This window comes from Oncorhynchus kisutch, linkage group LG10 (assembly GCF_002021735.2).
Source record: "Oncorhynchus kisutch isolate 150728-3 linkage group LG10, Okis_V2, whole genome shotgun sequence".
Taxonomy (NCBI): domain Eukaryota; kingdom Metazoa; phylum Chordata; class Actinopteri; order Salmoniformes; family Salmonidae; genus Oncorhynchus; species Oncorhynchus kisutch.
Window position 1 is genome coordinate 54,384,227 of NC_034183.2, and position 72,089 is coordinate 54,456,315.

A 72,089-nucleotide genomic window follows, 5' to 3' on the forward strand; every position below is an offset into this window, starting at 1 on the left:
CGTGACATTTGTGTGAAGTTGATAGGTGCTCAGGGGTGGATTCAAATGCCGGCGAATGGAAATCCCTGCGATTGATCCTGCTCATCGATTACGATCTGGCTCTTCTGATGCCTAGTTGGAAGTCACCCATTAATTGAAACGTGTGAGTGTGTGAGTCAGTGAGTGCACCTGCCTCTAGCGAGGCTGGGAGTGTGTGTGTGTGTGTGTGTGTGTGTGTGGGTGTGTGTGTGTGGGGGGGGGGGTTTAAGGGGAGAAAGGCGCCTCCTGAGCCAGCAGAGCGTGATCCGTCTAGAAGGCTGCGAGCCGTGCGCGTCTCTACACTGACACAAACGCTGCGACACCCTGCTCTGCAAATGTCACTCCCATCCAATTACGTGGTTGAGGACGTTGCCCACAAGGCGATACCGCTAATAAAGCGATCTGTCTGTGTTTATTGGGGTTGTTTTCATTTTCCGTTATCGTTTCAGGAGAGGGTTCTTCTCAGTCAAGAGAGAGCCACATCACAAAACTAACAGAGACAGATGGAACCTGCTGCGAGCTATTGCCATATTTCAGGGTGCTTCTTTACCAGCTAGCTTCATGCTGTTTGTCTGCTTCATCGAGGTCATATCTGTGTTTGCTATTCATTTTCAAGCAGTCTTGACCACCTACACATGCTATATATACACACCATTGTCAGTCTGCTGTCAGACCTGTTTGTTTCACTGTGATTATGTGTTGCTCCTGGGATGTGTCACGGCTCAAGCTGCAGGAATTATATTGTCAAACATCTGCTCAATTTAATTTGCCTCTGTAATGTAATCTAACTCTGTAACTGAAAACTAACCTGATAGGAATTTGTGGTCATAGCACCTGCAATTTAGTAAGCACAACCAGCCAACGCAATCCCTTCATTGGATCAATTGTATTAAGGCATGGGCTGTAAACATTATGCACATTTTAAATCAAATGCCATTTCTCTGGCACTCGGGGTAGAATTGCTTGCCTCTGGTGTAAGAAGTCCTTTTGTTGCCTTGGAGATTGAGCTCTAGAATAACTTGAATATAGCAGAGCAGTAACTCAACAACTCCTGCTGTATAGCTCCATTTGACTGAGGCATTGATACAGGGAAAACATTTCTAGTAATGTGGACACATGCCATTACTATCATGTGATCCCCATCTTATCCCGTTTGACTTTTCTATTCCCGTTTCCCGTTTTGAACGCCAGACACTCCACACACGTTAAAGGATGACGTACAGCAGGCTACGACATATACCATTATGCTTATTTGACCAGACATTTGCTAGCCACCACTAAACTCCTCCCGCGTTTCTCTTCTCTTTCCTGTCATACCCTTGCCTGTTTCTCTATTAGCAAAGGGGGGGGGGGTGCCACTGAAATCTCAAGCCCCAAAAGTTCTTGGCGATAACCAAGCCAACTCACTAAAGCTGTTGCTGGAATTGACAGCGTCAATCTGTGCGACAGAAAAAGGGGAAGACATATGAGAGCTTCTGTGCAACAGGAATTGACAGGATTTTTTACTTAATTGGTGAACTTATAAATGATTATTGAGGTGTCGCTCACAACCCGAGGCAGATCCTACACCCTGCTCCCTCTTTTAGTAGTTTTATATTCTCATACCCCGGCTTTTCAGACAGGGAGCATAGGAATGATAGACATGTCACCAACTCCCTGTTGTTGAGCTGTTGAGTAAAAGCATCACACATTTTGTGAATAATATTTTCTGTTCACTCTCCAATATGTCAGTCCAGAGACAAGTATGGTCTCAAAATCCTCCTTTGTAAATGATCAGGCAGCCTTACTTAGTCTTTTACCCTCCCCCAAAACTGCAATTTGAGGATGCCACTAAAGCATCACAGGAGTAATGTGGGACCAATGTGTGTGTGCTTTAAAAGGGATTTCTTGTTTATGTGGTCCCCCTGCGAAGGACACTGACCATTACATTACTGGAGGCATGTTCTGAGAGGTGGACCTCTCTCTGGGAAAACATGGACACTTCAACATTTATTCATGGCATACTACAAACACAAGAAACACACAGAAGTCCTTCCTGAATTAGTTTACTCCATTGCGATGCAGGTATACTCAGGTATAGCTGTGTTAAATGTCCTGCATGCGCAACCTAGCAACATGGCACTTGTTCTCTTTCATTGCCCAGATGCAGTCTCATGAGATGTTCATAAATAGATAGTTCCAAAGGGCATGTGGTTCCTGTGCTGTTCTGGTGCTAGGCAATGCAGCTCAAACACCTCAAGACAACTTTAGCTAGCTTCCCCATCTGCTCTCTGCTTATTTCAGTCTTAAGCACATCGTGACATTCTACACTCCAGTTCTGTTAACCAGCCTTGTGAAAAGTGAAGATTGCTGACATTTGGGTGGTAGACAGCTACCTCAGACAACAACCCTTATGCTCCTCATCTTACCTTGACAAACCAAACAATTGTAACTGCATAATACAAATGAGAGAATATGAGAATAAATTAAAGACTCGTGCAGGCTAAGCTGGTATGTAGATAAAATCATCAAAAATCTATCCCACATTGCAGCCTAATTAAAGAGGAAATTCTCCTCAGCCATGAGTGTTCCAGCGCTCCTAACAGAACCTACCAGAACCTACCAGAACCTGATGAGGGCTTATGTTTTCATTGTGCAGCTTTGTCCTGACTGAGGGCTAGTGGAGACAGGGACTGATAGGACTTGTGATTGGATAGCGGACAACACAAATGAGCCGCAGGCTGCTGTGGAAACGTTCAATGTGCTTGTTTGTTGTCGTCAGAGTTTGGTAGGAATAGATTAAAGCGTGTGAGAGTGGAAATCATAATGAGCGCCGCTGCATTTGTCTGTTTCAACGATAATTGGTTTAGATAAAAAAGAAAATCCTTGACAAACTGAGGTAATTATGAGGAACAAAAAGTTATTTACGATTCAAACCCTTAATTGGTGTGACCTTTTTTTATCCAAAGCTATTATCCCCAATCTTGCTGTTATTTTGGGTATTACGTTGACTCGTTTTGTTGAATTCACCTGAGTGTATACTGATCCCTAGGAAGTTAGAGGGAAGTTTCATAAGAGAGTATCAATGAGATGTGGCATTATTTCGGACAGTCTTGGATGGAGATCCTGCAGGCTGATCTAGGCGTAGAGCATAGGACACCACGGCACAGAGAAACCAAATAATCCGGGTTTATAGCATGAAATGCATCTCTGCGATGTTCATGGTCTCAGACGATGGAAGCACAGTTTGGGGGGGGGGGGGGGGGTAATGTGAGCAAACTGTTAGCCATAATGGAACTCTCACATTCACTATTCCCATCGGGAGGACGAGCTCCCTTTACATGTCTTTAGCACGCGACCATCCTCACTACTCAGGGAGGTGTAGTGAGGATGGGAGAGGAATAAAGGGAAAGTTGGTAGAAATGGATGGAAGTAGAGACGGAGTGATAGAGAGAGGAGCCTTCAAGTGAGACAGTAATCTGGTTCATCTGTCAGGCTGCTCTCTGACGGGGGGGGGGGGGGGGGGGGTCTCCACACTGTCTTTCCCAATTAAACACTGCGGGAAAAGATACATCCAATGGCTAATTGTTTAACATGTAGCTGAACGGCTGTAGAGGAGCGAGCTGAACACAGATGGCAGTGTGGGGAGACTGACATGGAGGTCCCCCAGGAGACGGGCTCTCCATCTCACACTCCCTCAGATACTGTTTCCCGTCACATGGATGCAAAGAAAGGCATTAAAGAGAAGGGGACCAATGAGGAAGTAGTAGTTTTATGGTGTCAAGTTTGTCATAGGCTGAAAATGTATGAAAGATCTATCATCATAAGTTGACAGTTATAACTCATGCAGAAAGAAAAATAGTTTTGGCAAGTGGAGGAAAAAGGACCGTTGTGAATCTTTTCCTTTAGTGTAATGAAATACAACTCTCTCTCTCTGTCTTTCTTCTGTCATGTTGGCAGGTGCCTTTATATGTCGACCCCTCTCTCTTAGGCTGTATAAGATTCCCCTGGACAGGGACAAGCTGAAGGAGCCTACCTACCCTTGCACTGTGACAGGCTCCTTCCTATACCATATCAGGCATCACTAAGGTAAATTAACTTCAGATCGGCAGGACCTAGCAACTGTCATTTCTTTCACTTATGGTCTCTTTTACTTCTTATTTTCACCCCTCCTCCTATCATCCCCCCCATCTCTCCATCCCAGCCAGAGCCAAGAGTGTCCATTTGGTTGTGTTTGCAGATGGCTCATGGCCGGCTGAACCAACAGGAAGCTTGATTAAAATGAAAGACCACGCTCCGTCCTGACCCTCTCCCACCGTTTCTGTTTGCTCACTCCTTGGCTGAGGAGCCAGGGTGATACATGTCTACTCTGAGGAAGGGGGGTGATAAGAAGTTCACCAACACATCAGGTTTTCTTGTATTAATTGGCAATTTTAAAGAAAAGAAAGTTACACAATATGTTGTTGATTCCTGATAGACAGACAAACAGACAAAATAGCTAATTATGTTATGTTATGTGAAATAATTTATGAGGTGTAAATGAGTGTTCTCTCTCGTGTTGAAACTCCCTCCTGGGACACTAGGCTCCGCTGGGCCTGAAAACCCACTGTTCACTGTGATCACAGTGTGACAATGGCACTGCATGGCACCCTGTGTGACATCCTAATCAGCACCTTTTCTATGGGGCAATTTAGGTGAACTGGCAGATGACAAGTCCCCCGCTAACACAATGTGTCATCATCAGGCATGGACCAAGTGAGACGAGAGAGAAATGTAATATCATGAGGGTTGAGTGATATAAACTGATAGAGGTGATATTGAGGGAGAGGGCGAGGGAGGATAAGAGCATGACGTGTTGAGGTTGTAGTCTGATAGAGGTGATATTGAGGGAGAGGGCGAGGGAGGATAAGAGCATGACGTGTTGAGGTTGTAGTCTGATAGAGGTGATATTGAGGGAGAGGGCGAGGGAGGATAAGAGCATGACGTGTTGAGGTTGTAGTCTGATAGAGGTGATATTGAGGGAGAGGACGAGGGAGGAAAATAGCATGACGTGTTGAGGTTGTAGTCTGATAGAGGTGATATTGAGGGAGAGAGCGAGGGAGGATAAGAGCATGACGTGTTGAGGTTGTAGTCTGATAGAGGTGATATTGAGGGAGAGAGCGAGGGAGGATAAGAGGATGACGTGTCGAGGTTGAAGTCTGATAGAGGTGATATTGAGGGAGAGAGCGAGGGAGGATAAGAGGATGACGTGTCGAGGTTGTAGTCTGATAGAGGTGATATTGAGGGAGAGAGCGAGGATGACATGTTGAGGTTGTAGTCTGTAAATGGTTAATGATGAAGACAGAGTCATTACCTGCTCATGTGTGTGTGGAATTGTGACTGTTTCCTGTCGGCAAGCTGTTACAACACCTGCCACTTGACTGTGTGTGTGTTTGAGGGAGCACATATGCATGGCATGGCAGTATTTAAGGTCATCCAGCTCCAGGATTCCTTGTTTGCACCTATTCAAGAGCTGCGTAGCTTTAAAAAAAAACTTTATTTAAACAAGCAAGTCAGTTAAGAACCAGTTCTTATTCACAATGATGGCCTAAGAACAGTGGGTTAACTGCCTTTTTCAGGAGGAGAACGACATATTTTTACCTTGTCAGCTCTGGGATTCAATCCACCAACCTTTCAGTTACAGGCCCAACGCTCTAACCACTAGGCTACCTGCCATCCCAAACTTAGCCAAACCTGAGTCATTGTCACCTTCACCTAAGTGACATTTCCTTATATGGAAGTGAATTATCCAAATATGATAGTCCCAAAAATTATGAAAGAGCTATATGTATTGTCTACTTTAAAAAAAAAGAATTTTTTTGGTTTACTAAAATGAATTGAAGTGTTTGTCTGGTTTGCCATTTTTCATTTACCTTTTATGTTTGTGCACTTTGTATATGAATTTTATTTGAAATAGACAGGCTTCTCATTATATCCCATAAACTGTGTGCAGGTTTTCAATTAAATCCTCCATTATCATTGTGCTTACCTTGGGGTTGTCAAACGCAGATGGACTCCCTCCTTTCTATGCTTTTTAATCAAAGACAGCCTTTAGGAAAACAATGCCTCCCTCGTTCAACAAGGTGACGTTTAATTTATTTGTCAGCTCCACCCAAATCCCTCCCACTCACAGCATCCCTGCAAGGTCCATTTCCCATTTAAAAATACTTTCTGCTTTCCTTCTCGGTTGGGTCCATCCCTTGGTCTGACTGAGGAGTGGCGTGGCTTTGTTGCTGTATCAAGTATCAAAAATAAAAGTTAAAGTTAAAATTCCTTATGTTAAGCAAACCATACGGCACAATTGTCTTTTTTGTTACATTTACGGAGAGCCAGGGGCACACTCAGAAATAATTTACAAAAGAAGCATTTGTGTTTAGCAAAAATATCAATAGTAAATTAAAGTACAGATACCCCCCCACTACTTAAATAGTACTTTAAAGTATTTTTACTCAAGTACTTTACACCACTGGTAAAACTCATTTACACTGAGTGTACAAAACATTAAGAACTCTTTCCATGACATAGACTGACCAGGTGAATCCAGGTGAAGGCTACGATCCCTTATTGATGTCACCTGTTAAATCCACTTCAATCACTGTAGAGGAATGGGAGGAGACAAGCTAAAGAAGGATTTTTAAACCTTGAGACAATTGAGACATGGATTGTGTGTGTATATCATTCAGAGGGTGAATGGACATCCAGCCAACTTGACACAACTGTGGAGACAGCATGGGCCAGCATCCCTGCAGAATGCGTTCGACACCTTGTAGACCATGCCCCGACGAACTGAGGCTGTTCTGAGGGAAAAATGGGGTGTTCCTAATGTTTTGTACGTTCTGTGTATATTTGAAAGGTTGAATAGATAAACAGGCATCATGAGATTTAGAGAAAAAGATTTTCCCCAGATGCTATGGGTTTGTGAAAACTACAAAGCCCACTGTTTAACAGTCTCTATGTAGAACTACGGCATTATTCCTTTACTTATTCATTTGCCCTCATTCCCTAATTTCTTATCTCCAGTAAGCAGGAAGTAGTAGGCTAAACTGTGTTGTATTGCCTCTCACTAACTCAAACTACTTCCCTCAACATGCTCTCTCTTCTAACTCTCGTCTCTGTCTCTGTCTCTGTCTGTGTGTAATGTGTACGTGTTGAACTGAGAATAAAGCCTTCACGGAGAGGATGGGAACAGACCCCGGTATTGTGGCGTCAGGCTGTGTGAGGAGGACTGAGGAACAGGCAGAACCAAACTGTTCTCATGGGACTTGTAGTGTTGTCCTGAAAATGGCCTTCAACTGCCAACGTTAGTTTGAATGTTGATTATTCAGCGTCTGCCTTTGGACAAGGTGAATGGTGAATACTACAGCTGTCAGTGTTTTCTGTGCACTTGTTTGGTTCTGTAACAAACAATAAAACTATCTGGCTTCAGAGAGGGGGACGGTACGATTTGTGGGAATGGAAATCCACATTTCAAATGACCCTCGCTTTGGATGTAGCTGTCGTGTCACACTTAGTCAAAGAGAGATAAGGATGATCTGTTCTCTTTTCTCATTCATTTGTAATGCGCTAGTGATTTAATATCTTGCCTGGAGGCGTGCCTCAGTGGGGCACACCGCGTATTGTCTTAGAGTCGACTAGTATGCCCAGACCTTATGGAAGTTTAATACTTTCAGATGGTCCTTGTGTAGACAGTGTTTGTAGGTAGGCTGGAGGGCTGGACTGTGTTTTTGTGCGATGTTTCAAGCCCGTAGGGACTAACCCATATGCTCCTCATCTGTCATGCCCTTCTTTGTAGTCTAAGCTCTTATTATACATAACTCATATTTACATCTCTTGTAAAACATTCATATCAATGCAAAACGACCTAGCCCTCTTTCACCAGAACAATTGGTGTAGTGGCACCATTGTAAAACGAACAGCTATGTGAGGAAAGCCAACTGGCATAGATGCCGTGGGAAACCAAGTGACAAGGCGGTGGGGGTATAACCAGAAAACAACATTGATGAGCTTCCAGTGATCAGCTGATGACTAATGTAGTGATTGGTCCATAGATTACTGCTTATCAAACACTTTAATGGCCTGTACATCATTGTGAACTGAAGCTGTTTTTGAGTCTGTGATTGGTGTGGTGTTGTGTGGGGAAAAGAGGCAGTGTCACCTTGTCAGTCTTGGGCATGCTGCCAAGCAGAATGCAGGGGGCTGGGGGGGAGGCAAGGGGGCCAGTAATTATCCACCCGCAAAGGCTGGGACATCTGCAGCAACACTAGACAAACAATCATCTGTGTGTGTGTGTGTGTGTTTGTGTGTGTGTGTGTGTGTGTGTGTGTGTGTGTGTTTGTGTGTGTGTGTTTGGTTAAGCACAGGGTGACCCACTGGTCATGTAGAGTAGAAGAAGAGAGCATTCTCACAATGGTCTATCAAATCAGATTTGTGAATCACTAGTGACCTGACATCTTAAATGTTTCTGTATGTTTTCTATGAGTTGTGCGTCATGGTGTTGGGTTAGACTAATAGGATGATGGTCATAGGGTTTTATTTAGCCTGCCCCCTGCCTGTCATAGAAGGGCCATGATGTCCTTGATGGATCGTCGTTGTTCACACAAAGTGCATGAAGAGTTTGGTGTTTTACAACAATAGCTCATACAACCTTCTCATCAATATCATTCCCTGAACTCTTCTTGACCCACTGCATTCCCCTCAGAACGGGGCTTTACCCCTCCCCAACCCCAGTCGACTGTTATCCCAGACCCCAGAGCACGGGCCGGGGTTTATGGTTGTTCTGTGATGGCACATCTGATCAGGGACTTGAGGAAGAACATGAAAGTCATTGAGAATCAAGGTCTGTGCTCATGAACATATCCCTCATATCCTGTGAGGAGGTGGGTGGGTGGATGTGTTGGTGGATGTGCATGTGTTTGCGTGGGGTGGGGTGGTTGGAAGCACCCTCATGCCGTTTGGTGTTAAGAACACACATATACACTGTCATGTGAATCTCTCATGGTTGTGATGGTTGATGGTTGACACTGCTGTAGGCTACAGTCAAACTGAATTCAAACTGGACTGGTTGGCAGATGGAGTGTACTGGTTTAGCAGAGCACTATATATACAGCAGCTATTTATGAACACTACTAATTATGATACATGTAAATGAATACATATCTAAAATTACATAGTCTTATAATTGTATGTGCAGTACTTTGACTTGGGTCTTGAGCAGTCTTTCTGATTTGGAAAGTTTCACTCTGCAGTATAGCTGCCCATAGAATGCAGCATGTGGACTGTTGCTTGAGGGGAAACCAGGATAGAGGGAGGAGGAGAAGGATGGAGTGAGAGAAGGGCCTCTTTCCTCTGTCAGGGTCACTGAACTCTAGTACTAATGTGGACCTGGAGGTGCCTGGCTCTTCTCCGGAGAGGCAGAGGGAAGCTCCCCAGATACACACTCAGGACCTGGGGACTCTGTGCCTCCCTGTCTCCTCCCTGGCCCAGCCCTCCAGAGGACAGTCAGTAGTGGAGATGCCAGGGCCTGTGAAATCTGCCCTGGTCCATTTATCCAGCTATCCAGGCCGCAAAGCTTTTACACCCCTTCTCTCTGGATTCCCCTCAGATTCCCCTCCAAGTTAGATTATTACAAACCAGCAGACATCTAGTTTGACGATGAATTAGGTCATTCGGAAAGAGGGAGTGGGTGGGCTTGGGAGCACTAAATGGTTTCATCATGTGGGATTTTTTAATATGTAGAAGATTGAGTCTTCGCTCTTTGCTCTGCACTGCACAGCTGGCTGTAGGGCTGGGCGGTATGGCAAATAAATGATCACGATATCTATACATTTATTCATTCAATAACGATAATTATCACGATATTAATCAAATAATGTTTAAAGGGTGCATCTCTGCTTCAGACTCAAGAATGCCTAAGGCCTGAACAAACCCCTAGGCAGGTAGCCTAGTGGTTAGAGTGTTGAGCCAGTAACCGAAAGGTTGCTCAATTGAATCCCGAGCTGAGTAAAAATCTGTCGTTCTACCCCTGAACAAGGCAGTTAACCCACTGTTCACCAATAGGCCGTCATTGTAAATAATAAGTTGTTCTTACCTGACTTGCCTAGTTAAATAAAGGTTACATTAATATAATACAATGATGTAAGCTACCTATAAAATTATACTTTAAGGAACATTGTTCCATGTTTGCGGCCAGGGAACACGTACCCGGGGTCAATTAAATTGATAAGCCTCTTGAAACCTTCCTTTTCGACTGCTAATTGGTAGAATGTTCTTAGCAATGCATAAGAGCATTGTGATGTCTTTGTCTTTTCGATTGTTTGCTTGTAGGGCATAAACGCTGACAGTGTTGACTGCTTCGGGTAAACATCCCTAGATTGGCTGGTGCTTGAGGGGCATTTATCAATTCCCGTGGCGCAAACTCAAACTTCCTGCGTGTTCCAAAGAGTGATTTTGCTTCGGATGTTGAAAAAGGTTTGTCGTATTACCAGAGTTCGTAGCCACCTGTCTACGGCAAAAATTTGCACCGAACGTTGCTCTGCTCTTTGTCGGACTTCAAAAAGTCAAACCACTTCCAAATTACTAAAACAGTTGAACCCTTTTTTATCAATCATTTCTTCGTTGGAAGCTGCTCCTTCTCCATGGCTATCACTGCCACTGTTTTCGCCTACATCACTCATTTTCCGTGGTTAATAGTGGCGACTCCATCACTCAAGGTGCTAAGTGGTTTTTAGTGGGTGTGTACCTCTCCACGTGCATATTGTCACTTCTCGTCACGTTCCTGCTGCGTCAGAGGTGAAATGGACTGCTGGACCTAATTATTCTATATCGACGTTATGGAAAATGAATCTAAGCGTTTTCATATCGCTATTGAGGGAAGTAAATTGCCTCGATAATTATTGATATTGATTTACCGCCCAGCCCTAGCTGGATGACTGTGGTCATGTGGAGATATCACCATCATTTGGAGGGGGAATGGAGTAGTAGACCTATGTAACTCCTGGAGCGTAACTCAACCACTACGTAGCGCCTCTCTCATTGATCCCCTTCATATGACAACAGTAATTATATCTGGATCACCCTGCATGGCCAGACTGTTGGCTTTTCGAAAGATGAGGCCTGTTCTGTGTACTGAAGTACGGTGGGATTCCTCTGGGATGGAGGGAGGGTGAAAGAGGGAGGGAGAGACTCATGCACACGCACAGAGACATGAAGGGATGAGAAGGTGATAAATAGGAAGTGGCTGTAGTGTGATGGCTGATTTGAATTTGCGCCAAGGAAATGTGACTCCCAGCTAATGTTCTAGGAGTTAATTGAGCAGTAGAGGGGGGGGGGGGGGGGGTTATGGCGAGGCAGATTTAAGAAATGCTTGATGTTGTACGGTACTCTATGTCATCCTCAGAGTCAAGCATACAGCTTGATGCTCGACTACATGTCATCTTCAGAACAACATGGGATGCTTGACACCCGTGTCATTCGCTGGAGCTAGAGAAGACGAGGAAGGAAGACATGCCTGGGGAGGAGAGGAAAGAGCAATAGAGATATGGAGAGAGTGCTTGGAATGGAATGAATTCAATGAGATGACCTTTATGTTCTAGAACCACAGTGATACAGAGTCCTTCACATGGTAGCCTGACACTTGATGTATACTACTTTAGACTTTAGTGAGGTACACCGAGATACACAAAGAAAAGATAGAAAGAAAGTTACGTTTTAGTTCAGCAGTGTGGAGAGGGAGAGGGAGAGGGAGAGGGAGAGGGAGAGAGGGAGAGAGAGAGAGGACTCCACTGCTATCCAGACTCCTCCACCACAGCTATCCATTCATGTCACCCCTTGAGAGAGATGTGGAGAGAGACTCATAACGTCACTTCATATCTTCCTCCGTTAAATCATCAGTCTCTTTGACCCTCATAATTAGCACACAAAGCAAAAGCAAGGGAAAGGCTCATTTCAATTGGTCCCTGTGAGCTTTTGGTTTCAGCCTGTAATAAGATAGTGCCTCATAGACAGTATTTTTCCTTTAACTGAAGAATAGCTCTGTCTAGTGTCAGGTAAAACATTCCACATGACCAAAAGTATGTGGACACCTGATCGTCGAACATCTCATTCCATAATCATAAATATGGAGTTGGTCCCCCTTTGCTGCTATAACAGCCTCCACTCTTCTGGGAAGGCTTTCCACGAGATGTTGGAACATTGCTGCGGGGACTTGCTTCCATTCAGCCACAAAAGCATTAGTGAGGTTGGGCACTGATTGTGGCCGATTACGCCTGGCTCGCAGTCAGAATTTCAATTCATCCCAAAGGTGTTTGATGGGGTTGAGGTCAGGGCTCTGTACAGGCCAGTCAAGTTCTTCCACACCACACCAATCTCGACAAACCATTACTATATGGACCTCTACATAGACCGCACAAAGTTGGAATAACCGAATGGTCTAGAATGTCATTGCATGCTGTAGCGTTAAGATTTCCCTTCACTGGAACTATGAAAAACAGCCCCTGACCATTATTCTTCCTCCACCAAACTCTACAGTTGGCACTATGCATTCGGGCAGGTAGCGTTCTCCTGGCATCCGCTAAAGCCAGATTTGTCCGTCGGACTGCCAGATGGTGAAGCGTGATTCATCACTCCAGAGAACGCGTTTCCACTGCTCCAGAGTCCAATTGGCATTGCGCATGGTGATCTTAGGCTTGTGTGCTCGGCCATGCAAACCCATTTCATGAAGCTCCCAACGAACAGTTCTTGACGTTGCTTCCAGAGGCAGTTTGGAACTCGGTAGTGAGTGTTGCAACCGAGGACAGACGATTTTTACACGCTTTGCACTTAAGCACTCAGCGGTCCCGTTCTGTGAGCTTGTGTGTCCTACCACTTCCTGGCTAAGCCGTTGTTGCTCCTAGGTGTTTCCACTTCACAGTAACATCACTTGCAGTTGATTGGGGCAGCTCTAGTATGGAAGAAATGTGATGAACTGACTTGTAGGAAAGGTGGCATCTTATGACAGTGTCACTTTGAAAGTCACTTAGCTCTTCAGTGAGGCCATTCTACTGCCAATGTTTGTCGATGGCGATTGTGCTTGATTTTATACACCTGTCAGCAATAGCTGAATCCACTAATTTGAAGGGATGTCCATATACTTTTGTATATATAGTGTATATTTAATTGAGGCTGCACATGGGGCACAGACATATGTTAGGATTAGGGAAACTTAAAGTTGTTTAGAGAGCACAGGTCACGAGGGAGTTCTACTGCGTATCATTTTCTACATGTGGAAATAGACACTGTCAAAGCACGCACACACCCGCACGCAGACACCCGTAAGCAGACACGCGCACACATCAGCACACACACACACACACACACACACACACACACACACACACACACACACACACACACACACACACACACACACACACACACACACACACACACACACACACACACACACACACACACAGTAAAACAGGAAACAATGCTGGGGGAGAAGCAAAACAGGTTGGCAGGCAATTAAAGCAAATTATATGGCGATCAGTTCTTGTTTTTCTAATGGGCTAAATCTGTCCTGATTCTGGGCTACTGCGGTGGAAATGAGCCTTGTGGTTTAATGAGACCTCCCTGTCCACAACCCCTCTCCTCCTCCTCCACTCTCTCCTCCTCCATTCCACCCATTCTCCCCCTTCACTCTCCCCTCTCATCCCCCCTCTCCTCTCCTCTCCTCTCCTCCCGTCTCCTCTCCTCCCTCTCTACTCCCCTCTCGCCTACCCCTCTACTCCCCCCTTTCATCCCCCTCTCCTCTCCTCCCCTCTCCTCCCACTCTACTCCCCCCTCTCCTCCCCCTTCACTCTCCCCTCTCCCCCCACTCTACTCCCCCCTTGCCTACCCCTCTACTCCCCCCTCTCCTCCCCCTTCACTCTCCCCTCTCCTCCCTCTCTCCTCCCCCTTCTGCTTTCCCTCCACTCCCCATCTCTGATTCAAAGGGGTTGGGTTAAATACAGAAGACACATTTCAGTTGAATACATTCAGTTGTTCAACTGACTAGATATCTCCTTTCTCTTCATTTTCTTCCCTTTCTCTTACTCCCCCTCCACTCCCTCCTCTCCCCCATTGGGACCTCAGCTATAACAGAACATTTGAGCTCAGCCTCCCTTTCACCCTCCACCTCAGGACCTCGTCCAGCCTTGTAAAATAATTGAATAGCTAGCAGCAAATCATCAGTTGGCTGAGTCAAGCTCATTGGATGGACATGGATGCTGGGATGGTGCTGGCCCCACTGCTGTGCTGGGATGAAGGGCATTGGGGAAGACACAGGGAGAGGATGAACTGGCTCACTGTGCATGAAAGCTTGATATGGAATTGGCATTAAAGTCTATTCACAGCAACATGTGAGAGATTGTTTTCAACCAGTGAGTTGTGAATCAGAAGTATAGCCTTGAGCAAGTGGTATTGAAAAAGAGGAAGATGTATATTAACTGATTTCTTTGAGTTCAGTGAATGAGAGGACATAGTATAGGTTGAGTGTCTGAAATGACTACTTCATATTACTACTCTGCATGACTCCTGTCTGTGGTCCAGCGATCGAAACAGAAAGTCTACCACAGTTAGGGAGACAGCTTGTTTACTTATTCATCAACATTTTCATTCTAGTGCCTGCAGGAATTTTACAGGAATGACAGATGTCCCAGGCGAGAGGAACATTTTTACAACAACCTGACAAACAAAGGAAACAGCCATCAGGCTTTGTATGTCTTTGTCTCAACCAAAGTGAAGCCACAGGTGTGTAACAAGAACAGATGCATTCTGGACACTTCCCGACTCCCACGGCCAAGCAACACTGTAAGGACAGACAGACCTGCTTATGTGAGCCCTTATCTTTATGTCTTGTGAAGGCGAGTCGTGGGCCGGATGGTGAACTAAGAGCATTTGGGAAAAGAAGGATAGAAAATAGAACAAATGAATATATAAATGGAGGAGAGGACCTCAAAGAGGAAATGTAACTGTAATACAGCGAGAGTTGGAGAGGGAGGAGAGGATGGGAAAGCCATTAAGTCTTTCTGAGGGCCTGGGGTCCACTCAAGTTTTACACACCTACCCTCGGCTTCTGCACAGTCCCCTCCCTCCCTCCTCAGAGTGTGTTCCCAGTCCGTTCCATCTGAGCTCCCCTCCCTGCCCAGTGCTGAGCAGACTTAAGGAAACGGTTCATTTAAATGTGCATAATTTGGAGGCCCACTCTCCGTCTCACAGTTCCCCTGTGGTGCATGAGAGAAATAGCCGGCAGAGAGAGAGAGAGAGAGACAGAGATAGACTGGACTGCCACACAGTGTGGTAGAAAGGCAGACAGAAAGCAGAGATTGATTCAGAGTCGACTGGACATGAGAACAAGACACCAACAGCCATCCCACTGGTCACACCATCATATCAATGTGGAAATTTGAGTCATATTTGGTAGAGATGTTAATCAATGAGATCTCATCCTTTATTTACCTACCCAATAAGACAGCCAGAAGTGTGTTGAATTCCCAATGTGTTCTCATTATGCTTTCAACCATCTAAAAGCACAAACAATATCGGACGTTGGGTTTAGTTGTCGTCTAAATGTGCTATATCACCGCGCGTTCAACCATTTAAAAACGCAACAAAGTTCATATGTGAATACAATGTCACATATTTTGTATTTATGCAACACCTTCATGTGTTATCACTGTGCTTCATCTAATAGCACAACCAAATGGCCTGGATTGTAGTTGAGGACGTTAAATGTACATGGTGCAAGTGATCAATGCTGTTTGAGATTCTGCTGAGATTATTATAGCAGTTGTTATTAAGAACTGCAACCTGTGCACGTTTTTCTTTGCACGCTTTCTGTGATTACATAAGAAGTCATTTACACACTGAACACAAATCAAATATAAATACAACATGTAAAATGTTGGTTCCATGTTTCATGAGCTGAAATAAAAGATCCCAGAAATGTTCCATACGTGCAAAAGCATATTTCTCTCAAATTTCGTGCACAAATGTGTTTACATCCCTGTTAGTGAGCGTTTCTCATTTGCCAAGATAATCCATCCGTTTGACAGGTGTGGCATATCAAGAAGCTGATTAAACAGCATGATCATTACACAGGTACATCTTGGGGACAATGAAAGGCCACTCTAAAATGTGCATTAAGTTTTGTCACACAACACAATGCCCTAGATATCTCAAGTTTTGAGGGTGTGTGCAATTGGCATGCTGACTGCAGCAATGTCCACCAAAGCTTTGCCAGAGAATTTAATGTTAATTTATCTACCATTAGCCGCCTCCAACTTTGTTTTTGAGATTTTGGCAGTACATTCAACCAGTGTAACCACGCCAGCCCAGGACCTCCACATCTGGCTTCTACACCTGCATCTGAGACTCGTCAACAAGAATTTCTGCACAAACTGTCAGAAAGCTCTTCTGCATGCTTGTCGTCTTCACCAGGGTCTTGACCTGACTGACACACACACACACACACACACACACACACACACACACACACACACACACACACACACACACACACACACACACACACACACACACACACACACACACTGTTTGCCTGTTTGTGTTTGTGAGTGTTTTCATAATGGCAGGATTTATAGAAAATCCATAATGATCCCTAATACAGACAGAAGTGTTAGCACATAGAAAGGACCCTTCTGCAACTTTCTGCGAAAAACACTGCAAACAAGTACCCATAATTACTTGTATTTGGGCTTTGTCTATCAACCGATAGGCAAACAGCAGAGAGATTTTAGCTTTGTTCTCGGCTGCCGTGAGGTGCTCTGTGGACAGAGCAGGAAGTCAACAGAGGACATTCCCAAGATCCAAATGAAGCTTTCATGACTCATCCAATTCATTAAAGTAATCAAACAATCAACAAAATTGTTCTAGTCAGATTCACCTCACTTGCGTCAATAGGTCCAGGAAACATCCCTTTTACAATCAGTAAACAACCTGACCTTGACGTCACGAGAGACGTCAGCCTGGCGTCACTGCGACCACTTTTGCCCGCTGGGTTGGGCTGTCCTTGCAGTATGTCTCTGACTCATGGCAGGCAGACAGGGACAGCAGTAGTGTTTTGGGTCAGTTGCTGCAGCACAATGATTAGGGTAAGGGACCCAGGGTAGGTAGTGTGCAGTAGATAGCTGTGAGAACTGAGGCATGGCTGCCCATTGTGTGAAATTAGGATTCATTACCTTAGTGTGATCCCAGCCCTGTAGAGTGGCCCCCGTCCTGCCCTCAGCCCTGAGAAAGAAACATGGCCGCTCACTCACTCTGTAATGATGATCGATACCCAGTGGATGATCTCAGAGCACTGTGTGGAGGATCTGGCCCAGCAGCCTAGGGCCACCGTTCACCCCTCTCTCTCTCTCCTTCCATACACAGAATATCTCTCCTCTCTCTCTCTCTCTCTCTCTCTCTCTCTCTCTCTCTCTCTCTCTCTCTCTCTCTCTCTCTCTCTCACTGTCTCTTCCTACCTGCCAGGTAGCCTGACACATTGAGCAGGTAACCGAAAGGTTTGCCTGATCGAATCCCCGAGCTGACAAGGTAAAAATCTGTCGTTCTGTCCCTGGGCAAGGCAGTTAACCCACTGTTCCCCAGGTGCCGATGTCGATTAAGACAGCCCCCTGCACCTCTCTGACTGAGAGAGGTTGGGTTAAATGCAGAAGACACATTTCAGTTGAATGCATTCAGTTGTACAACTGACTAGGTATCCTTCTTTGCCTTCTCTCTTCCTATGTATGTTCTCTGTCTCTTCAGCAGTGCCACGTGGCTCTCAAATAAATATGAACGCGTTTGAGATGACCTACCCCTCGAGTAGCCCAGGGCCAGTCTTTTTCTCTTGCATCATAAAAATGTACAGTACCAGTCAAAAGTTTAGACACACCTACTAATTTAAAGGTTTTTCTTTATTTGTACTATTTTCTATAGTCGAATAATAGTGAAGACATCAAAGCAAAGTAATAACACATAAGGCCTGATTCACTCAGTTTCCTCTGAACAGTTGAACTCTGGGCTGCAATTTCTGAGGCTGGTAACTCAAACTCAAAATCCTCTGCAGCAGAGGTAACTCTGGGTCTTCCTTTCCGTTGCGGTCGTAATGAGAGCCAGTTTCAACATAGCGCTTGATGGTTTTGCGACTGCACTGTTCTTGAAATTTGACTGACCATGCTGTCTTAAAGTAATGATGGACTGTTGTTTCTCTTTGCTTATTTGAGCTTTTCTTGCCACAATATGGACTTGGTCTTTTACCAAATAGGGCTATCTTCTGTATATCACCCCTACCTTGTCACAACACAGCTGATTGGCTCAAACACATTAAGAAGGAAATAAATTCCACGAATTAACTTTTAACAAGGCACACCTGTTAATTGAAATGCATTCCAGGTGACTACCTCATGAAGCTGGTTGAGAGAATGCAAAGCTGTCATCAAAGCAAAGGGTGGCTACTTTGAAGAATCTCAAATACAACATATATTTTGATTTGTATAAAACTTTTTTGGTTACTGCATTATTCCGTATGTCTTGTTTCATAGTTTTGATGTCTTCACTATTATTCTACAATGTAGAAAATATAAAAAATAAGAAAATCCCTTGAATTAGTAGGTGTGTCCAAACTTTTGACTGCAACTGTATGTGTGTGCGTACATGGTGTGGGTGTGTCACATTTTGCTGCGTCACTAATGTGTGGGTTGTGCAGCCGGTGTACAGTATTACACATTATTTACAACAGTGGGAGTGTTTCACTTGCATATTGAATACTTTGAAAAAGATCAGGGTGGTTAATGACGAACTTATAACCAAATGTTAGTGACGGCAGTTGATTTGTTCATCCTTAATAGTTAGTTAGAGGAAGTCCATTTTTAACATAGCCCCATGCTAACACACAAACTACAGTTTTAATTAGCCACAGCAGATCATCTGGCCTTTAACAGTTGCACTGAGACTCTGCCAAACTTTGCCGACTGTCATGGCAACTGGTGACACTGACATTTTCAAGTGGCTGCGTCCACACCCTCCCTGTCCCCTCCATCTCCCCACACCCTCCATGTCTCCTCCATCCCCCCACACCCTCTTTGTTCCCTCATGCGTGTGCATGTGTGTCTGTTTGCACACTCCACTGAGCACAGTTTTCTCACCTGAGTTGCTGATTGTTTTCATGCTGTCTTTACGAGCAAGTGAGCGTGATCCAAATGATGGGTGTTATGATATAATGTACCTATAACATCCTCAGTGTTGACACTCATGCATGCATGTGTTGTGCATGTACAGTGAACGTATTCATTTGTCTGTATAAGTGTCGATCCGAGTGGCTGAGTGCTAGTGAGTTTATGTGCTTCGGCCCTTTAATCGAAAATGAAAATAGAATGACAAAAGTGTGGCCGTGCAGCCTAATTTGGCAGATGGCTTTGGTATTCTCAGCAGAACCATTCCTTAAGTGTTGGCGTCGGTGTGTATCCCACTTTGGAGACAAAGACTCCTTAAGCGTCCTCTCAATGAATCCAACTTAGGCTGTGAACGCTGCAGAGGGAGAGAGGGGTTGGAGGGGTGTGATAGCAGAGTTAGAGCCAGACAGGGAGGGCTCCCTAATCACCCATTTCTCAAGGCTCCTCTCCTCTCCTCACCTCTCCTCTATTCTTATCTCCTCCTTCACCTTGTACAGGCTCATTGCCTCCTGCTTAGGGGAGCTCCTTCTCAGCCTCACTGAATCACTACGGTAATGAGTTGAGCCTCTGAGATGTGAAGGTGTCAGCTGATTATTTGTTGTTCATTCTACCGCACGTCTTTTGTGTGTCAGTGAATAGGCCCTACTACACACCGACGACAGGGTCAGTCATTTGATTGTTTAGTTACCATTGTTTCATTGACAGCTAAGTGCAGGGAGGTATCTCCTAGAGCTGTGCGTGCTATACAGTAGTGAGGAGAGATCCCAGTGTTTAGCCTCTACCACTCCAGAAGGTTCCTGTGTGTGTTTACAGGGCTCTGTGCTCTGAACGTATGGCAGAGACTAGCTCTGATGCCAGACCCGCAACCCCCTCTCTGTGTTGGTGTGTGCCCATGTGTGTATGTGTAGGCCTCCTGGGGGTCCTCTCTCTCCTCGTCCTCCATGCTCCTGAAAAACATGCCTCATAAGTCATCCTGTATCATCCACGGGCCCTGGGCAATTGTTACCTGGAGCTTATGGACGACGTGTGAAAACTATGCAGAGAGGTACAGGGGGAGGAGTTTGTGTTTGTGTGTGTATGCGTGCGTGTGCGTGTGTGTGAGGGGGGGAGGGCCTTCCGCTTCCGCTTCCCATGGAAAATTACAATTCAGACAATGTGCTTCCTAGGATGCATTGGCATCTAGCTCATTACCAGGGCTGATGAACTTCAAGTGACCTAAAATGGGTTTCAAATGTTTGCCCATAGAGTAGAATTTGTAGCATTTTTATTGAACAGTATAATGAGTCAAATATCCCTTACACAGCCTGGAGGTGTGTTGGGTCATTGTCCTGTTGAAAAACAAATGATAGTCCCACTCAGCGCAAACCAGCCATGCTGGTTAAGTGTGCCTTGAATTCTAAATAAATCACAGACAGCAAAGCCAGCAAAGCACCCCCACACCATCACACCTGATCCCCCATGCTTCACGATGGGAACCACACACGTGGAGATCATCCATTCATCTACTCTGCGTCTCACAAAGACATAGTGGTTGGAACCAAAAATCTCGAATTTGGATTCATCAGGCCAAAGGACAGATTTCCACCGGTCTAATGTCCATTGCTCGTGTTTCTTGGCCCAAGCAAGTATCTTCTTCTTATTGATGTAGATTAGTAGGGTTTCTTTTGCAGCAATGCGACCATGAAGTGTCTCCTCTGAACAGCTGATTTTGAGACGCGTCTGTTACTTGAACTCTGTGAAGCATTTATTTGGGCTGCAATCTGAACTACAGTTAACTCTAATGAACTTATCCTCTGCAGCAGAGGTAACTCTGGGTCTTCCTTTCATGTGGCGGTCCTCATGAGAGCCAGTTTCATCATAGCGTTTTATGGTTTTTGCAACTGCACTTGAAGAAACTTTCAATGTTCATAAAATGTTCCATATTGATGGACCTTAATGTCTTAAAGTAATGATGGACTGTTGTTTCTCTTTGCTTATTTGAGCTGTTCTTGACATAATATGTGACCCGATTCAGGAAACTAGGCGAATGATGCATGTCGCGACTTCACAGGAGAGACGTTTGAACGTAAAAAAATATGTTTTTTGTCGAAATGCGTTTTTTGGCAGAAATGCATTTTTTGGCAGAAATGCCTTCTCAAACATGTGAACTTGTTGGTTAAACCACAGAAAAAAATAGCAACCTTCTCACTAGCCATGATTGGCTGAGATAAGGAGTGGGCTGGACATGCCAAGAGAGGAGTTTGGATTGGTCTGCCAAATTGAAGGCTTCTGTTTATTTGAGCTCGTCAGTCTGTGTTGGTAATCCTATTGAACGTGGCTTTTCTTTTTAATGTATTGTTTAGTGGAGCTGCATAAGTGTTGCTCTCCACTTTCTGGAGGATCAAGTTTTGAAATCAGTGGAATTAGAGTAAGGTAGCTAAAGAGATGGAGAAAACACCTGTCTCTGGATTACATCTTCAAACTAAGGGCAACCGATGTATGGCATCCTAACAGGGAGATGCGTCCATCATGCATGATGACGTATACAGGTAAGGTAGTCTAGCGTCAGCTAGCTACATTTTCAGATAATACACATTTCTAATTTTGACAGAAAGTAGTTACATTTGAAGCTAAAGTCTACGGTTAGCTAGCTATCTAACGTTAGCTGTCTGGCTCCCAAGCTGAAGTTATTATTTGTTTCCCAGAGCCGTATGCTTTTCTAGATAGAGCCTAATGTTAGCTAACATTGGACCTGGTTGGTTTGCTCCCAGCACTGTGGCATTGTTGGCACTTTGTTCATTGTTGTTTAACGAGCTAATGGCTTGCTCGTTAGCTAACGTTACGTGACTTGTGTGTTTTTAAATGTTGTTTACCTAGCTAAGTTCATTATTTACCTAGCTAGCTATATGTCTTAAACTAAAGTGTACTGTTAGCTAGGTAGCTTATTAGTTTCCCAGAGCTGTTAGCTTTCCTAGTTATAGCCTAATGTTAGGCATTATTGGCACTTTGTTCATTGTTGTTTAACTTGCTAACGTTAGCTAGCTGGCTCGTTAGCTACGTTACGTGATGTGTGTACAATGATGAATATGGTCGGTGTCAGTAAACGTCTGCAAAAAAGCATAATGAAATTGTTGCCAGCAGAGCTGGTTAGGCTGTTTTCATGTTATCCAGAGGTAAACAAATCATCAGCCAGAGCGTCAAGTGTGCACTCCGAAAGCGAAACGAGATGGATGGGGCTAAAGCTTAAGAGGGTGTGAACGATGCTGAATGAGTGTAGACAAAGAACAGCTCTTCACTAGATACCAAAACATTCAAAGGTGATTTTCTCAAAAGTGAGTTAAGTCAAAACAGAATTACTTTCCCATTGTTCCTCAAATGCAGTGTATGATATACCATTTTGTAGCTCTGATTTCTACTTTTATTTTACGACTGAATCCAGGTGGTGAGTCACATATGGACTCGGTCTTTTACCAAATAGTGCTATCTTCTTTATACCACCCCTACCTTGTCACAACACAACTGATTGGCTCAAATGCATTAAAACTTCTTAAGTCTAGGGTGCAGTATTAGGAAGTGCAGTTGACTGACGTGTCCAAAGTAAACTGCCTGTTACTCAGGCCCAGAAACTAGGATATGCATATAATTGGTAGTATTGAATAGAAAACACTCTGACGTTTCTAAAACTGTTAAAATAATGTCTGTGAGTATAACAGAACTGATATGGCAGGCGAAAACCCGAGGAGAATCCATCTGGAATTGTTTTGTTGTTGAGGTCATCACCCTTTGAAAATGCTTGTCTATGGGAAATTCAAAGGAAATCCTCACAGATTGCAGTTCCTATGGCTTCCACTAGATGTCAACAGTCTTTAGAAATGATTTAGGCTTGTTTTTTGAAAAATTTGTTTGAATTTGTCGTTTTTCAAGGTGGCTCTCATTTGGACTGTAGTCTTGTGGCGCGCGTGGATGAGGGTGCGCACTTCGTTATTTATCTCTGGTATTGAACATACTATTCTCCATCTTAAATTTGATAATTTCTTTACATATTAGGGTACCTGAGGTTAGATTAGAAACATTGTTTGACTTGTTTGGACGAAGTATATTGGTAACTTTTGGGATTGCTTTGTCTGCATGTTGAACGACTGGAACGGGTGGATTACTAAATCGAACGCGCCAACTAAACTGACTTTTCTGGGATATAAAGAAGGCCTTTATCGAACAAAACAACCATTTGTTGTGTAGCTGGGAGCCTTGGGATTCCAAACAGAGGAAGATCTTCAAAGGTAAGTGATTTATTTTATCGCTATTTCTGACTTTTGTGATGCCTCTGCTGGTTTGGAAAATGTTTCTAATGATTTTGTATGCGGTGCGCTGTCCTCAGATAATCGCATGGTATCCTTTCGCCGTAAAGCCTTTTTGAAATCTGACAAAGCGACTGGATTAACAAGAAGTTATGTTTTTAAATGGTGTATGACACTTGTATTTATATGAAAGTTCAATATTACGATTTTTGTATTTTGAATTTGGCGCTCTGCAATTTCACCTGATGTTGTCGAGATGGGGTGCTAGCGTCCCACCTAGCCTTAATTAAGAAGGAAATACATTTCCCAAATGAACTTTTAACTAGGCGCACCTGTTAATTGAAATGCATTACAGGTGACTACCTCATGAAGCTGATTGAGAGAATGCCAAGAGTGCGCAAAGCTGTCATCAAGGCAAAGGTTGGCTACTTTGAAGAATCTCAAATGTAAAATGCTTTGCGAAAGTATTCGGCCCCATTGAACTTTGCGACATTTTGCAACATTTCAGGCTTAAAACATAAAGATATAAAACTGTATTTTTTTGTGAAGAATCAACAACAAGTGGGACACAATCATGAAGTAGAACGACATTTATTGGATATTTCAAACTTTTTTAACAAATCAAAAACTGAAAAATTGGGCGTGCAAATGTTACGGCGTTCTTCTATCTCCTCCTCTGATGAAGAGGTAGAACAAGGATCGGACCAAAATGCAGCGTGGTGGTTACTCATGTTCTTTAATGAAAAAATAGCGATACATGAAATAACTAAATATAAACAAAACAACAAACGGAACGCGAAAACCTATTATTCAGCCCCTTTACTTTCAGTGCAGCAAACTCTCTCCAGAAGTTCAGTGAGGATCTCTGAATGATCCAATGTTGACCTACATGACTAATGATGATAAATACAATCCACCTGTGTGTAATCAAGTCTCCGTATAAATGCACCTGCACTGTGATAGTCTCAGAGGTCCGTTAAAAGCGCAGAGAGCATCATGAAGAACAAGGAACACACCAGGCAGGTCCGAGATACTGTTGTGAAGAAGTTTAAAGCCGTATTTGGATCCAAAAAGATTTCCCAAGCTTTAAACATCCCAAGGAGCACTGTGCAAGCGATAATATTGAAATGGAAGGAGTATCAGACCACTGCAAATCTACCAAGACCTGGCCGTCCCTCTAAACTTTCAGCTCATACAAGGAGAAGACTGATCAGAAATGCAGCCAAGAGGCCCATGATCACTCTGGATGAACTGCAGAGATCTACAGCTGAGGTGGGAGACTCTGTCCATAGGACAACAATCAGTCGTATATTGCACAAATCTGTCCTTTATGGAAGAGTGGCAAGAAGAAAGCCATTTCTTAAAGATATCCATAAAAAGTGTCGTTTAAAGTTTGCCACAAGCCACCTGGGAGACACACCAAACATGTGGAAGAAGGTGCTCTGGTCAGATGAAACCAAAATGTAACTTTTTGGCAACAATGCAAAACTTTATGTTTGGCGTAAAAGCAACACAGCTCATCACCCTGAACACACCACCCCCCTTGTCAAACATGGTGGTGGCAGCATCATGGTTTGGGCCTGCTTTTCTTCAGCAGGGACAGGGAAGATGGTTCAAATTGATGGGAAGATGGATGGAGCCAAATACAGGACCATTCTGGAAGAAAACCTGATGGAGTCTGCAAAAGACCTGAGACTGGGACGGAGATTTGTCTTCCAACAAGACAATGATCCAAAACATAAAGCAAATTCTACAATGGAATGGTTCAAAAATAAACATATCCAGGTGTTAGAATGGCCAAGTCAAAGTCCAGACCTGAATCCAATCGAGAATCTGTGGAAAGAACTGAAAACTGCTGTTCACAAATGCTCTCCATCCAACCTCACTTAGCTCGAGCTGTTTTGCAAGGAGGAATGGGAAAAAAATTCAGTCTCTCGATGTGCAAAACTGATAGAGACATACCCTAAGCGACTTACAGCTGTAATCGCAGCAAAAGGTGGCGCTACAAAGTATTAACTTAAGGGGGCTGAATAATTTTGCACGCCCAATTTTTCAGTTTTTGATTTGTTTGATTTTGATTTGTTGAAATATCCAATAAATGTCGTTCCACTTCATGATTGTGTCCCACTTGTTGTTGATTCTTCACAAAAAAATACAGTTTTATATCTTTATGTTTGAAGCCTGAAATGTGGCAAAAGGTTGCAAAGTTCAAGGGGGCCGAATACTTTCGCAAGGCACTGTATGTTGATTTGTTTAACACATTTTTGGTTACTACATGATTCCATATGTGTTATTTCATAGTTTTGATGGCTTCACTATTATTTTACAATATAGAAAAAAGTACAAATAAAGAAAACCCCTTGAATTAGTAGTTGTGTCCAAACCTTTGACTGGCACTGTATATATAAATCAATGTCTTATGTCATCAAACTACACACATCCTCAGTTTCAGGCAAACATTCTATGTTTTTGCTAAAGGATCTGGGGAGGTACGATCCTTTGTGATTCACAATATAACCTTATACAGACAACATTCATATACAGTACTGTATATACGTTTCTATTGTAGCTAACAATTCAGTTATTAAGGATTGGCCAGTATTACATGATGTTTGAATGAGAACACTTAATTAAGGCCTAACATATGGCTAATAAGACATAATAATTTAGAGGCTAATATGTGTACCTTAAAATAAAGTGTTATCCTTCATAAACAGTATTTTTTTGTTCAAACGCCTCTAGCCAAGTGTGATTTTGTGTGAATGTGTCTGTGTTCTATGAATAGACAGTGACATGTCTGTATGTATTCATCACAGATGTCTTTTCCTCCCCCGGTCCACCCTGGTCTGTTCATGACCACCCATGGCTCCATCCCTGGCTGTCCGCCTCTCAGCGCAGGTGGGCATGACTACTACTCACCACACACCCTACCATCAGATCAGGCAGGAGGAGAAAAAATAGGTATGTTTGAGGTAGTTATTTAAATTGTTTATTATTTTGCTACTAGGGCATATTAGGTAAACTATCTGTTTGCGTTTGTCAAAAAGGTAGGTGAACTCCATGCCTATATGTATGAGTGTACTGTAGGTCTTCATGTGTATACAGTATATTTAGTATATTGTGAGTGTAGGAGGTGTGGGGAGCATGTCTCCTGTGGCTTCTTCCCCCCCCCCCTGACTCTGCTCATCTTTCCCTGTCGGATCCATTTCACTTGCAGTCTAACTAACACAAATTCATGCGTTGCAATTAAGTGCATGTGCTGCCGCCCACCCACGTCTGTGCTCAATCATGTCGTGTTCAGAGGAAAACAAGAGATCATCATGGGAGTTAAGGGACACTGGCCCTCAATGTTCCACTGTTTGAAATGGACTCTTTACAAATACCAATTTGTAATGGTGTGACAGACGCTACACCGTTTTCAGAAAGTTTTTACACCCTGTGACTTTTTCCACATTTTGTTGTGTGACAAAGTGGGATTAAAATGGATTTAATTGTCATTTTTTGTCAACGATCTATACAAAATACTCTGTGAAAGTGGAAGAAAAATTAGAACATTTGCGATAAAATGTATGGAAAATAAAAAAAATATCTTGATTAGATAAGTATTCAACCCCCTGAGTCAATACATGTTAGAGACACCTTTGGCAGTTATTACAGCTGTAATTCTTTCTGGGTAAGTTTCTAAGAGCTTTCCACACCTGGATTGTGCAGCATTTTCCCATTATTCTTTTCAAAATTCTTTAAGCTCTGTCAAATTGGTTGTTGATCATTGCTTGACCACCATTTTCAGGTTTTGCCATCGATTTTTAAGTAGATTTAAGTCAAAACTGTAAATCGCCAAATTCACTGTCTTGGTAAGCAGGGGCGGCAGGTATCGTAGTGGTTAGAGCGTTGGACTAGTAACCGGAAGGTTACAAGATAAAATCCCTTAGCAGACAAGGTAAAACTCTGTCGTTCTGCACCTGAACAAGGCAGTTAACCCACTGTTTCTAAGCCGTCATTGAAAATAAGAATTTGTTCTTATCTGACCTGCCTAGTTAAATAAAGGTTAAAAACAGCAACTCCAGTGTAGATTTGGCATTATGTTTTAGATTATTGTCCTGCTGAACGGTTAATTCATTTCCCAGTTTTCACGACTTCGAAGTTGGTGCCTCTCCTTGTTTGGTGCGGCGTTCGGCAGTCGACGTCACCGGCTTTCTAGCCTCCACCGATCTACATTTCTTTTTCCATTTGTTTTGTCTTGATTGTACACACCTGGTTCCCATTACGTTTTTATTATTTCCCTATTTAACCCTCTGGAGCCATCATGGCTTTGTGCGTGATTATTGTTGTCAGTTGTCCCGTTTATGTGATTCTGGATTTTCGTTCTCCTTGTTGGAAGATTATTTTTGAGTTAAAGTTACTATTATTACTCATCTCTGTTTCCTGTGCCTGACTCCGCCTTACCTACACCAGTGTTGATGGAAAGCAGACTAAAACAGGATTTCCTCTAGGATTTTGCCTGTGCTTAGCTCCATTCTGTTTATTTCTTTATCCTGAAAAACTCCCCCGTCCTTAACGATGATAAGTATACCCATAACACGATGCAGCCACCACTATGATTAAACATAAAAGTATTCAGGTCAAAAAGTTAATATTCTTTGCCACATTTTTTGCAGTATTACTTTTGTGCATTGTTGCAAACAGGATGCATGTTTTGCAGCGGCGACCTGTCAGTAAGGGCAGGTGGGGCAGGGCCCCAAATTTTTTGCAACAAGTAAATCATTAAAAAAAGGTATATATATGCACTACTGTTCAAAAGTTTAGGGTCACTTAGAAATGTCCTTGTTTTTGAAAGAAACGCTACTTTTTTGTCCATTTAAAATAACATCAAATAAATCAGAAATACAGTGAAGACAATGTTGTAAATGACTATTGTAGCTGGAAACGGCAGATTTTTTAATGGAATATCTACATAGGCGTACAGATGCCCATTATCAGCAACCACCACTCCTGTGTTCCAATGGCACGTTGTGTTAGCTAATCCAAGTTGATCATTTTAAAAGGCTAATTGATCATTAGAAACCCTTTTGCAATTATGTTAGCACAGCTGAAAACTGATGTTCTGATTAAATGAGCAATAAAACTGTCCTTCAGGCTAGTTGAGTCTCTGGAGCATCAGCATTTGTGGGTTCGATTATAGGCTCAAAATCGCTAGAAACAAATAACTTTCTTCTTGAACTCATCAGTCTATTCTTGTTTTGAGTAATGAAGGCTATTCCATGTGAGAAATTGCCACCAAATTGAAGATCACGTACAATACTGTGTACTACTCCCTTCACAGTACAACACAAATTGTCTCTAACCAGAACAGAAAGAGGAGTGGGAGGCCCTGGTGCACAACTGAGCAAGAGGACAAGTACGTTAGAGTGTCTAGTTTGAGAAACAGATGTCTCAACTGGCAGCTTCATTAAATAGTACCTGCAAAACACCAGTCTCAACGTCAACAGTGAAGAGGCGACTCCGGGATGCTGGCCACAAGCATTGCAACTGGGAAGTCAGACTGGGAAAATACGTTTTCATCTTGGAATTGTAAAACTATTTCTTTGATGACAAAATTTGCCAACCAAGGACCTCCGCACACAACAAGGTGAGTCTTATATTCTACTGCATAAATTAAGTAATAAGCTAGGGAGATATGGTCAGCCTTATCAGCTGTGTTTTTTAAAAAGGCAGTAAACGAGGCTGAATTAATTGTTTCGCTGCCAGACAAGGCTCCGCTGATAGCCAGGTGTAGCGGTGATAAGGAATCACTCCAATTTGCTGGAAAGAAAGCTCTGCTGTTGGGACAGCTTCGTGTAGGCCAGCTTCGTGTAGGCCCTAACAGTTTGTGAGCACCACTTGTCGCCATTATAGTGCAATAAATTATTGTATTGTTTAGTCCTGTGTTGTGTATGGGCTTTCCTGGCATGCATCTAAAACAAAATTGGGGGGGAGTTTGCTCTACCAAGATTTACATGCTAAAATCGCCACTGATGTTTTGGAATATTTGTAATCTCTAAAGGCTTCCTTCTTTTCACTCTGTCGATTAGGTTAGGATTGTAGATTAACTACAATTTTATTTTATTTTACCTTTATTTAACTAGGCAATTCAGTTATGAACAAATGCTTATTTTCAATGACGACCTAGAAAACAGTGGGTTAACTGCCTTGTTCAGGGGCAGAATTACATATTTTTTTACCTGGTCAGCTCAGCTCAATGTTGCTGATCCATCCTCCATTTTCTCCTATCACAGGCATTAAACCTCTGTAACTGTTTTAGTCACCTTTGACCTCATTGTGAAATCCCTGAGTGGTTTCCTTCTTCTCCTGCAACTGAGTTAGGAAGGACTCCTGTATTTTACTAGTGACTGGGTGTATTGATACACAATCCAAAGTGTAATTAACAACTTCACCATGCTCAAAGGGATAATCAATGTCAGCTTTTTAGAAATTTTACCCATCTACTAATAGGTGCCCTTTTTTGCGAGGCATTGGAAAACCTCTCTGGTCTTTGTGGTTCAGTCTGTGTGTTTGAATATCAGTGCTCGACTAAAGGGACCTTACAGATGTGTGGGGTACAGGGATGAGGTAGTATTTCAAAAAAATCATGTTAACTATTATTGTACACAGTCCATCCAACTTATTATATGAATTGTTCATTTTACTCCTGAACTTATTTCATGTTGCCATGACAAAAGGGTTGAATACTTATTGACTCAAGACATTTCAGCTTTTCTTTTTTTAAATTAATTTGTAAAAGTTTCGAAAAACATTATAGGGTAATGTGTGTAGGCCAGTGACAAAACAAATCTAAATTGAATACATTTTTAATTCTGTATGTAACACAACAAAATGTTTTTTAAAAAGGTGTGAATACTTTCTGTAGCCACTGTACCAAAGTCTATTCTATTATTTTCATCTTCAAAGATAAACAGATCTGAGAGAATGCTCTGTGTGTGTTGACATGTCTACCCAAACATTAGTGTGATCACAATATTAGGACAGATAGCTTGATCTCTGTTTAAAGTGTGTCCTTGTTTTTCGGATGGGCTTGTGCATAACACCAGGGGGAACTAAGCTTTGAAAGGTCACAGACACAATCCGCTTGCTGAAAGGGGAAAAAAAGGCATCCCGGATGTTTGCTTGTGTCTTTTCATGTCGATGCTCAGTAAGTTCTCTGGAGACATGGTGGTAGCTACATCATGTGAGAATACTGTCGTTTGTTCAGTCGGAAGGAGAAAAAAACTCTGCGATGCTGTACACCATGACCTTCTCTGATCTGCACTGTGTATCTCAGGCTGCAGCCATGAAGGAGCATTATGAAATGTGACGATGCATTTACCAAGAGGAAGGTGTCTGTAGGAAAAAAAAGGGATAGTTCGTGAAGAATAGGTCTGCAATATGAAGGTTAGAGTGGTATGGAGATGGTTCAAGTAAAGTTGTGAAGTGATCGTGAACAAGTAAAGTTGTGAAGTGATCGTGAACGCAGAGACAGAGAAATGGAACAACAAGTCAGGGTAGAAACTTTGACCCTGGAGTCCGCAACCTTCTAGCGCTCCGTTCTCTCTCTCTCTCTCTCTCTCTCTCTCTCTCTCTCTCTCTCTCTCTCTCTCTCTCACACACTCTCATGTATTCTCTCTTTCTTTCTCTCTCCTACTCTTTCTCTCTCTCTTTCTCACCCTCGCGCATTCTCTCTCTCTTCCTTTCTTTCTCCCTCCTACTCTCTCTCTCTCTCTCGCTTGCTCTCTCGCTTGTAAAGGGGACTGACTGGATAGTACACCTGTGTTGGCGGCCTCAGCCCATCCAAGGAAAACTGGAAAAGGCTTCTTCCTCGGCTGTGCCAAAGGGAATCATGTACGGAGGCAGGAGCAGACAGAGTCGGGGTGACTAGGCGGCTGGGGACGGGGGGAGACTGTGGAGGACAGAGCCGTGCTGACTGGGCTGTGCTGGGTGGCTGTGGGTTGGGGGACTTTGGGAGTCTGGAGGGTGGGTTGGGGGACTTTGGGAGTCTGGGGGGTGGGTTGGGGGACTTTGGGAGTCTGGAGGGTGGGTTGGGGGACTTTGGGAGTCTGGAGAGTGGGTTGGGGGACTTTGGGAGTCTGGAGAGTGGGTTGGGGGCTTGTGGATGCTTCCATAACAGCTGGGTGTTTCTCTGACCCTTGTGTTTGTCAGAACAAATGAAAGACTGGTACAGCTGAGAAAAAGGGAGAGAAGAGAAAAGAAAGACCCATAGAGGGTGAGTGTACTGTAAGCAGGTTATATACAGAGAGGGAGGGAGCTGCAGATTAGAATAGGATTTTGATAGGAATGTTCATTTCTCCCATAGCTGTGGTTATGTTTTAGCACCACTGTTATTCTTAATTAGAAGCATGTATTTGTAGAGGCGGCGATGGCCTTCCCAAGAACCAGAGCAGACCAACATTTCTGCCTGCCAGTGTCATATCCCATTCCTTCCTGGTCTAAGGATGGTCCACCCCTCCCACTCTACTCCTAAAAGCAATCCACTTCCCTCTCTCTGTTCACCCAATCTATATTAGTCCCGCCATCCCTATCCTTCTGTCTAGTCCTTTCTTTATCTCTCTCCCTCCCATCCTCTCTGCCCTTTTCATGTCTTCCTCATCCCCCTCTGCCTTTTCTCTCTCTCTCCATCATTCATTCTTCCTCTCTCCTCTACATTTGTCTCTGTCACAGCACCTTCTGCTCCTATTCTATCTCCTTATCAGTCAATTCAATTCAAGGGGCTTTATTGGCATGGGAAACATATGTTAACATTGCCAAAGCAGGTGAGGTAGATAATACACAAAAGTGAAATAAACAATCAAAATCAACAGTAAGCATTTAACATACAGACGTTTCAAAAGAATAAAGACATTACAAATGTCATATTATGTATATATACAGTGTTGTAACGATGTACAAATGGTTCATGTACAAAGGGGAAAATAAATAAGCATAAATATGGGTTGTATTTACAATGGTGTTTGTTCTTCACTGGTTGACCTTTTCTTGTGGCAACAGGTCACACATCTTGCTGCCGTGATGGCACACTGTGGTATTTCACCCAGTAGATAAGGGAGTTTATCAACTTTGGGTTTGTTTTACAATTCTTTGTGGATCTGTGTAATTTGAGGGAAATATGTGTCTCTAATATGGTTACATATTGGGCAGGAGGTCAGGAAGTGCAGCTCAGTTTCCACCTCATTTTGTGGGCAATGAGCACATAGCCTGTCTTCTCTTTTGAGCCATGTCTGCCTACGGCGGCCTTGCTCAATAGCAGGGCTATGCTCACTGAGTCTGTACATAGTCAAAGCTTTCCTTAAGTTTAGGTCAGTCACAGTGGTCAGGTATTCTGTCACTGTGTACTCTCTGTTTAGGGCCAAATAGCATTCTAGTTTGCTCTGTTTTTTTGTTAATTCTTTCCAATGTGTCAAGTAATTATCTTTTTGTTTTCTCATGATTTGGTTGGGTCTAATTGTGTTGCTGTCCTGGGGCTCTGTGGGGTGTGTTTGTGTTTGTAAACAGAGCCCCAGGACCAGCTTGAAGAGGGCACGACAAAGCCGATTCCCCCTCAGGAAACTAAAAAGATTTGACATGGGTCCTGAGAACCTCAAAAGGTTCTACAGCTGCAACATCGAGAGCATCCTGACTGGTTGCATCATTGCCTGGTACGGCAATTGCTCGGCTTCCGACCGTAAGGCACTTCAGAGGGTAGTGCGTACGGCCCAGTACATCACTGGTGCTAAGCTGCCAGCCAACCAGGACCTCTACACCAGGCGGTGTCAGAGGAAGGCCCTGAAAATTGTCAAAGACCCCAGTCACCCCAGTCATAGACTGTTCTCTCTACTACCGCGTGGCAAGAGGTAACAGAGTGCCAAGTCTAGGACAAAACGGCTTCTCAACAGTTTTTACCCCCAAGCCATAAGACTCCTGAACAGGTAACCAAATGGTTACCCGGACTATTTGTATTGTGTAACCCCCCCTCCCAACCCCTCTTTTACACTGATGCTACTCTCTGTTTATCTTATGTGCATAGTCACTTTAACTATACATTCATGTACATACTACCTCAATTGGCCTGACCAACCTGTGCTCCCGCACATTGGCTAACCGGGCTATCTGCATTGTGTCACGGTGTCTGTATATAGCCGGTGTCTGTATATAGCCGGTGTCTGTATATAGCCTTTCTACTCTTATTTTCAAATGTCTTTTTACTGTTGTTTTATTTCTTTACTTACCTACACACACACACACACACACACATACTTTTTTTTCTCCTCACTGTTGATTAGAGCCTTAAAGTAAGCATTTCACTGTATGGTCTACATCTGTTGTATTCGGCGCACGTGACAAATAATCTTTGATTTGATTTGCTTAGGGGACTCTTCTCTAGGTTCATCTCTCTGTAGGTGACGGCTTTGTCATGGAAGGTTTGGGAATCGCTTCCTTTTAGGTGGTTGTAGAATTTAACGGCTCTTTTCTGGATTTTGATCATTAGCGGGTATCAGCCTAATTCTGCTCTGCATGCAGCATTATTTGTTGTTCTACATTGTACACGGGGGATATTTTTGCAGAATTCTGCACGCAGAGCCTCAATTTGGTGTTTGTCCCATTTTGTGAATTCTTGGTTGGTGAGCGGACCCCAGACCTCACAACCATAAAGGGCAATGGGTTCTATAACTGAATCAAGTATTTTTCGCCAGATCCTGATTGGTATGTTGAATTTGAAGTTCCTTTTTGATGGCGTAGAATGCCCTTCTTGCCTTGTCTCTCAGATCATTTACAGCCTCTCTCCATCCTCTTCTCTCTCTCTCTCTCTCTCTCTCTCTCTCTCTCTCTCTCTCTCTCTCTCTCTCTCTCTCTCTCTCTCTCTCTCTCTCTCTCTCTCTCTCTCTCTCTCTCTCTCTCTCTCTCTCTCTCTCTCTCTCTCTCTCTCTGTCTCCCCCTCTAGCCTTCTTCGGTGGGTAAATGGTTCTGCTGTTGATGAGTATCTGTGAGTATAGGCTGAGATCTCAGACTGTTTTTATTTTCTTACCTTTACTGTGGTGTTCCTTCAGGAGTCATTCGCTTTTTAAATGAGCATCATATTTAGCAGATTTATTCCACTGCTGCGCTGGCAGACTTTACTAGAGTCAGATGGACTTTATCTTGCAGCCCACCTTTTCAGATCCATAGCTTCTCCACAGGAGAGGAGTGGAGTGGAGGATATTGGGAGGGGTGCACCCTTCCTACCCTCCTTCTTGCCTCCCTGACCTATCATCCCAAATCATCTCTGGTTAGACTGATATGAAGGAGAGAGAGAGGAGAAGGCATTTATAACAGGATCTGTTTTATGTTTGCTTAAACAGAAAATTGGTTATCTGGTGCTCGGTTGGAAGAGCATGGCGCTTGCAATGCCAAGATTGTGGGTTCGATTCCCAGGTGGTCACCTATATGTTAAATGTATGCATGGATTATTATATACATTTTTGTAAAAGTTTAAACGATACTGAACAAAAATATGAACGCAACATGTAAAGTGTTGGTCCCATGATTCATGAGCTGAAATAAAAGATCCCAGAAATGTTCCATTCACACAAAAAGCTTATTTCTCTCAAATGTTGTGCACACATTTGTTTACATCCCTGTTAGTGAGCATTTCTCCTTTGCCAAGATAATCCATCCATCTGACAGGTGTGGCATATCAAGAAGCTAATTAAACAGCATGATCATTACACAGGTGCACCTTGTGCAGGAGACAATACAACTCTACAATGTGCAGTTTTGTCACAGAACACAATGCTACAGATGTCTCAAGTTTTGAGGGAGTGTGCAATTGACTGCAGTAATGTCCACCAGAGCTGTTGCCAGATAATTTAATGTTAATTTCTCTACCATAAGCCGCCTCCATTGTTGTTTTAGAGAATTTGGCAGTACATCCAACCGGCCTCACAACCATGCTGTCTGCACTCTAAATAGTTCAACACAATACGAGTATTTGGGGTAAAATAATTATCTTGAGACGAGTGACTCCAAAAATCCCATTTATTATTTAAATGTATTCAACAATTCAAAAAGATAAAATTAGATAGACAAACATAGCATAGATTTCATTTACAAGCTGTTTGTTCTTCTCATCATCTCTACAGAGGCTCCCCTCCCTACATAATGCAATCTCATTGTCTGCTGAGTAAAATATCTGTCATTGGCTGTAGCACAGAATAACAGAAAAACAACAATGTAGCAATGGCACGGCGCATGCTCTGATACAAACACTCAAATACACCAACACACACAGTCACACACACACACACACACACACACACAAACACACACAGTCACGCACACACACACATGCACGCATGCACGCACTCCCACACACACTCCCACACACACACAAACACTCCCACACACACACAAACACACAATGTTAAGAAGCCAAGTCACTCACTCACCCAATCAATTTCATTCTAAAGCAAGCTGTCAGTCCGCCATGTTGAGTAAATATTACCATAATGCTTGTATGTATCAGTGAATATGCAGCTAATGACATCCAGTGAAGCCTCAGACACTGAAACCGAAAATCTGCCTCGCCATTAAAACTTCCCATCTCTCCCTCTCCCTCTCCCTCTCTCTCCCTCTCCCTCTCCCTCTCCCTCTCTCTCTCTCTCTCTCTCTCCCTCTCCCTCCTTGCTCTGCTTGATATTGTTTACTTCACCACCGCAGAGTGCTCGAGGACGAAGCTGAAGTAATGGACACTGTTGTTTTATAAAATAGGTTACCTCCGAATCAGAATATGTGGCTTCATTGAATGATTCTGGTGGTGAAGGATATCTACATAACTAGAACATCTAATATTCATTTGAGTCTATACTCAACCCACTTTGGCCCTGTATAGACAAATTGGATAAGGGTATAGAGACGGGACAAGGGGCAAGGATAGAGACTCTAGATATGTTGGATGGGACGATGGAAAATGTCATGTTGTATCTGTATAACATACCTTGCATGAATAACATTCAGCCACAAACCAGGTCTGTGTTCCCACAGCTGACATCACACATAAACAAACACCATGTGATAGACAGGTGTCAAATGCACGAAATCATTATTAGAATCATCTTCAGAAACCATAATGGCACCTTTTCAATACCGTTTCTCAACTGAAGGCTTCGGAAATCACAATCAACATCTCACAAAACCGTTCTCTCAAAATCAAGTTGTTGTTTTTTGGGATAAACAAGGGATAAACATATTTTTAATATCCTCTTTTGTGTAAATATACGATGCAGTAGTATCTTTCACAAAAGTTAAATACTGATATTCTAAGGAAAAGCACACAACGACAAGATAGGACAATTTCAGTCAACAGAGTCCATATAGCCAACCGTTATGGAGAGAAGATGATGAGGCCGGATCCATTTGGCGTTAGTTGGTTTATTTTCCAGTTTGAGGAGGAGAAATATTCAGAAAGCGAGGAGCAACTGACAGGATAGAATTCTGATGAGGAGGGCACCTATCTCTACCAAGCTTCACCCCCCACTACTCCCTCCCCTATCATCGTGTTCTCCCTCCCTCCCTCACAGCACGGCAGACAGGCAGGAAGGCCGAGATGAGCTTGGAGAACCTTGATTTGGGGCTGATGTGTTTTATAAGCAGAGGTTGGTGTGACGATGGAGAGAACCAGGAAACTAGAAAGCATTCTGGCTTTTAACCCCCTCCTTCCCTCATTAGAACTCTTTCTCTCACTCTTACTTTCTTGTCTTCCTCTCTCTGGACGTGGCACCTGCGTGGGTTCAGTCGGCGTAGAGGATGAACCCAGAGAAGGTGCTGTATTTGTTGTTGTTGCCGCCGTGAGCCTTGCCCCCGTCCAGCTTGATGTAGACCTCGTCCCCTGCGTCTAGGTGGAGGATGACGCTATTGGAGGCGTAGTCATAGTTCTGGTCAGCGTCCTGGGCAATGGCGCTGGCTCGCACCTGGAACAGAGAGGAGAGGAAAGAGAGGATGTGCTGGTTAGAGAAACGTAGTGCACTCATTTGATCTGAAATGGAAGTCATTTCTGTTGCCATGCTTTGATTTTGCCTTGTTCACAAAAACAACAAGTGACGGGTCAGGAGCCTTCTGGCGCATCACACACCACAACATGATTTTAATTAGGCTGTCATTGGTTCGTCATTGAACGTTCCGCCATGAATTGAAGGCGGTGGGCTGGGGCGTTGGGTCAGATGGTTGTTGTCTCTGCTCAAAGCAGGTGCTCAGTGTTCTCCACCTGAGTAGACATTCTAAGAAACCCAACAGCGGGTCTCACTCTCCTGGTGACCTGGTTCTATTATACACTTAGAAATATAAAAGTACCAGCTAGAACCTGAAAAGCTTTTGCTGCAGTGGGCGAAATCAGGGTAGTCTTGGTAGTCTTGGTAGTCTTGGTAGTCTTACATTTAAAGTTTGCATCCCAATATTACACATGATAGACGTCACAGAAGACTGAAATACAACAAAACCTTTTGATGTAGAAATAACAGATTTTCTGCAGTTTGTTTTCTATGTAATGTTTCTCAATTATGAGAAATATGAATAACATTCCACCCATGAGGCCACTAGGTCATTTGACTGCAGGAAAGGGCTACAGGGTAATTTGGCTATCCCCATAGGAGAACCCTTTGTTGGTTCCAGGTAGAACCCATTTGGTTCCCCCTCTGTAGAAAGGGTTCTACATGGAACCCAACATGCTTCCACCTGGAACCCTTTTTTTCTGCGTGTAGAGGGAACTACTGAGGAGTTACAGCGAAATACATCAAGGACACCCACCTCACATCAACTTATAAGAAAGTGAAAAATAAATCCTTATTCTTTAGTGAATGAGAGAATACTGTGAAAGTAAGATATGGTGTACGTGTGATTTAATGAATACATTACTGTAACACTACCACAGCAATTGCATTTATGTTGGCCGTAGCCTATGTGGCGAGTATGGTATTGCCAGGCTGCTTGGCATTCTGAGCGTTTTGGAGCTGGATCTCTCTGACCTCTGGTCCTGGCTAATTAAGCTTCCATCTGAAATGTTAACCACTCTCCTGGGAGATCAGCGTGGGCTGTAGTGAGATACGGGTGCCCTGACAGTAATAACTGTGTGTGTGTGTGTGTGTGTGTGTGTGTGTGTGTGTGTGTGTGTGTGTGTGTGTGTGTGTGTGTGTGTGTGTGTGTGTGTGTGTGAGAGACATAAATAAATAGTTTTCAAAGCTAACCATTGACCATTCATGTAGAGTTTTACAAAAAAGAAACTGAAGTGCGGCAGTATTGCACTGCACTGAGACATCACCAGTACACAAGCACAGAAAGATAAGGGCCTAAATAAATAGCATCAGCACCATACATTTTGGAAGACCAAAGCATCTGAGATATACATTTAGTTGCCATAAACCCGGATATTGTCTGTAGCTAAGGATCTTTTATAATCTGCCCAATGAAGAACACAGCTGTCATAAACTCAATCAAACTACTCTTTTTCCCATGCATTTCTTCTCTAAAAAGCTTCTGGATCTGAACCTAAAGTATGGGCAGGGTCCCAGATCTGGTGTGCCGCCCGGCAGCCTGGCTGAGCAGGTGGCAGGGATAAGATGGGACAATTAATTGGCCCGTTTAACCAGTGGCCACACACAATGGATTTATTGACACATCTGAGGGCCAAGGGGCTGGCACAGACCTCCTGCAACAACACACTGATGGGGTTTAACCCTGTAGACCTGTCAGTGATTGTCTGTGTGCCAGGGTTAGGGGAGAGCGGGAGATCAGAGGGATGGGTGGAGGAGTAGAGAGAGACGGTGGGAGACTTGCTGTCTAATGAATCTATGTATTTCACTTCCCTCCCTCTACTACTGCTGTAATTATGAGGGTCCCGTGTGGCTCAGTTGGTAGAGCGTGGTGCTTGCAACGCCAGGGCTGTGGGTTTGATTCCCATGGGGACCAATACGGTATCTACTGAATGTTGTTCTGGATAAGAGTGTCAGATATAAAACAAAGACATTTTCTTTTCCAAGTCGTGAGAGCAGATCGTTAACTATATGCATTATGTCCTGTAATGTCAGTCTTTAAATGTTTTACTAGAAGCTAGCCTATATAAAGATAAATAATGAATTATTTGACATGACTGCCATTTTAATTGGAGAAACATAATATGCACGTTGTGAAAATGCAATGAAAGCTAATTCAATGGAAGCAAAGGGAACTCATGCCGAATACCTGTGATAGGTTGTGAGTCACTACAAGCAAGAGGCAGGGACATTGAAGCAGTCTATTCAAATTAAATCAAATAACAGCGTTTGAGTCAGTCCCTAGTCAGTGCGGAACAAAGTGTTTTGAGAGATACATGTATTGGTTTGACACACTGTGTTTAAAAACCTGTCTAAGCTACGCTATGGTGTGAGTGACAATGCATGATCAATAGATCACAAACTTGACTGAAAACGTCCCGTCATCGCGAGCATAACGACATCCGTCAGAGAAAGTATTAATGAGTCCTCTAAAGGCTTTAAGAAATCAACCAATATGAAAAAAACATGGTCATATTTTTGTCCCCATTAAAGCTGGGAAAACTTTTGTCCAGTATTCCAAAGGAGGTCTATGAAAGTCTTTAGAAGCTGTGAAAGACTAGTACTGAGTGAGAGAGAAATGGAAAGCTTCTCAAAGGGCATGCGAAGAAGAGTTGAGAATACCTCAACTACCTCAACTACCTCTGTAACGATTGTTGTCGGGAGAAGGAGAAGAGGACCAAAGTGCAGCGTGGTACGTATTCGTCATCTGTTTAATAAAGATGAATACTGGAACAAAAACACGAACGAACAGTTCTAATTTATTAACTGAACACACAAAACAAAATAACGAAGTGAATGGAAGAAACAAAAACAGTTCTGCAAGGTGACATACACTAAACAGAAAACAACCACCCACAAACAAGAGTGGGAAAACAGGCTACCTAAGTATGGTTCTCAATCAGAGAACAACGATCGACAGCTGCCTCTGATTGGGAACCATACCAGGCCAAACACAGAAACACCTAGAACAAAAACATAGAATGCCCACCCCCAACTCACGCCCTGACCATACTAAAACAGAGACATAAAAAAGGAACTAAGGTCAGGACGTGACAACCTCGTTACCCTGTCCATTGACTCGGTACTGGTACTCCTTGTATATAGCCTCGTTATTGTTATTTTATTGTGTTACTATTTCCTTTCTAACTCTACATAACTCTGAATGGGCTTGGAAGTAAGCATTTCACGGTAAAGTCTACACCTGTTATATTTGGCGCATGTGACCAATAAAATGTGATTGGATTTTTAGAAGAATGCCAACTGCAAGATCATTTTCAACATTGATAGGGCACACATCCACTGCTAACACCTCACGTGCCTGTCATCCCTTCTCTTTAGCAGGTCTTGTGACAGACGGAAAAGCTTAACTTCTTCACCGTGGAGACAATACGATAATACACTATTTCACATGTAGCAGCATTTTATCCACTGACATCAGTGCCTCATCGCTTTCATCACATTCAGGCATCTTGGAAGCCTTGCCAGTCCTTTGGAATCAGCCTACTTCTTTGACAGCTGGGTATGAAGCACCCTGCTGACCCTCAGACAGTCACGATAATGAGAATCTGAGAAATCTCAGTGATTTCATGAAGCCTTCTCCTTAGTGTATCTCCCTCTTGTCTGTTCCACTCTTTTCACAACAGAGGAAGAAAGTAATTGTGGCTGTTGAGACACATCATGCCAGACGCCTTAGATTATCCTCAGCCAGAATAAGAGGAATGTTCAGTAACAGTTGTCTGTAGCTAAGAAATTCCAGCTTGCATGGAGATCTTTGCCATATCTGAGAGTACTTTCAAGGTGAAGAACTCTGGGTAATGCTATGAAGGTCTATGCCAAACAGTTATGCTGAGGCCAGCCTTAAAGGTGCAGGTTTATTTATGGCACATTGTACTATACGCATCTTTGAGTCTTTTTTCTTCTTCATTGTTTACCTTCCTGATTAAATCTCACAAGGCTCATATCGATGTGCAAACAAAGCCTCTATCCTGATCTGTAGCAGCAGTCGTCCAGTTTATATTAATATGAGATGATTCGCCCTGAGCACACAAAGTCAACACGCTCTTATTAGAAGGTTGCTGCTTTGTGCCGGATGGGGGCGGCGGACAGGGGCTCGGCTGGATCTGTCTATGGGGATTTTGATGAAACTTCTTCAAATATTTCTCTTATTGCCTTCAGATTGAACTCTGGGACCTCTGATGTCAGAGGTGTGTGATATGACTCGCTTCAACTCCTTGCGTTAGAAAGTGAAGGAAGTCAACTTGCCAAGGACTATCCTGAAGCTATTAGAAATCCGATGCATTTGTTCTCAGCACAGGGATGATCACAAAGAATCTGACCACGCTGTAGTCGTATTACATTATTGAGATTGAAGCTGTCATTCATTGCTCAATTCATTGTTCATTCTCTATTTCTTTCACTCAGTTGCTGTTGTACACAATGACAGAGAAGCCACATAATTTACCCTCACACTATACTCGGAACAACTCACAAGCTGGAAGCGCAAGCCATAGGTTAGACTTTGGAATGCGAGAGAGAAAGAGAGGGAAAGAGGGAGTGAGCAAAAGAAGCAGCGAGATGGAAAGGGAGAACAAAACGGCAACTGGCAGAGCATGGCCTCAAAATAGAATACGACGTGGAACTTTTGACACAACAAATCAAAGCATAAGCGCCCAGGCCAGCCTAGCCTACCGCAGCGAATGCAAATGGCTCCAGAGTCGTCTGACGTTGTCTCGTCTCCCCCCAGCCGTAGCTGCTGAAGCATGTTAGCATCCGTCACATTGTCGCTGTGATGCCTCTGATTGAATAATGCTCTGCGTGGTACTGGAACACTAGAGAGAGATGGGAGCTGAGGGCTGAGGCTGGGCTGCTTCAGCCTAATAGATAATGCACCCCCCCCCCCACAGACTCCACAGTGAATACCACTCCACTTGGCTCCTCTCGCATTCTGAAAACATTTGAATATGAATGTGGAGTTTATCAATAATGACAGCACTCGTACCTATAATAGGCCTCTGAGATGAAGGGACGACAGCTTTTTGCATATTCACTGTCCTCTGCTAAAGCTGATTAGTCCTACAGAGTTGGGAATCATGTTGAGTTGCGATGGCATTTTGCATTGTCCTATAACTAACAGCTGAAATGTCTGGTGTTGTGTTGTTGTCTCTATTGCCAATACAAAAGATCCAAACAACCCATTGAAATATTGTACTGGAATAGGACCTTGTTGGCCGAGCTGTTTGCTGGTGTCAGTAACAGTCCCTTTCTTGGACACTCTTGGACAATGATCTGTTCTCTCCAGTTGGAGTGACAAGGACATGTCTGGATGGAGGACAGCTTCTGACGTTTCTCTGGCAGGGACTTGTTGACTCACCGTTAAGCTTCCATTCTTTAAACTTCGCTCGCCTCTTTCTAAATCCAAGTGTACTGCCACCTAATTGGGTTTGAACACCCAACCGTGAGCCACATGCCTGATGGCAGCTTAGCCACCTTGTCACAACCCTGTCACATCTCCTAACCCACACCACCAACACACACTCACGCGCACAAATCTCCCTAGTCAAAAGACCGTTGCCCAAAAGATTTTTGGTGTCAGATGTTGTTCTGAGCAAGGTTGTCATGGTGTCAAAAACTTCCATTCCTCTTTTGTGTTATTGGTGTATTTGTGGTAGGAACCTGATTAAATACATGATGAGTTGTTGAGAGAAGGAGATGGTACGGGAGAGCCACCATCTGTCAAGGAGAAGGAGAGTAAGGCTTTGTGCATTAATCACCGCATCTGTTCTGTTTGTACCTTCGGGGCCTTTTTTCCTGGTAACGTGAATTCCTTTCGTCGCATGCACCTCTCCACAGTTTATACAATTGTTTATATAATGCCAAGTGTCCCTCCCACTGGGTGTCAAGTCAAATCAAAGCCTGTCATCACGGAAATGCATTATGAATTACAGTTCTGTGTCCTATCGGTTAGTAAAAACGACCACTCGGGAGGATAATGACATGACAAAACACAGAGGCGATGGATGTGATAACGATGGGGCTGTAAAATCCTCTGGCTTGTTGTGATGCTGATGTATTGGCACAGACTTATCACTGGGAAAGGGGAGGAGGAGGAGAGGAGAAACAGAGAGAGGCAGAGGGGAAGCGTCAACTCTGACCTACGTGTGTCCTAGCCACCCTTGTCTGTTGGTGACTCACTCTTGTCAGTCAGATAATGTGAGAAATGCTCAACTTTCAGCACTGCTCAGTCTCAATCCCCACTCACTCCCTGCATCTTGGTACCACAGTGTTTTTAGGGTAGAATCTGGCGACACACGTTGAACCCTTGCACAACATAAGGCAAGTTTATTTTAGTCGCTATGATTTAAAAAAAAACATTTATTGTTTGAAATGCACCACAAAGTATTGTGGGATATTGAGAGGAGCGTTTTGCAGTGTGAGAAACCTCCCTAACGAGGCACAGCTTAGGCAGAAAGTGCTAATAGTCTTGAAGGAGAGGCAGGTTCAGACGTTTTGCTGCCACATGCATTTTTCATGAAGTGCCCTATTCATCATTTCTGGCTGGATGGATTGTTTATATCTCACTGTTGATATCTCCCATATTCATATTTAGAGGGGAGAGCCACCTTGTTAGGCACATGCAGTAACTTAGCCATCTGAGTGTGAGTCACTTTGGAGCCATTGACATGAGGGTTCCCTGTGCTGTGAGAGAGGGGGTTGGGGGTTATCAGAATGGATTGAATTGGGTGATGGCGAGATGTCAGGGCTTACAGAGAGATGTTTACATAAGGACAGGCCCATGGGTGCTTTCCCGTCCCCCGTATGTGCTCTCATTATAATGAAGGAGCCTTGTGAGTCAACACCAAATGTCATGCAGGAGTCAGTCATCTCCAGACGGAAACCCAGAGGCTATTTTAGACCATACGCTCCTGTGTTTCAATGTATGGGGATGTTACAGCACTTATCCATAAACTATTCAATCGGAGATGACAGTGGAGATGAAGTCCTAGCGAGGTCTGGCCGCTGCTCTGCTATTTAGAGGGACAAGACCGCAGAGAGGCTGAAGAAGAGATGGCGTTGGAGAGAAGTAGTAGTATGGCGATTGTGTTTGCTTTCCGGTGGGAAACTTTTACGATAAGTGATAGATTTTCTTCCGTTGGTTGGCGATGACAGCCGGGTGTCATCTTGACATTTCCAATGTGTGTGGTATTTCTTAACAACATGGGCAAATCTTCATTTAATAGTCCTACCGCACCTAATTAGACTGCTTCTAATGTTCCACTCGGCAGAATGTCAAATCCGATGTCCAATTACACAGCAAATCAAGGCCAGAGGGCCGCCTCTGCTACCCCTCCAGCTGATTATAGAGTGGGGGTCATAGACTACATGCCGGGTCTGTCAGAGTGGGAACGGGTTACACACACGCAGGCACATGCATGAATGCACGCACACAGACAGAAACACACGCACGCACATGGTGGGATCGATACCAAGGGCCTAGGGCAGCTCGCCTTTCCCTACCCCAGACACCTCCGTCTACTCTAGACAGAGGCTCTCTGTTCCTGAAGACATACAGAGATGAACAGCGCCCCCTCAGTCTCAGTGCTATAAAACCCAAACCTATCCCAAAGATACTAGCAACACATATTAGCAACTAATTTAGTTTATAAGTGTGTATATAAGTAGCTTATAAGGCCTTAATGAGGTCTTATTAGCCATATATTACGCCTTAATGAAGTATTTTCTAATTCAAACATTATAAGTCATGTATTACTGGACAATCCTTAATAACATCATTATTAGCAATAATAAAGGCATATTAACATTTAATAAAGAGCAAGTAACACAAGAAACAGACTCTTAATAAGCTGTCTTAATGTTGAACTGATAAGGGGATTGTACCTCAATCTGTGTCCCCTATTTTAACTATCCATAAATGACCTCATTGGACAGAAAGGGGCACAACTCCGTTCATATATGCCATGCAGCCAATAATACGTGGCTAATATGACATAATAAATCAGATCATTATATACATACTTATAAACCACAAATAAGTGGCTAATATGTGTAACTTAAAATAAAGTGTTACCACAGATATATGTGTCAATGTCGAGACTGTTCTGAAATAATAGATGTTACAAAGTAAATGAATGCAATGCATAATTGTGTATTGTAATACCAAACATTTTGTGAATTGAATCATTTGATAATTACGGGAAAAAGCAGATTTTTTTTTTCCCACCAAATTTTCAAACAGGTTTCATTAATCAAGACAGACACTAATATAACATGCCAGATTCGGATCCAGATGGTTCATGTTTGTTCAATTTGCTGTGTATAGATTGCCATGCTAAACACACTGCATGGGTCACACCTGGATACACAGCAATAGGCTAAACAGTCTTGTGTTGATGTGCACCAGAGCATCAGAAACCCCCAGAGACATGAAGAAGGAACCACTGAGATGCATGTTGATAAGTTGGGGAAATGACACGCAGATAACAGCTTTATTCACATAGTATTGGATTTCCAACAGCCCTCTAGGGGGAAATACAAAGACATTTTCTAAATGTTGCTTTGGATAATACTTTACACACATAATGGTGTTGGATCTGTGACATCCACTTGTATTGATTATATCTTCACTAATGCTGCAGAGCTTTGATGCAACGTTGTATCAGTTCCCATTGGCTGCAGTGACCATAACATTGTGGTAATAACAAAGCCAAAGTGCCCAAGGTTGGGCCTAAAGTCATTTAGATATGACATTTTTTATAATACATTTTTGTTCATTTTATTTAGTATTTATCACACCAAATACAAACATACAAATACGAACAACAACTTACAGACAACGACTACATCTCATCTGCCCAGACCCACATGCTCACACCCCCTTCCCTAATCCCTGAATGATTGTTTGCCTTAAATTGTACCAATTTGTTCTCCTCGACCATTCTATTTCAATATTTCAATAATAAACCATTCAATTTTTCCATTATGTTAATTGACAGATTCATTTCCATATTTTTTGTATCCGTTTTTTCAAGATGAGTGATGATACTTTTGACAGACAACTTTTTATCTCGCCCATAACTTTTGGACTTTATTGCATTCCCAGAGATTATTGAGTCATTGTTAGTTTTACACTTAAGACATGACTCTGCCGTTGTGCTGTAAAAAAAAATTCTCTTCCATAATACATTCTATATGTTTGTTTATACCGGATTAAACATACATTGTCATTAACTTTAATTTAGTTAGTTATACTCCAACATTCCCTCCATGTTGTGCCAACATCAGTTCTTTTTAAGTTTTGGTTGTAATAGTTTATATTTTCTTCTAAGAGATTGTCAGTTGGATATGCTCTCTGCAAGGTTTTATATATCTTACCTATCATATGAACATCCTTTTCTGACTCAAATAAGATTCCCTCAAGGTTGCTCTGATGGTCAAAAGATTTCATTTGAAAATCTACATTGTTCAGTCCAATATTGCTTTTTAATTCTATCATGGAAATAAATGTATTTCCTGTTACCAAGTCATTTACGGTTTCTATGCCTTTAGTTTTTAATGTGGAAGAATTTATCTGTGGATTCTGAAAAGCTATCCAAGGATTGTTCAATTAGGGTTGTGTTTTTAGAGATTGATATTGATTAATTTTCTTCCATATTGTTAAAGTGTTCTTACAAAAAATATTGATGGATGAGCATGCGTATCTTCAATATGCACCCATTGTTCCTCTTTAGTCCATTTAACTGTACTGTATGTAGCAAGTAAAAGCCTTGGGTAGCGAGTTAATACAACCCCTCCTCAGACTAAGATGTAAAACTTTCCTTTTTATTCCATGATTTTTTTTTTGCCCATATAAAGTTTATTATGACTAAGTATACTTTTTAAAAGAATGTCTTCAGTGGGGTAATTGGTATTACCGAAAATAAATACAAGAACTTTGGAATCCGTGTAATTTATAAGAGATCATACCAAATGTTTTCTCAGGTTTCTCAGGACTCTGGTTTTTGAAGATGTGTATGAGGAAATGAATCCAGATCCAGCAATGGGAGTATTTGTAAAAGTATTCATGCCAATTGCTGACAAGCATGCACCTGTTCAGCAATTAAATGTGACAACTGTTAGAGCCCTCTGGCTTAACAAGGAATTTAAAAAGTGTACGGTTCAAATAAATTATGCAAAAGCGGTGGCAAACAAGTCAGGCTGCTCAGCTGATTAGTTGACATACTGTAAATTGAGAAATCTGGTGACTACAAAAATAAGAAATTATATTACCAAACCAAGATAAATTACATAAAACACAATGGAAAAATACTCTTGAGTATCTTAAATGATATCATGGCAAGAACTATTGTTGTGCATCAATAACCGCCAGGTATAGACAACCTTGATGGGACACTATTGAGAATGGTAGCAGACTGTATTGCAACCCCCATTTTCTTTATCTTGAACCAAAGCCTAAAGGAGTGTGTCTCCACAGGCATGGAAGGAAGCTAAAGTAATTCCACTGCCTAAAAACAGTAAAGCACTTTTTCTGGCTCTAACAGCCACCCAATCAGTTTGCTGCCTGTTCTTGGTAAACTGATGGGGAATATTGTATTTGACCAAATACAATGAAATTCAACTTGTACTGTACTGACTCAGATGACAGATGATTGGTTCAAATAAATGGATAATAAATTATAGTTGGAGCTTTATTGTTAGATTTCAGTGCCGTATTTGATGTAATTGATCATAAATTGCTATTGAAGAAACTCACTTGCTATGGCTTTATATCACTTGCCATCACATGGTTGGAGAGTTATTTATCCAATTGAACCCAGAGAGTGTTCTTCAATGGAAGCTTCTCTAACATCAGATATATACAGTGTGGTGTCCCTCAGGACAGTTGCCTTGGGCCATTACTCTTCTCTATTTTTTCAAAATATTTGCTGCTGGTCTTATACAAAGCTAGAATGACTATGTCTGCAGATGATTCCATACTCAACATACTGTATCAGCACCCAAAGCCAGTGAGCTCACTGAAATTGTAAATAAGGAGTAACAGCATCAGAATGGGTGATTAGTAATAAACTGGTCTTAAATACATCTAAAACTAAAAGTATTGTATTTGGTTAAAAAAAAGACATAAACATCAACTGGAGTTGTGTATAAAGTTAGTGACCATTGAGCAAGTTGAGGAAGCTAAACTTCTAGATATAACATATAACATTAGTCAATTATCATGGTCAAGTCATATTGACAAAGTTGTTGTGAAGATGGGGAGGGGTATGTCTGTTATTAACAACAATCAACTGTACTAGTTGTTCAGGCTCTGGTCATATCTTATCTTGATTACTGTCTGGTAATATGATCAAATGCAGCAAAGAAAGACCTAGAAAAGCTGCAGCTGGCACAAAACAGAGCGGCGCAACTTGGCTGTAAAATATACTTTTCATGTTTTGCAACCAAATCAATCATTTTGATGTAAAATGCTATAGAATAGTCCAGACACCTTTCGTATGATTTCACAAGTTTTTGAGAAACTTACCCCAAACACCAAATCACTTCCTCGTCCTTGTTGTGTATGGGGGCACCGAAAAAACATGAACAAAGGTTCCAAAAAACCCAAATACGTCCTTTTACAAACGGCAACACTCAGTATAGTGATACAGTGTCACGCCCTGACCTGAGAGATCATTTTTATGTATCTATTTTGGTTTGGTCAATGTGTGATTTGAGTGGGCATTCTATGTTCTATTTTCTATGTTTTTGTCTTTCTTTGTTTTGGCCGGGTATGGTTCTCAATCAGGGACATCGTTGTCTCTGATTGGGAATCATACTTAGGCCGCCTTCTTTCCCTGTTGTATTTGTGGGTAGTTGACTTTTGTTAGTGGCATTAAAGCCCTGTGAGCTTCACGGTTGTTTCTTCGTTTGTTGTTTTGTTTGCGACATTTTTAATAAAAGGAAAATGTACGCTCACCATGTTGCACTTTGGTCCACTTCTTTCGACGGCCGTGACAGAACTACCCACCACCAAAGGACCAAGCAGCGTGGCCAGGAAAGGCAGCCCCCCAAAAAAAGAAATTGGGGGAGGGGCACACGGGACGGTCGGCGGAGCCGAGGATGGAACCAGAGCCAGTCAGGGTGAAATTGGAGGGGAGCGAAGGGAGCGAAGCAGAGACAGTGAAGGAGTTGATGGGGAGATTGGAGGGGAGAGCTATGAGAGAGCTGCTGTGTTGGTGCATGAGGCACGATATTCGCCCTACGGAGCGTGTCCTCGGTTTGATGTCACCTCATTCCAGTCTTTAGTGGTTGATGGTTGACGACAGATGAACTGCTTCTCTTCTAGTTTTTATGAGAAATATTACTGTGATGAAAATTCCTGATTGTCTGCATAATCAAATAACATTCAGCTCAGACACCCATATGTACACCACAAGACATGTCACCAGGGGTCTCTTCAGACACCCATATGTACACCACAAGACATGTCACCAGGGGTCTCTTCAGACACCCATATGTACACCACAAGACATGTCACCAGGGGTCTCTTCAGACACCCATATGTACACCACAAGACATGTCACCAGGGGTCTCTTCACAGTCCCCAAGTCCAAAATGAATTCACTGCAAAGCACATTACTATACCGAGCCATGATCACATAGAACTCCCTTCCAACTCTAATTACTCAAGCAAATAACAAAATTACCTTAAAAAAATCTAATCTCATTGAATGGTGCGGACTGTGAGTGGACACACAAAGGAAAACAAACAAACACGCACACAGAAACACACTCTGTTGCATTGTTTGTGTATCTTTGTGTTAAAAATGTGTGTGACTGTCCTATTCTATCAGTGAATAAGTGTTTTGTTACTTGTCATGTTCTGTGTCTTTTTGCGGATCCCCCGGAAGAGTAGCTGTTGTCTCTGCAAAAGCTAAAATGGGGATCCAAATAAACAAGTAAATAAACCAGTCTGTGAAGATGATCGCAGTACTTCACTCCACAGCACCGTGTGTCTACTTGGATACATCAATTCAAAGGAGCCAGTGAGGGACTGTGCCAAGATTTCCCCTCGTTTCTATACTACAGTCCAGAATCTTTCAAGTGCGTTTTTGCTTTCTAAGCAAAACAATATTCCTGAAGTTAACCTCCAAGAGCCAAACTTTATGTCTCCAATAATAATCAAGACACATATTGATATTGAATTGTCAATAAAGGGATGGTCGTGAACTGTGCACTTCTGGGAGGTCACCTTGGATGGCTAGAATAGAGCAAGGAGATGTAGAGGTCAGTACATAGTGTGGGGGGGGGGCAGGTGTGTGTTTTTGCGTGTGCGCGTGCATGGTGGGAAGCAGGGAGCAGTAATTGTTGGGGAAGAGCCATATGCGCTGCTCGGAGGACGCTGGAGCTTATTAAAGAAGGAGACAGAGTGATTATTCACACAGGGCCCTCCTGAGAGAGTGACGCTCACGTCATTGCTTTTAATTAACTCTGAAACGGTTCTGCGGATTAATAAAAATATTAAGAAAGGAACCGAGGAGGAGCACAAACACATCCTGGATCTGGTTCAAGGTTCTAAACCACGATTAAAAAGGCTCTTTGGCATGATAGAACCTCCCTATTTTGTGTTTTTTTGTCTCCCTTTGTAGTAGCGTGGCAATGGATTTGTCTTTACTGTCATTGCCTCGTCTCCCAGGGTGACTCCAACTCAGGGAATCGAGACTCTGACATCCGTCTGAGAAGATTGGGATTGGTTGGAGATAGTTGTCAAGCGAGTAAAAGAACGTCAGAAATAAGAAGCCAAGGAGAGAGGAGAGGAGTGGAGAGGGAACTTGGAGAGCAGATGAAGTGCACCGGGCTGAAAATAGAATCGCATTTGCCTGCTTACCAAGAGCAACTAACTCTTTGGTGTAGCTTGAAATGTGTCAAGGTGCTGGGGACAATGTTGACACTCTCCTAATGCAACCCACAGAACCAAAAGAGGGAGAGGGAAGAAGGAGAGGGAGATTTTTTTAAAACAGCAAGGCGTGGAGATACAGGGTGCAGAACAACTGCAGTGCTCGGGCCTGAGAACCTGCAGTTTCATGATGCACCAAGGCCAAAGGATGATAAAATACTGTCATTGTCTGCTATTCCCAGTCCTCCGCCTCCTAGTCCCTACACAGCTTCTCTCGGCCTTAAATGAGCAGAGGAATGCTCCGGCCCAGACAGCGCTGCTCTACGACCATCAGCCTTCCCGTGGCCACTTCATCAATGACACAGCACGAGTTACCCCACATTTATAACCATTCACAGTAACTTACACAGACAGACACACTGGGGTCTCACCTCCACACCAGACCCGCAGACAAACCCACAGACAGACCCACAGACAGACGCGCACACAGACCCACAGACAGACCCACAGGCTCACACAAGGAAAAACCTTTCTAGCAAGATTCTCTGACTATAGTGAGTGTAAGCTACATCCCCTTCTAAGCTATTCAGAGAGAGAGAGAGAGAGAGAAATGTTTCATTAGCCAGGCAGTTACCACTTCATAAACATTACCCCAGTCTCTGGAGATGTCTGTTGCCTGTGTCTAACGTAAGTGCTTCCCCTCCCTCCCCTTAGGAACACAATGAAGCGGGAACAGAAGGTGCTTTATAGGAACATATGTTCGCCTATTATGTATCAACACTTTTACACCCCCATAAACATTATGGCGGACTGAGACAGTATATATAGAGGAGAGGCCCTTCATGTAGCCGCCACCTCCCCTCTCCTTGTGTTTGCTGGGTGAGAAGTTTGTCAGCTTGGATCGGTCAAAGGAGTTGAACTCAGGGAGCCATAGTGAGACTTGGAAAGTGACTGCAAAGAGCTGTGTCAGTAGCAAGCAAACTGTCACTTTTTTTGGTCTCTTTGATTTCTTGCCCGCCATGCTTATCATGTCGACACTCTCTAACACGGCAGAAATGGATTTCACTTAATTCATCACTTCTTATTCCAGTCCAGTTCAGTGATCTTATCACGTTTCAATTCATATATCACCAGCACACCAAAACACCATTTTGGATGAAAATAGAAAGTAGCCTAGTCTATAAAAAGTGTTGCACAAAATGTACAGTACATCAGATAGATTGTCACTGACATTTACCCCGACCTTTATGTTGAACCCCTCACATGCATTATCTTCCTACAATGTTACATTAGTATTCCATGGCTGAAGCCTCCAGGTGCCTCAGGGGTGATATGTCAAAAGCAGCCGCGGAAAATAGGCCTTCCCCACGAGGACACACTCTCAGTATCTGTCCAACAGACACAAGATCAGAAACACCACACTGTACCGCCAACAGATATGCCTCTGAAATGGTATTTATCTTTCTGAAATGTTGCCCATCTCCAGAAGGGCCCGTTGCTCTGGTAACAGTGCCTTTATATCACAATGTTAGTGGATGATGGAGAGCTCTGACCTCACTGGTCACAGAGACCAGACCCAGCACTCTTTACAATTACACACTGAGTGTACAAAACATTATAGACACCTTGCTAATATAGAATAATTTGCCCTCAGAACAGCCTCAGAGGGATGCTGGCCCATGTTGAATCCAGTGCTTCCCAATGCTTTCCACAGTTGTGTCAAGTTGGCTGGATGTCCTTTGGGTGGAAGACCGTTCCTGATACACATGGGAAACTGTTGAGCGTGAAAAACCCAGCAGCGTTGCAGTTCTTGACACAAACCGGTGTGCCTGGCACCTACTACCATGCCCTGTTCAAAGGCACTTCAATAACGCCACTTTAATAATGTGTACATCTTTTGTATTACTCATCTCACATGTACATACTGTTTTTTTATACCAGGTATTGCATCTTGCTGATGCCGCTCTGCCATTGCTCATCCATATATTTATATGTATATATTCTTATTCCATTCCTTTACTTATATGTGTGTGTATTAGGTAGTTGAGGTGGAATTGTTAGATTACATTTTAGATATTGCTGCACTGTCGGGAACTAGATGCACAAACATTTCACTACACTGGCAATAACATCTGTTAAACATGTGTATGTGACCAATCAAATTTGATTTGATTTAATACTTTATCTTTCCAATTCACCCTCTGAGTGGCACACATACACAAGCCATGTTTCAACTGTCTCAAGGCCTTAAAATCCTTCTTTAACCCGTCTCCTCCACCCCACCTACACTGGTTGAAGTGGATTTAACAAGTAACTTCAAGGGATCATATCTTTCATCTGGATTCACCTGGTCAGTCTTTGTTGTGGAAAGAGCAGTTGTTCTTAATGATTTGTACACTCAGTGTGTCTGTGTCCTTTCTTTTCATTTCAGTCATATTTTCTCTGTAATTGTAAAAGTGAGCAATGGCCAATTCAAGTGGTTGGACAATAGAATTAACCAATTAAAACAACCACTCTGTGACCATGGGATGGATATTTCTCTATGGCAATATATGAAGAGCATTGCACAACAAATAAAGACTTGATCAACATATCTGTCTCCTATCCTATATTTGACAACAATACGTTTTACATTAGATGAATAACGTTGCCAGACATACCCTAAGGCCTACATAGATTTCAATTGAGATTGTGTTTTATAGTTGCTAGAAATCTATATGCCTTTATGAAAGAAAGTGTTCCCTATTTCTTTTTTTTAAAGAATGAGGATGTTCTCTCTCTGAACTATACTGACAACAGTTGATTCTTTGGAGATCCCCATCTAAATGTAACATATAGCTGCAAGTCCACATAAGTCTTGAGTCGAAGGCAGGAGTTGCCTGCGCATGAATCGGATTGCAACCGACTGTGAATTGTGAAATAACCGATTATATAATATGTGTACAAGTGTTAGGCAAAACACCCGTTAAAACATAAAATATAGCAGGGAAGCATGTGCTCAACAGAAATGGCATGATGTTGTGTTGAGCTCAACCCCCAAAAACCCTAACCTCTGCGTTAGCAATAGGCCTACAAGGTAACCTTACAGAATAAGTCTACTTTAAACATGTTGAAACTGGCCAACTAAGACAGGTTGTATTCAGTAATGATGACAAATACATTTACAGTACACTATGTGAACTACATGTTAACGTTTAATTCCATTATCAAATATCATGTAAACCTTAAGTGCTGTAATATCAGGGTAATAAGTCAAACAGATATACCTTGGGTTTATAATCGAATGTTCTGCAGAAACACCGGGAGCAAAAGTTTAGACCTAGAAAAATAAATAAACGTAGCCTAATTAACATTAAACAAAGTAACTCAAAAGTCTAATTAACAAAGCAATATGTTGGAGACCATGCTGTTAGGGCATTGAAAAACATTGCATGGGGCTTAATGAAAGATAATTGTGAGGATTTTAATTATACACTATAGGCTAATGGAGCTGTAATATGTCATGTAAAAGAGTGATGTGACCTTTACCCTATAGGCAAGTGGTCATGAACAAATAATAAGAGGATATTCAATCACAAAATGTTTGATGCGCGCTGAAGCTGTATAATTCATGATTGCCTCGATGCATATTGCAAATGACTTGACGGTATACTCTCCTGCGCTTTAGACGTTGCCGCCTGTGCTGGACGCGAAAGTTCTCGCGTCGCACACACTCGAGGTACCTGAGAGCACCCCCAGGGCGCAATAAATCTCCAGACCCGTCAAGTGATGCGTAAAAAAAAAAAAGAGAATACATCATGCAAATTATATTTATTTCAAACGGATGTCACGCAAATATTCCCTTGTTTTATCAACCATATACAACCGAAATAATAAGCAATACTTACATTTCCCAGTCTGTGCACACTGTGACGGATAAGTAGACTAATTGTCATCCTCTTGTTTTACGCACGAGACGTTCGGATAATTGCGGTCTTGTTGAGTCTCTCCAGGAGTACAACGTTAGATTACATGTAATTAAATATGTGAACTCGACAGTTAAATGTAGCACAATGTAATTTGTGTCTGAACGCGTCACTTGCTGACTTGCTGCAGTTCACAGATGTATCGAGCACAGAGAAGCAGACCGTTCTTGGTTCACAATTCAACTTTTCGCAATAATAATGATAGCCACTGTCTGGGATTTTTTTTAAAATTCTTAACAAATCTGCCGGTTGACTAAAAGCTGCATCTTCTATAGTGCGCTTTCACACCACTCCTGTGGCTCCACTTATTTAATGTACTTTCCCTGTCTAATCAATTTAGTTTACACAAGCATAAATGCGAAAGTAATACGATCCGAAATGACTGGTTAATATCTTATTTCTGAAAAGATAAATTATTTATTACAATTGCGTAAAGATCTGAGTCAATTATTAAATAGCGCTAGTCCTCACTGACAAATAGAGATGCTTCCATAAATCAGGCACATACACTTTTTTCACCTTATTTTACATTCCAAGTTAAATAAACAATTACACCAGTATTATATGGCAAACTTATCAATTTTGAAACAAGTAGAAAGTGACATGGACTTCGGGGGTAACTGTCTGTCCTTTGATTTGAGGGATGCGGGCAATGTCAGTGTGTATTTATGCAATGAGGGGACGCGCGCCAGATTACACATCATTTCTCTCTGGGCGCGTTTGGTGCCACAGCTGTGTGACCGTCATCTGCTCGCTCAGGGGGGGTCTTGGGAGCGCAAGACAGATGCTTCCGCTACCCACCAGCCTTCCGTTTCCTCGGAAATAGAGCCTCTGTATTATAACGCGGTTTCAGGGCAATTTGATTGTGAAGCTCCGATTAAATTTCCACCAACCAAGTTACCACAGTGACATCAGATGACACCCAGCGATAGAAAGAGAGAGGGGGAGGGAGAGAGAGCACAACAGAGTAGCAAGGCATAAGGTGAGATATCTGTAGTTTAGAAGGAACCTGAGTCTGTAGCAGAGAAACCATTGGAGTGCTAATTAAAAAGAGCAGTAAGCAGTGAGTGGTACAATGTGTAAGATCCCTCTATGCTGAGTGACTGAGCAGTATAAGACTTGGAGAAGTGAAACTTGGAGAAGTGAATTGACTCACCTGTTCGTTTTTGCAGAGGTCTGCCCACATACTGGTCCCATCCCCACCTCTCATCAGCACATGGTAGATGAAGAAGTAGGTACCAGGGATGCTGCAGATGAACTTGCCTGAGATGCCGTCGTAGTTGTTTCCCAAGTTGGTGACCACGTCGTCAAACTTGAGGATCTCATAGCCTTCATGGGGGTTCTTAAGCCCTGCGTAAAAGGCCACCCGGGGCACTGTGCTGTAGGTGGCCGTGCTGATAGCTCCGTTCCCCCCCAACCCCAAAATCCCAGTCCTCCCTCCAGACCCTCGGTCTCCAGGGGGTCCCACTGGCCCCGGTGGCCCTGGCTCTCCAGGCGGTCCCGGGAGTCCAGGTTTACCTGGCCTGCCTTGCTTGCCCTGGGGGCCCTGCACCAGCGTGGAGGGCATGTTGCTGTTGTCGCTGAGGGCCTCGGCTTCTGCCTGGATGCCACTGGAGCTGGTGCTGCTGGCCGTTGTGCCCTTGTTCAGGTAGGGGTCACACACCATGCGGCAGGTACCCAGCATTTCAAAGTGGCTGGTGTCGGTGCCCACGGAGCTGACCAGGACGGGGATGAGGACCACCAGCACCAGGACCAGCATGACCCCGACGGCAGCCGCCACCAGGGTCTTCCTCCCGATGCTGAGTCGGGGAAGGGGCTGTGCTGCCAGCGTGGCTCTCCCTGGGGCGGAAATGGTGACTGCTGGGTGTGGGGAGCCTGCCACCGAGGAAAGGGACACGGGGATCCCAAGTAGAGTAGGAGGAGGAGCGGCGAGTGTGTGAGGGTAAGAGAGAGACCCACATACACTCACTGAAACGCCTCGCTGCTTTCACTCACACAGAGGTAGTTCCCGTACACTCTCGCTCACCAGCGTGCACACTGACGCACATAGGGAGCACACACGAGCCGACATACAGAATTTCGTCCAAAACTCTTGGCATGAAAAAGGAGAAAAAAAGAGGATGCAAAGGAAGGAACACTCAGGAGGATGAGTGTTAGAGAGAAACAAGAGGAATGGTAAGAGGACGAACAGAGAGTGATTGTGAGAAAGAGAGACGGAGAGAGTAGTCATAGAGTCCGTGTGCGTGCGTGTGGTGTGTTTATGGTGACGGATTCTCAGGCTTGGCTTTTTATATGGCAGTAGCAGTGGAGCCCCCCCCCCCTCCACTCATCCTCCCCTCCTCCTCCCCTCTCCTCCTCCCCTCCTCTGGTTGGCGTGGTTACGAATAGGGGGAGGAGGGAGCCCCACGCTGTCCCCTCTCCCTCTCTGTCTCACTCAGAATGGCTCTCATCACATTACTTTCTACCACACTACACTCCCTCTGAGCCAGTGAGGAGCCAACACACGCTCCCTCCCTCTCTCCTTCTCCCTTTCTGCTCTCTTACCCTGACTCCTCACTCCTTACTTCCACTTTTGATGCTTTCTCTCTCTCTCTCTCTCTCTCTCTCTCTCTCTCTCTCTCTCTCTCTCTCTCTCTCTCTTGCTCTCTCTCTCTCGCTCTCTCTCTCGCTCTCTCTCTCTCTTGCTCTCTCTCCCGCTCTCTCTCTCTGCTATCCTCTCACTTTCCTCTCTCTCTCACTCCTCACTTCTTCCACTTTTGATACTGTTTCTCTCTCCTCTCTCTCCTTCTCTCTCTCATCAGCCTCCAGCCTCTAAAAATAAAGATGGAGCACAGGGAAAGGGAGCTGCATTTTCCTGGAGGTGCCAGGAATGTATATGCTTTCAACACTTTCTATCTGGCGTATATCAACACACACACACACACACACACACACACACACACACACACACACACACACACACACACACACACACACACACACACACACACACACACACACACACACACACACACACACACACACACACACACACACACACACACACACACACACACACACAAGAGACTCTTGCGAACAAGTGTCACGGGACTCATCTGAAGGTGACCAGTACTGGATTTAAAAAAACGAATGGAAGTATGAAGGTAGTATGAAGGGGTAGGCACAAATATAGGCACAAATATAGGCACAAATATCTCCTAGATTTTAGACAGACACTTCAAAACCTTGTTTCTTATGATGTAATATTTTGACTGTCTGTTTTGCCATTTCTGAATGTGTTATTCAATGCATTTCTATGGGCTTTAGTAGTAAAGACCAAAATCAATATTTTATCAAATCATTTTTGATATATATATTTTGTTTTATACTGTACCTAAAGGGGTCCTAAAATTCCAAATCAAATAGCTAAATGATCCATAGTATGACCATCTTAAAACAATTCCATATGTTAGCTTAGCACCCATCCCCCCTCCCCCAGCGTCTTAGACTCTAAAGAATTCAAATGTGTATGGTGTTTATTAAGAAGGCTAATGCTAAATACCAAATCATTAATCTACTGTTGGGTGACGCCATCACTTCCTGATCTTTCCTGGCAGACAGCCTCCTCCTGGGGGAGATTTTATTCAGGGAAAAAGACAGGGTTAAAGGACAATGGGGAGGTGCCATCCATGGTTAATGTGCCACTGACATTGACTCCATTTTACTGTTGCTGTAGTCCACTTTTTGCCCTCTCTCAGCGTCAATAACCGCACTTCTGCACCTCAATGCGCTGACACCGTTTCTTATTGGTATCTTTTTTTTGAGCTATTGATCTCATGGTTTTATTCAATTAAGGGTCCCCCGTTTGACGGGGGATAGATCTCTGCGCAGTGGTGATGTCATATATTTGACATTTTCATCTTTCAGAGTGATGAATGAGAAATATGGAGGGAAATGACAACATTAGAAAATAGTCAACGTGCACAGTTCTCCTCCTCTGGACCATGTCTTTGGAGAGGAGGTCAATTAAATGAGGTCTGGATTTATTTAGCATAACACGTAAGGCTGAGTGAGTCTGTGTCTTACACAAATCCACTCGGCTTTTACCGGGGATGTGCATTAGAATTTGTCATAGCAAACAATTGAGGCTTATATCCTCGAGTGCTGTTAATCAGCATTTAATTGAAGTTGTTGTTGTTGTTGTGCCGTTGCTGTCGTGTAGGGATGAGGGCCAGGCCAGCATGGTGAAACATGATGTAAACCTCCCCCAGATGGAGGGCTTTGGCGTTGTTTGCACTAGGTTTGGACAGGGCTCTCATGGAAGATTGAGATGGATCAATGCACACCAGGACGCCTGAACATTTGTCACCACTAGGCTTGACTGGTCACCAATTAGAGCATTCCACTTCTGTCTCTTTATCATCATCAAACAGCCATTGCAGTGTTATGGCGTAACCGGTTGGCTCTCAAATTCATCTTCCAGGGTGAGTCCATCCACAGACTCAACACACAACCCAGATCACTCACAAAAGACCAGGTGTGCGTCTGACTCGGTCGGGCGTATATTTGACCACTGTGTGTTAAGCTTTATAATTGTCATGGAGTTTGTCCGTATGAAGAAGCAAACAATACCTAAATTGCTTTCTGGGTTTGTTTAGTCGGATTGTTTGTTTTAGGCACCTGCCGGCAGTACCTGCCAGTGAGTCTGTCGTCAGTGACCCAAATCTCTACATCCTTTAACCACTGAGAGATCAGTTCACAGCACAGAGGACAAACACAGAGGTAGGGATGCGAGAGAGATGAGAGAGAGAGAGGAAGATGGTCTGGAGAGAGGGAGACAGAAGGAAATGAAAGAACAGGAGAGAAGTCATTGGAAGCTGTGGGAGTTGAGGCATCTCAGTGGAGTAGGTTGGCTTTGATTGGTTGGTTGGGAAGTAAGTAGGGCGGAGGGAGTAGGGCTGTTGTGGTGAGAGAAGAAAACGGAATTAAAAATGATGATTAAGCTGTTATACAATACATAGTCTACCGCATATTACGCATGGCAAAATCCTTTTTTTGTTTTAAATGATTTAAGATGTCTTTGGTACATAATTGGTGTAGCCTACTGTATACTCACTTGATGAGAGATTGACTATGCAGCCTGAGGCAAGGAACAGCTTTTTTGCTACTTTTTGCTACTATAGCCTATAGTCGCATCATGCAGCTCACTTATGTTCATTTTAAGGTTTGTATCATTCACAACTAAAGTTATCAAATCATTCTAAATCTAGCATACAGGACCTGTTTCAAATGATCACTTTTACTCTCATACTGTATGTGCAATCGTGCCGAAAGGGAAAAATATCCTTTCTATTTTATTCAGCTAAGTTCAATTATAATCTTCTTACTATAAAATCATATAATATAAAATAATGGCACGGGACTTATAATATCTTGTCAGCTAAATAAACAAGCCTACATCCTATGACATGGAGCATAAGTAGATAACATACAGTAGGTCAACTCCTATTCTCTTCTTCTGAAATACATTTTCTTCATATCATGTTTCTTTAGACCTGACTACTAATGAATAATGGAATATTGTGATGGTGTATATTAAACTGATTCATTCCTTTTTTTTAAATGTAGATGTTCCAAAGGTGCTCAACAGTGGCTTGTATCCGTGGAGATGCTAGACATGTTTATGTTAATTACCGCTCAATTACCGTGAGAGCGGCAGTCTTTTGCGTGACAATGACCCGTCTGACAACATTTTATGGCCAATGAAAATCATGTGTTTTATGGGGGATTTCTTTATTGAACAGAAGGAAATGTCTCGTATTGAAGTGACAGAACATTAAGGGTTACGCAGTACTACAACTCTCTAGGACTTTGGAACAAACACTTGAAAGGTTACACCTCCTCCCCCTTGTAATTACAATGAGGATAATTCACTTAGCTCCGTGTCCAAGTCTTCATTACCCTTAAAACATAGATGTCAATCTCAATGTGACTTCCCAGGTTAAAAAGGATAAATACAATACAATTGAAAAAAAACTGACCATCCTCAAAGGGACATTGTTTCGGAAATCAGACCTGCTTGGTTTAGAAAAGATAATTAGGAAAAACATTGCGGGAGGCTCACAGCTCAGTTGAGCCTTCCCCCGATCCTATGGAGCTGTTCAGTGGAAGGGGGTGCTGAAATCCCCCCACTGCTCTGCAACTAGCACCATGTGAGAGAGAAGTTAAACCTGATATTTAACTGATGGTGGTTATAAACAAGGTTATTTAGTGAGTGAGAGGCTAATTGGTGGTTTCTTATGTTGATCAGGTGCCAATAGCCAAAATAGCGGACAAAAACAAATATCAAGGTTGAAATGGACGTTTTCAGGGTTTAGACATCCAGTTTGTTTCTGTGAAAGTGGGGTTTGGAGGGGGGAGAAGAGGGTACAGAAAGCTTTTGAAATTGAAAGAGTGAAATGCTGGTCATGGCCTTAGCCCTGTGGCCTGCATTTCCTCAGAGATGTTTTAACACGTGGCTGGCTGGGGTCAGGAGAGGAGATCGTCTCCACTGAGGCATCAGACACAACCAACCAAACATAGCTCAATGCACTACAGCTTTGTAGTTTTTTCTCTCCTCAAGAAAAACAAAGATCTCAAAATGTGTTTGAGAGAGAGAGAGAGAGAGAGAGAGAGAGAGAGAGAGAGAGCTTCAGAGGTCCACAAGGAGGACAGACTGAACATACCGGAGTAAGAAAAGAAAGAAAGAAAAAAAGGGTTGGATTCTTTTAAGAGAAACCTGGACCAGGTCAAACAGTAAAATAAAAATGTCCAAGATAAAGCAAAGCAGTTCGACACATACAACAACACAGAGTTAAAATATATATATATATATATATATATATATATATATATATATATACAGTGTGTGCAAATGAGGTAAGGCAATAAAATAGGCCATAGTGGCGAGGTAATTACAATATAGCAATTAAACACTGGAGTGATAGATGTGCAGAAGATGAATGTGCAGGTAGAGATACTGGGGTGCAAAATAAATAAATAAATACAGTATGGGGATGAGGTAGTTGGGTGGGCTTTTTACAGATGGGCTATGTACAGGTGCAATGATCTGTGATCTGCTCTGATAGCTGGTGCTTGAAGTTAGTGAGGGAGATAAGAGTCTCCGGCTTCAGAGATTTTTGCAGTTCGTTCCAGTCATTGGCAGCAGAGAACTGTAAGGAAAGGTGGCCAAAGGAGGAATTGGCTTTGGGGGTGACCAGTGAAATACACCTGCTGGAGTGCGTGCAGCGGGTAGGTGCTGCTATGGTGACCAGTGAACTGAGATAAGGTGGGGCTTTACCTAGCAAAGGCTAGTGGGTTTGGCGACTAGTATGAAGCGAGAGCCAGCCAACAAGAGCGTACAGGTTGCAGTGGTGGGTAGTATATGGGTCTTTGGTGACAAAACGGATGGCACTGTGATAGACTGCATCCAATTGGTTGAGTAGAGTGTTGGAGGCTATTTTGTAAATGGCATCGCCGAAGTCGAGGATCGGTAGGATAGTCAGTTTTACGAGGGTATGTTTGGCAGCATGAGTGAAGGATGTTTTGTTGCGATATAGGAAGCCGATTCTAGTTTTAATTTTGGATTGGAGATGTTTAATGTGAGTCTGGAATGAGAGTTTACAGTCTAACCAGACACCTAGGTATTTGTAGTTGTCCACATATTCTAAGTCAGAGCCGTCCAGAGTAGTGGTGCTAGACGGGCGGGCAGGTGTGAGCTGCGATCGGTTGAAGAGCATGCATTTAGTTTTACTTGCATTTAAGAGCAGTTGGAGGCCACGGAAGGAGAGTTGTATGGCATTGAAACTCGTCTGGAGGTTTGTGTGTCCAAAGAAAGGCCAGAAGTATACAGAATGGTGTTGTCTGCGTAGAGGTGGATCAGAGAATCACCAGCAGCAAGAGTGACATTATTGATGTATACAGAGAAGAGAGTCGGCCCGAGAATTGAACCCTATCAGAGAAGTAGTTGGTGAACCAGGCGAGGCAGTCATTTGAGAAACCAATGCTGTTGAATCTGCCGATAAGAATGTGGTGATATCGTTTAGGACCTTGAGCGTGGCTGAGGTGCACCCATGACCTGCTCAGAAACCAGATTGCATAGCGGAGAAGGTCAGTGGAATTCGAAATGGTCGGTGATCTGTTTTTTTTTGTGTGTTTTTATTTATTTATTTATTTTTATCCCCTTTTCTCCCCAATTTCGTGGTATCCAATTGTTAGTAATTACTATCTTGTCTCATCGCTACAACTCCCATACAGGCTCGGGAGAGACGAAGGTCGAAAGCCATGCATCCTACGAAACACAACCCAACCAAGCCACACTGCTTCTTAACAGCGCGCCTCCAACCCGGAAGCCAGCCGCACCACTGTGTCGGAGGAAACACCGTGCACCTGGCCACCTTGGTTAGCGCGCACTGCGCCCGGCCCGCCACAGGAGTCGCTGGTGTGCAAAGAGACAAGGATATCCCTACCGGTCACGGCCGGCTGCGACAGAGCCTGGGCGTGAACCCAGAGTCTCTGGTGGCACAGCTAGCGCTGCGATGCAGTGCCCTAGACCACTGTGCCGACCCGGGAGGCCCGGTGATCTGTTTGTTAACTTGGCTTTCGAATAACTTAGAAAGGCAGGGTAGGATAGATATAGGTCTGTAGCAGTTTGGGTTTAGACTGTCTCCCCATTTTGAAGAGGGGGATGACCGCGGCAGCGGTCCAATCTTTGGAACAGTACATAGACACAGTCACTGTCCTCCTGTCTATCCAGTTGGGTTTGGCTCTCTGATTGACTCCCCTGTGCTGTGCTGTGTGGGTCCTGGCTGGGCTTTATCAATGGGCTCCTTTCATACATAGCTGAAACAAGTCACCGCTGTCTGTGCATGGTCACTTGGCTCCCACTGAGAGGACTCACAACACAGAGGAGAGAGAGAGACAAAGTCAAAGTGCAGTGAGCTGGCGGGGTAGGAGGGGAGGGGTGGGAGGGAGGAAGGAAGGAGGAAGAGATGGGGTGCATTTAAGGGAACTGGGTGGATGGTGTATGATAGGGCAGGAATGTCGGAAAACAGTTGGCACAGAGATGACATGGAAAGTTGTAAATGTGCATGTGTGTGTGTTAATGTGTGTAAGCCTGGTGTGCCTCACTGCTTTACTTGCTGATGTGGCACTTTAACACACTGCACATCCAGGTGAAGAAACAGAGCGAGGGGCTTGACTTCAGTGAAAACAACAAACACTAACACTGTACCCTCAGGGTGTGTGTTCCACTAGAGCAGCCATGACTTCATCAACTGCATTGTTTACTAATGTGACAGCACTGACGATGGCCAGAGCTTTCCCATGATGTTGCACGATGATTTAAGTCCATAAGTCATCCTTTTAGTCAAACAATTATATATTTGGGCTTGATGTGACAAATCCGAACTCCCCACTTCATGCAAATCTGTGTGAATGCGGTATATTTTACTATGATATGATGTATAAATTATTTTCAGCCTAGGTATCGTTGAATTTTTATGTTACTGCCCACCAGCATGGCGTTGTTTATTAAAACAGCTGCAAAGTTATTCCTCTTTGTGAGTGAGATGAGCCAATCAGTCTTGTATCCACTCGGCCACCAGAACCATATAACAAATTCAAATATGGGATGTAAACTTGTGTTTTTCCACCTTTTTTACCAAAAAATGATCATAATCTATTGGCTAGTTGGTGAATTTGCACTTATTTTTTAGCTAGTCTGTAGTAAAAAAAAAAAGTATATATATAACCATTTTCTAAATGGTATAATTGGTTGATATGATAGCATTTTGCAACCCCCTCTCACTGTCACCCTAAGATGAATGTTTTTGATCACAAAAATGTTGCTTCACTACATGCGCCACTGCTTTGATTAGTGTAACGTTAACTAGAAACCACAAGTGTCTATCCAGATACTGAAAAGGCACCCGCAAAAGAAGTTTTGCGACGTGCATGATCATGAGCAAGGTCATTGGAGTCTATCGTTTCACTTCCCCTGTGAGAACCGCAGCCGAAGCCTGCCAGGAGCTTACCCACCAAAGGTTGCACCTCGTCCCTTATGATGTCGAAAAATGCATATCATTGATCTTTCAATAGTTATCCATATTACGGGTGCTTCATCGTATTCTTTCTAACTATTTCTGCAGCGGAAGATGCCAAGACTTTGGAGAGAACAATAGATGGTGAAAACAAAGATAGGCCAGTGGTTTCCATATGTGACATGGATATTTTCCCTAAATCAATGCTTGATGACAAATCCAGCTCCAGAATCAGCTATAGAGCCAGCTGGCTAATCGTTTTAATATGGTGTAGCAAAAAAAAAGCAATAGCATTAGCATTAGCATAACATTAGCTAGCGAGATAAGATTAGCCAGATGTCAGTGCCCTATTTGTTGATGTTTATCAACTCAACATGGAAATTCCCACACCCATGTTGTGACTACGTATAGGTAGCCTTCGTAATTCTTTCGGGGTGGAACCTAAAGTGCATTTCCTCTCAGAAAAGTATGTCAAAATAGTGGTGGCAACTTCCTCTGGGGAGGGGGGGGGGGTCCTTTAAGTTGGACGTGTTGAATGTCTGTGAATAGAATCATTAATGCGCAATGAGGGCTTTAGAGAAACATGCTCTTAGGAACAGACGAGCAATGACTAATCCAGGTGTTTAGTCGAGGTAAACAACCAAAGATCAGTACTTCTGTGGATGGTTCTTTTTTCTGTCGGTGGTTATTTTTCGGGAGAGCGAAATAGATACTTCAGTGCACAATCATAACTCAAAGGTTGTGCAAAACCAGTCAAATTACTGTACCGCTGTCTAGACACATGCCTGGTGCTTTAGTTCAATAAAGTGTACAGTTTCTTTAAATACAGACTGCAGTCACTAAAGCGAACTGTCAAATGAGAGATTATTTACCTGCTATGCACAGGCTCAACAAACCCTCATTGCAGCCTGCGCTGTTAGGCAGTAATAAGAAAAACAATCATTTGTCATTCTTCATTCCCTAAATCCCGTTCCCCATGGCCATGGCTCAGTGTGTGTTTGTTTATTCTCTAGTCCATTTTCCCTGACAGCGACATACAGAGACCCAGGGTAGACAAGGTAGGGCCTTATGAAGTAACTATTTGCAGTGTGCTGACACTCACTGGGCTGTGACATGCTGTTGAGTGAATAAGAGTGTGAGATCATGAAGAGGCCTTGCTGTCTGTCCCAGGGGTTCTGCTCTGTGAATCACATGGCACGTAGGGCTACACAGTTTTGATCATGATAGAGTTATCATTGATAGTACCCTTAATCAATAACATTATTCCAGCATCTTATATATCCTTTCTCGACGAGGGCTTCACTCTGTCTAAAAATAGGGAGATTCATTGGCAGCCCTCCCACTCCGCCAGACACTACTGAATATTAGTCTTACTGACTACATTTAAATACATATTCAAAGAGGTGCTGCTAGTGCTTGATGCAGACAAAAGAGGTGGTCAGTCTGTAGAATATAAACTTCGAAAGGGTTCTGGACAGCCACTTCAGAACTGTCCCTCATGCACCTTCTAACCCACAGGGAAAACAACCGACAGACACTGTGCACTACTGCAGCGTCCAAGAACATAGACGTTTTCCGGCACAGTGACGTTATATTTGATTAAAAACCTTGCTGCTTTTAAACAACTGCTAGAGCTATTGCTCCAGGTAAATGGCAATATGTATCGAAAGAAAACCACGCTAGGGAGTAATAACACTCAAACGTGGAAACATCTCACAACTGTAAGTGATTCAGCTGCAATTTAATGCGTTTTTGGCTTTTTAGTATTTCCTTTTCGCTCCTCGGTCGTGCCTAGGGCTTGACTGGCTACCCAAAACCCTTGCTCTGGCCAAACGCTACACCAAGCCCACGGGCGCTGGTTTCTTCTCTGCAATGAGTCTGGATTTGAGTACCTCCACAACGATTTCGAGAATGGATATTCATTCTAGACCGTCTGATTGGTGTCAGAAACTGATGGGTTGGGCCAGAGCCGAAACACACATGGTTAAAGCTGTGAATTTGTCGTTGGCTTTGATACTCTTCTTGGTTTGAGATGATCCAATCATTGATTGTTTTGTAGAACACCCCTCTTGTTGATGTCTCCACAAACGACTTCAATGATGGCAGTCTCAGATTGAAGTATATGTAGTGAACGATAGAGCAACGGAAGACTTCCGTTTGAGTCATCAGGCCAAGGTCATGGCAGTCAGAAATCCTTAGTGAGTCGGACCCTTTGGCCTGAGTTTAACGGATAGACGGATTCAGTGTTACAAACTCTCTCTTTACCCTACCTCCCCTGCACACACACACACACACACACAGACAGGCATACACACACACACACACACACACACACACACACACACACACACACACACACACACACACACACACACACACACACACACACACACACACACACACACACACACACACACACACACACACACACACACACACACACAAGCCATAGGTCCTATTCCTGGCTGGACTGCTTGGTGTGTCACTCACATTGTTGTCATTGGCCACACCCAGAGGTTGCTGCCATGGAGGATGCCACTGTTTCACTCCAAGCAGTGAAAGGTTGCATAGAATGCAATAATATATACAGTGGGGCAAAAAAGTATTTAGTCAGTCACCAATTGTGCAAGTTCACCCACTTAAAAAGATGAGAGAGGCCTGTAATTTTCATCATATGACAGACAAAATGAGAAAACAAATCCAGAAAATCACATTGTAGGATTTTTTATGAATTTATTTGCAAATTATGGTGGAAAATAAGTATTTGGTCAATAACAAAAGTTTATCTCAATACTTTGTTATATACCCTTTGTTGGCAATGACAGAGGTCAAATGTTTTCTGTAAGTCTTCACAAGGTTTTCACACACTGTTGCTGGTATTTTGGCCCATTCCTCCATGCAGATCTCCTCTAGAGCAGAGATGTTTTGGGGCTGTTGCTTGGCAACACGGACTTTCAACTCCCTCATAAAAGATTTTCTATGGGGTTGAGATCTGGAGACTGGCTAGGCCACTCCAGGACATTGAAATGCTTCTTACGAAGCCACTCCTTCATTGCCCGGGCGGTGTGTTTGGGATCATTGTCATGCTGAAAGACCCAGCCACGTTTAATCTTCAATGCCCTTGCTGATGGAAGGAGGTTTTCACTCAAAATCTCACGATACATGGCCCCATTCATTCTTTCCTTTTCACGGATCAGTCGTCCTGGTCTCTTTGCAGAAAAACAGCCCCAAAGCATGATGTTTCCAGCACCGTGCTTCACAGTAGGTATGGTGTTCTTTGGATGCAACTCAGCATTCTTTGTCCTCCAAACACGACGAGTTGAGTTTTTACCAAAAAGTTATATTCTGGTTGCACCAATTGTGCAAGTTCTCCCACTTAAAAAGATGAGAGAGGCCTGTAATTTTCATCATATGACAGACAAAATGAGAAAACAAATCCAGAAAATCACATTGTAGGATTTTTTATGAATTTATTTGCAAATTATGGTGGAAAATAAGTATTTGGTCAATAACAAAAGTTTATCTCAATACTTTGTTATATACCCTTTGTTGGCAATGACAGAGGTCAAATGTTTTCTGTAAGTCTTCACAAGGTTTTCACACACTGTTGCTGGTATTTTGGCCCATTCCTCCATGCAGATCTCCTCTAGAGCAGAGATGTTTTGGGGCTGTTGCTTGGCAACACGGACTTTCAACTCCCTCATAAAAGATTTTCTATGGGGTTGAGATCTGGAGACTGGCTAGGCCACTCCAGGACATTGAAATGCTTCTTACGAAGCCACTCCTTCATTGCCCGGGCGGTGTGTTTGGGATCATTGTCATGCTGAACGACCCAGCCACGTTTCATCTTCAATGCCCTTGCTGATGGAAGGAGGTTTTCACTCAAAATCTCACGATACATGGCCCCATTCATTCTTTCCTTTTCACGGATCAGTCATCCTGGTCTCTTTGCAGAAAAACAGCCCCAAAGCATGATGTTTCCAGCACCGTGCTTCACAGTAGGTATGGTGTTCTTTGGATGCAACTCAGCATTCTTTGTCCTCCAAACACGACGAGTTGAGTTTTTACCAAAAAGTTATATTCTGGTTTCATCTGACCATATGACATTCTCCCAATCTTCTACTGGATCATCAAAATGCTCTCTAGCAAACTTCAGACGGGCCTGAACATGTACTGGCTTAAGCAGGGGGACACGTCTGGCACTGCAGGCTTTGAGTCCCTGGCGGCGTAGTGTGTTACTGATGGTAGGTTTTGTTACTTTGGTCCCAGCTCTCTACAGGTCATTCATTAGGTCCCCCGGTGTGGTTCTGTGATTTTTTCTCACCGTTCTTGTGATCATTTTGACCCCACGGGGTGAGATCTTGCGTGGAGCCCCAGATCGAGGGAGATTATCAGTGGTCTTGTATGTCTTCCATTTCCTAATAATTGCTCCCACAGTTGATTTCTTCAAACCAAGCTGCTTACCTATTGCAGATTCAGTCTTCCCAGCCTGGTGCAGTTCTACAATTTTGTTTCTGGTGTCCTTTGACAGCTCTTTGGTCTTGGCCATAGTGGAGTTTGGAGTGTGACTGTTTGAGGTTGTGGACAGGTGTCTTTTATACTGATAACAAGTGCAAACAGGTGCCATTAATACAGGTAACGAGTGGAGGACAGAGGAGCCTCTTAAAAAAGAAGTTACAGGTCTGTGAGAGCCAGAAATCTTGCTTGTTTGTAGGTGACCAAATACTTATTTTCCACCATAATTTGCAAATAAATTCATAAAAAATCCTACAATGTGATTTTCTGGAATTTTTTTTCTCGCTTGGTCATTTTGAACTTGCAAAGTGGCTGACTAAATACTTTTTTGCCCCACTGTAGGATAAGTTAGTGATTGGAAAGGATTACAGTGAGACGGAGCTTGGCAACCTGAAGAGCATAATTGTGGGAAATTATATTCAATCTACCAGGAAAGTTTTAATATCATAATAATAACTTTATTTGTATAGCGCTTTTCAAGTAACAAAGTGCTTCACGTCATAAAATAGAATTACTAACAAAGAAACAAAAACAGTAGGAAGGAGAATGAAAAAAAGATAGCTCATTAAAATAACACATTGAAATCATACAGTAAAAGCATTTGTAGCACTTTAGAATAAAGCATTCATAATGGATTTGTAAATAGTTTGTAAATAGTTCATTGTTTATTAATCATTACTCCCACATTTGTAGATGTTAGCAACCTAGTTATTCAAGGATTCATCAACAACTTTTAAAGTATTTAATAATGATTCATGCCATTAGTAAACATTCCAACAGTACCTGATGCTCCTTAAGGTCTCAAAATGGCCCCTAGATTATCAACGTTTACAGGGCCGGCCCGCTCATTAGGCAGGATTATGGAGACAGATTGATGAGGGCGGATTTTTAAGAGCTAAACTGACCAAGACACACCTCCAACAACATAAAACTTCACATAAATCTGCCCCAAAAACAATTTCTCTCAACGAGTGGCATATGGGCATTTCAGGTGAGGGCTGATTCCGCCCTGTGATAAGCACGGCCCACTTTGTCAAAGGCAGGGGCGCAAAATATTTTGTTTGTCCATTCCCAGCGCTCCTCCCTGTTGGAGAGACGCTTAGCTGTGGCGCTCCATCAGCATTCCGGCAAAAAAAAAAATCGAACATAAATCATGTAGCAGATATAGCCAGGGTAACATTACCGCATGTCATAGGCATGACTCCTCTCCCTTGTAACTATTCCCCAGGTAGTTTACTCTAAATGAGAATGTGTTCTCAGTCAACTTACCTGGTAAAATAAGGGTTAAATAAAAAATAAAATAAAGAACAACTAGCCATTAATTAATAGCCAAATGTGTCATTACACTTTTTTGTGTTTTGTGTAACAGAAGTGATTTCTTTGAAGTGCTTATATGACAATCAGATGAAAACATCTGGACTTGGGTTGGGTAGCTGATATTCAGAGTTTAAATTGCCAAATTGATTAGTCACAGGAATCAGGACTAATAAAGCCAATGCAACGGCCTGTTTTACAAACCGTGGGCCGACCACATGGATGGGCATTCATAAAATTCATTTGTGGGTCGACATGGTAGAGTACACCACAGTAAGCACAGACCAACGTTGACGTTGGTTTTTAACCTGTTCCGGACTAAATCTGAACCAATCATAGACGTCTATGTTTGGTTCAGATTTGGTCCGGCCAGGACCAGCCGTGAATGGTTAAACACTAAGGACACAATACAGAGGATGTTTAAGAAAATATGTTGAGAATCGTATTCCAAAACAGTCACACTGTTGTAATAGTGTGCGGTGTAACTTTAGACACACTATGCTGAGTAAAATAAAAGCATGAAACATTCTGAAAATGTTTCTTGGCACTGACGTTTCTACCAAAACCTCCCGCTCATTTTACTTCACATGCGAAGCAGTCGAAGGTAAATGCACTGCCTTCGCCCAAACCTGGTATGTTCATCTTTGATGAAAACTCCTTATCCTTACGACTCCTTATCCTATGCATTATGTCGTTGTCGCAACAGATTCTTCGGGTTACGCACAATTAAGAGCAGTCTAGAGAACTTCTTACGAGGTA

The 72,089-nt window shown here is 43.1% G+C and overlaps 1 protein-coding gene across 1 annotated transcript; it reads right to left on the bottom strand.

The window, feature by feature from the left end:
• Positions 1-35,524: 35,524 nt before the first annotated feature.
• LOC116375860 (C1q-related factor-like) lies at positions 35,525-57,884 on the bottom strand. Its single transcript, XM_031834043.1, has 2 exons — positions 56,600-57,884; positions 35,525-37,473 (listed from the first exon to the last, which is right to left on the bottom strand). Exons 1-2 carry the CDS (start codon positions 57,200-57,202, stop codon positions 37,294-37,296), a joined length of 783 nt encoding a protein of 260 aa, XP_031689903.1. The 5' UTR covers positions 57,203-57,884; the 3' UTR covers positions 35,525-37,293.
• Between the last annotated feature and the right edge of the window lie 14,205 nt (positions 57,885-72,089).

Bases quoted from the DNA above. Each gene is read 5' to 3' on its own strand.
- LOC116375860 (XM_031834043.1), bottom strand. From the start codon at position 57,202: ATGCTGGTCCTGGTGCTGGTGGTCCTCATCCCCGTCCTGGTCAGCTCC. The intron at 37,474-56,599 runs GTGAGTCAATTC...TCTCTGTTCCAG, and splicing joins ACCTCTGCAAAAACGAACAG to GTGCGAGCCAGCGCCATTGC.